The sequence below is a fragment of the Lactuca serriola genome, chromosome 9, assembly GCF_051521515.1.
Source record: "Lactuca serriola cultivar US96UC23 chromosome 9, Lser_US96UC23_V15, whole genome shotgun sequence".
Lineage (NCBI taxonomy): Eukaryota > Viridiplantae > Streptophyta > Magnoliopsida > Asterales > Asteraceae > Lactuca > Lactuca serriola.
In genome coordinates this window covers 105849143-105921231 of record NC_136416.1, presented here as the reverse complement: position 1 = coordinate 105921231, position 72089 = coordinate 105849143, and the positions used below count along the sequence as shown (strand labels likewise).

General features: G+C 36.5%; 2 protein-coding genes and 1 pseudogene across 3 annotated transcripts; 2 read left to right on the top strand and 1 right to left on the bottom strand.

The window, feature by feature from the left end:
- Positions 1–8288: 8288 nt before the first annotated feature.
- On the bottom strand, positions 8289–8996 carry LOC145076012 (secreted RxLR effector protein 161 pseudogene; annotated as a pseudogene).
- A 32217-nt stretch (positions 8997–41213) lies between these two features.
- On the top strand, positions 41214–45115 carry LOC145074320 (phosphoglucan phosphatase DSP4, amyloplastic-like). 2 transcript variants are annotated; one of them, XM_079020721.1, is made up of 14 exons: positions 41214–41366; positions 41450–41522; positions 41623–41685; positions 41802–41901; positions 42048–42124; positions 42200–42276; positions 42417–42497; positions 43179–43311; positions 43393–43452; positions 43560–43616; positions 43734–43829; positions 43960–44019; positions 44264–44371; positions 44822–45115. In XM_079020721.1, the coding sequence occupies exons 1-14, from the start codon at positions 41341–41343 to the stop codon at positions 44951–44953; spliced, it is 1143 nt and encodes a 380-aa protein (XP_078876847.1). In that variant the 5' UTR covers positions 41214–41340; the 3' UTR covers positions 44954–45115. The 2 variants fall into 2 exon arrangements, with proteins under 2 accessions (XP_078876847.1, XP_078876848.1); XM_079020722.1 differs by lacking the exons at positions 41214–41366; positions 41450–41522; positions 41623–41685 and having other exon boundaries at positions 41797–41924.
- A 9988-nt stretch (positions 45116–55103) lies between these two features.
- LOC145073581 (protein SIEVE ELEMENT OCCLUSION B-like) lies at positions 55104–58196 on the top strand. The gene is made up of 7 exons (XM_079020125.1): positions 55104–55539; positions 55620–55724; positions 55881–56329; positions 56409–56524; positions 56622–56764; positions 56837–57328; positions 57419–58196. Exons 1-7 carry the CDS (start codon positions 55144–55146, stop codon positions 58058–58060), a joined length of 2343 nt encoding a protein of 780 aa, XP_078876251.1. The 5' UTR covers positions 55104–55143; the 3' UTR covers positions 58061–58196.
- The last annotated feature ends 13893 nt before the right edge of the window (positions 58197–72089 follow it).

Genomic DNA, 72089 nt, shown 5'->3' with positions numbered 1-72089 from the left:
CCTGAACATGGCAGTGAACCCCTCCCATGTCACCGCCGTAGTTTCTGCCAAAGTGAAGTTCGCCGTCACGAACTTCCACCAGTCCTTCGCTCCCAGACGGAGCTGGTTCAAAGCGAACCGTACCCTCAGGTGCTCCGGGCATGAACAAGTGTAGAAGCACCCCTCTATATATGCGATCCACCTCATCGCAGCAATCGGATCCTGCGTCCCATCGAACTCTGGTGGATTCGTGTTGCTGAACTCTCGGAACAGCAACGAGTCACCCCCCTGTGGCCTAGCAGCGGCCACAGCTGCGGTAGCTGCAGCGGTTGCAGCCTCAGTCAATGCGGCATACCGCTCATCGAACGTCTCCATCAGGGTGGTCTTAATAGACCCAAACATCTCCGGGATCTCAGCCCGGATCGCCGCCGCCACCTCCTCGTGAATCATCTGACGAATCTCCTCGTCACTCACACCGCTCGAACTCGCTCCGTGGCGTGGTCTAACCATGATGTCTCTGAAATACAACATAAAACTATCAGAGACTCCAGCGAGTGTAATTGCACTCGATAACACAACCCTACTCAGTCTCCGATCTCCATGGATTCTTACTTGGGCCTCCCCCTGACTCGGTGTCCTCGGTAGTACGGGCCCAATACTACCGACCACACCGCATCAGCGTTCATCCCAAGTCTTCCTCCCCAAACTCCGGATAATGAGTACTCTACTTCTGATATGCACTATCTACCCGCATACTATCAAAGTATCTCATATAGGCAAACTTCCCTAGACTAAGGCATCACAAATCAGGCCACTCTAGTCCTATCATGAATACCTAGTCTTCTAGCATGCATAACAATTCATATCATATAATATTGTAAGGTATTTTGGGGATCTTTACCGTTCGGGCGCTGACTGATCGTACACACTGCTTCCTTCTTGCTTACCACAAAACCATTTACAAAAGTTTATGCCTTTATTTAAAAAGTTTCCTCAAATCCTCGGTTTGAGTTCAGTTACCCCCGAAGGTGCACCCGAATCCCTCAAACCAAGGCTCTGATACCAATTGTAACAACGCAAATTTTCAAACAAATTTTTCATTTTTAAAAATATAATTATTTCCATTCAAAACAAGGCATAAATAGTTTAAGTATTCTGTCAAATACAATTATTCAAAATCCCAAGATCATAAAAGCATTCTTCAGTGTGTATCGATCACGCCGGCGCCTTCCCATGGTCCTCGCTAGTACCTGAAATACATGCACAACAACTGTAAGCATAAATGCTTAGTGAGTTCCCCAATATACAACTTACGCACATACGCCTTTCCAGGCCCTGGCCTTCCGGCCCATAACATATTCGCCTTCCGGCCCATAACATATTGCCTTCCGGCCCACATAACATACATAGCACATAAAACAAATATCTTACCACATATAGCATACATATCACATATCATATCTGACCTTCCGGTCACACAGTCAAACCCTTCTGGGTATAGTATAGTGAGAAGACTCACCTCGTGAATGCTGAAAGCTAGCAAATCCTGAAATCACTCGTGCACAATCCGACGAGCTACAACTTCCTATAACATCACCTATCTCATTAACACATATATCTTCTAAGTGTGACTATCCCTAAGAAGTCAGACTTAGGTCAACTCTGGTCAACGGTCAACGGTCAACTCGACCGGACTCGGCGAGTACCATGGCGACTCGGCGAGTCTAGACGTCCTCCAACTCTATGGGATCCCCTATCTACTCGTCGAGTATCCCCCTTGACTCGACGAGATCCACGTGGAAGAATCACGGGGCCACCCCGACTCCACTCGCCGAGTCTGAAGAACAACTCGACGAGTCCCAGTAAATCTTCAAGCTACTCGCCGAGTCTGAAGAACAACTCGGCGAGTCCATGTAAATCTTCAAGCTACTCGCCGAGTCTGAAGAACAACTCGGCGAGTCCATGCCATGCAGAAGAGCAACTGCTTCCTGAAATACGTATGGTCCTGAGATATACAATCATGGGGCTTTCTGGACTTCTAAACATCCTATTTCTGGGGTATAAACGTCTGGGTAATAACATAATAACCCACCTAATCACTAAATGGGTTTCATAAACCCTAGATTCGTGTACACATCAAAATAACAGAAATGGTCCGAGTATTACCTGAAAACGCACTCTCTATGTCCCCCAAACCTCAGGACTCGATCCTCCTTGATATTCCCTTGGCCAAACTCTTCTTCTTCTTGCCTAACAAGTTCCTCCAAGCTCCAATGGCTTTCTCTCCTGCTCTAGACGTCCACAACAATTAGGGTTCTTCTCAATCGACCAAAAGACGGACAATGACGGCCTAAGAGGCGTTATATACGATCCAAAACCAAACGGCTAGGGTTTCTGCTGAACAGCGTCGACTCGCCGAGTCCATATCTGGACTCGTCGAGTCCAGTCGCGAACCCGCGACCAAGTCTGCGGTCCTACTCGGCGAGTCTGGCTCCAACTCGCCGAGTCCCTTCCTAAAATGCCCCCAAAATAGTTTTAAAGCAATACCTGAAATTCTGGGCTGTTACACCCAGCTCATGGAATAAGCCACCACTAAAGTCAGATACTTAACATGGTCGTTCCACCATGTTAGTGCTCTGTCAGAGAAGGTACAAGCCGCAAACTTGACCTTGTTGCCCTCCTGGCAAGCACAGATTTGAAAGACTGATTCCATCTTTTCAATTCATTGCCTTAACACCATAACCCCACCAGTTCCATTGAAGCTGCGGGGTTTGGCGTTCATGAAGTCCTTGTAGGTGCATTCCCGGGGATGTCCATGGCTTTCGCCGTGGTTTGAGGGAGGTGCACCTGTTCCCGATCCACTAGGGACAGGAGCAGCTGCTGCTGTGAAGGCTGCTTGGAACATAGTGGCATCGAAAGGAGAAGGTGGTTGAGGAGGTTCAGGTGGTGGTATCGGTGCTTCGTTATTCGGGTTACGCCTGGGATTCCTGCGTGGTGGCATCTTTAACTATACGTTTAAAAGATGACGACATGGATAAGAATTAATGAATAATGAATGTGTCTCATGGACTAACTCTCCATAGTCCAACAACACCATGAATAGTATAACTAAATGAAGATGATAGCATTTGGATAATAATTTCCATATGATTAGGTATTCTGTCAATAATACTGGGATTATAGATGTAACAAGTTCGGGAAAATGGCCTAGAAGTAGGCCTTACATCAACCAAGATAAGAAAATTTTGACAGAACTAGGACTAGATCAAGACCTAACAGGTCTAAGATTTACAAAGATAGGAAATTAGACCAAAGTTTTTACATAAAATAGGTTATATCCAAAAGATGAGTCGTCAAGATTCTATCGGTGACAAGAACTACTAGCATGAGTTCTTGATCCCGACAGTAGACGTTCTATGTCCCTTATATGTCTGTCAGCTCTCACTTGCTGAGCTCGAAGTTCCCCAACTTCAGCTTGAGTTTCAGCAAGTTCCCTCTGCAGAGCTGCATTGCGGACCAGAGTCCTTTCATGAGCAGACTCTAGTTGGCGAATGTGGACAGTGTTAACACCAGAGTTGGCGTCAATCTCCACGACTCGATCGATAGTTACATGACCCAGTATCATGTTCCTAGAAATCCTACGAACCATGATGGGTAGGACCCTGTCAGCAGAACCTCCCTCAGTGAGGTTGTAGAAACTTCTGTCTCCATTGTAGGGAATGGGTTGACCCTATTCCTGACTCCATCTAGTCAAGTTAGTGGCCCATAGAGGTGTGGGTCCTTGAAATGCGGGACGGGGGTTCAGGTTTGGGTCTTGAGCAGTTGGGGGTAGGTTGTTGACTTCAGGCTCCGAGTCAGAACTATTAGAAAAACCCTCAGCATGGTGATCATCCAAAGGGATTGGGTGATCATCTTCTGGTTCTTCCCCTAGCCATCCAGCGTTGCCTTGGTTTGGGAAATACGGATCGCCATGATGAAATCCAGCCATTAAAATCTACGCAAGAAAAGGGATATAAGAAATAGCTAAATAGACGAACTGACTAAGATAATTACAATAAGATCAAATACCCATATGGTATTTCTTTATGGTTGTGTTGGTAAGTTTGTAGACTTGTTGCCACATTACAACCATTCTTGGGCATATGCTAATCACTCCTTGGACCAGCATAGTTGATCAGGCTATGCCATTCCTAAGACTGACCATATATCCCCAGGCTTACTTGTGATATTCAACAATCGTAATACTTTTGTTCTTGTCATTGTGACACTGATTTTAGTATGAATGCAGGCACATATACTTACTTAAATATTTTATTATTTAGAATTGTAACTCTTATACAGAGTGTTTTAATCCCAATGTATTTATAGTTAGTATATCTTTTATGGGTAGATATACTATATTCACTATAAACAATGCTCTGATACCAATCTGTCACACCCCAAAACCAAGAACGGCGGAAACGTTCCGGGGTGGAGGACGTCATGTACAGTATCACAACAGTGTAAAGTAGTAAACAAGCAACAACATCATCCATTGCATTAAAAGTAAAGTTTTAATACATGTGTGTTCTTTCATTGTAATAAGACACCAAAATATACAATCAAAATAAAAGACGAGTCTTGTCTGTGCTCCGTCTTCTCAAAACTTGGCCATCATACCTGTCTACTGGTGACCTGGGAATACAAGTTATTTTGACAGCGAGTATCAGCCTAAAGCTAGTGAATTTATAAGTATTTAAGTGTCATTGTCTTGTTTTGGAAAGCTGTTATGTATGCTATGTAAATCTTTGAATGAAACAGTTGATGTAAGTATGAAAACCCTAGAAAATCCCATATTTCCTACTAGTATGAAATGTAGTCTTCTACCAAGACCCGAATGTTTTGCTAATAAAATGATAGTTTTTCCTTCTTTTTGACTATTCAAACAATACTTAGTCTAACTCATCGTTTATGTGAATGTATCATAAAATAAAGTAATAGGAAAAATGTAATCATGTAAGTGTTATCCTTTTGTATTAGGATTAACACGACATCGCGTAAAGCGAAATGTATAACCTTTGAACATCCGTAGATTGTTCAATTTTCCTCTGTAGCGACAGCAGGTTTAAGGAAGGGTTAGTCCCGTAAAGGTACTCCTAGTATAAGTATTAACCGTAGGCATCCGTAGATGGTCATTTACCTCTGTAGTGAACAGTAGGCCAAAGGAATGGCTAGTCCCATAAAGGTACCCCTAATATAAGTAATAACCGTAGGCATCCGTAGATGTTCATCTACCACTGTTGCTAACAAGTGGGTTTCGGAATGGTTAGTCCCGTCTAGATATCCCGTTGAACTGGGATAAGTAGGACAATTTACACAGAAGGTACTAATAAATCATCCTAGTGAATCGAGATACAAGTATTCATGTAAGTGTATACAGGTAAATGTATCTATTTAAAGGTATTCATGTAAGCGTATTCATGTAACATGTAATGTATAGTATAGACTCATCAATGAACTGACTCTGATGTAATTCCTTGTAAGCATAAATAATGTTTTGTATCTTCTAACTATCCCTATAATGGTTAACTGGAAGGTAATTGGTTGTCGAAGCAGGTTTATACACCCTTGCTACACAAGAGTGTGCGAAACTGAATGAAGGATTAAAACTATAACATCAATACATATATAAGAACATAAGTGTATAGACATAGTTTTGTTCAAGAAGGTAAAAATGGTTTTGTAAGACATCTATGAGTTTTGAACAATAATTAACAATGACTTGATGTCATTTTAATAAACATTTCAAATGTAATACTTTTGCTACCAAGGTATTTTTAAGACAGGAAACCATTTCATGCATCACATTTTGAAGTATGTGAAATCTACTGGATGAAAACACAGTTATAAATACATATGAGTGATTAAATAACATGTTGTTTTCTACTTGTATTCCCCCCCCCCCCCTTAAAGCATTTAAAATCATTTAAACATTGATTAAGGGGTATGAACTCACCTGAAGATAGTGGTTTGGATGAACTGAACGGTGTAGGATTGTTAGGTGTCAAGTGAGAACTTGTACACACACTATGATCCTAATGAACATATAATCACACATATATGCAACCAATTAGTCTTAAACTACTAAATGAAAATGTTAAGACATCCTAGAACATGATAAACACTTTATTTAAGTGTTATAAGCCCTAAGGATTTCATCTAAGTTGTTGTGGGACAAGGCAAATGGGTTTAGGGTTCCAAAGGACCCTATACATGAGTTTACTCTCCAATAAACCTCACACAAGGAGTTTACGGTCGTAAACCCTTGAGTTTACGGCCGTAATCTCCTAAGCTTCATGTCATTTTGTGTTTTGAAGTTCTAAATGATCCCTAGAAGCAATTCCACTTGATGGTTTAATCCTTGGAAGGGTTTAGGGCATAGATACACTCCTTTGTGGAGTTTACGGCCCTAAGGCCATTTCCTTTTGAGTTTACTGCCGTAAACTCATATGGAAAGGGATATTTTTGTGTTTTCAAGTATCATGCTCATCTAGGATAGGTTTTAGGCAATTATCTAAGGCTAATGAAGGCCTTAGGCACACTTTGGTACCCTTGATTGATGTTCACGGCCCAAAGACCATTTACATAAGAGATTACGGTCGTAATCTCTCTTTGGGATGGGTCTTTGATGTTTTAAGGAGCCTAATTTAACTAGGAGTAAATATAGTTAATTGTCTAAGGCTTTAGGAGTGGTTAAGGCACTCTTTGGCCCTAGAGTTTAGAGTTCACGGTCCAAGAACTTCTTGGGCCGTGAACACCTTACTCTTGGTGTTCATGGATGATTTCTAGTCTTTTAAACACTAACATACAAGTCTAAGGTGGTTACTTATCAAGGGGAAGAGACCCGGCATCAATTTACCCTCATAAAAGAGTTTACTCCCCAAGGTGTTCTTGGGCTGTAAACTCTCGAATCTAGCTGTTTCGTTATGAAATCGATGTTATTAAGCACATTATAAGACATATTATAACTAGAGAGAGGTACTCACGATTTGGGATGAAAACACGAAGATTCGTGAGAGAGAAAATGGCTTTTCTCTAGTTGGAAATGTAACTAATGAATGAAAATGGCTCAGATTTCTATATATAGTCCTGGGATTTTTGGCAGAAAATATTTTATTCACGAAATGAACTCTAATATAATAGAGTTTTGGAATAACAGAGTTGCACAAAACCCTAGTGCATCCACTCTCCTGATATCTCCTTAAGTATAAACCCTGAAATACTCAAACTTATACGGAAAAGTCTGAAAATTTACTGTGACTGTTCTGACTTCTATTGAAGTGATATTGTTTGTACATAATAGAATTTTGGGTTGTGACAAAATCAATGGGTGAAAATGGGATATCATACCAACTTCGTTAAAAAAAGAGGCATCGATGTTGGTAGTTTGGATGCTATTTACCATACTCTACTTAAAAAAATGGTGATACGTGTATGTTAAAGTAAACGATGCTCTTCGGGTGAATGTTATAAAAGCTGATGAATTTCCACTAGGTGGCAACCATGGGCAAGAGGTGTGGGGAAGAATCCTCAAGCTTTAGATACCATGAATGAGAAAGGGTTAATTTTCCATGAAAACACCAAGAGAAAGGTGGGAAATGTCGACTAAACTTTATTTTGGAAAAATGATTAGTTGGGCAATACCATTTGTGGTTCTTGATTTTTGACGTTATACAACCTATGATAAAATTGTCTAATTTCAGATGGTAGCTATGATAACATGCGAGTGTGGATTTGGAGATGTATTATGAAACAAGGTGTTGAAGATTATCAATCTTTAACCCTTAAAATATTACTTGGTGAGTTCCAATTCTCGGATCAAAGTGATGCTTTTCTATAGAACTTGGATAGTTTTGTGCACTTTTTCAGATAATATGGTTCCGAAATTTATTGATGATGCATTACTTCTGGATGATGCATATCTTCGGGTGAATTTTACTTTCTAATGGGCTCCCAACTACTACTAATATTGGTAGTAGAGGGATTGGTTTGCCATCAGTTTTATGCCCGCTTTGTTTGGAGTCTACAAGAATTTTTAGTCGTTTGTTTGTGAAGTGTGAGATTGCGGATTGAACATGGAATAGAACTGGCCGTTTACTTGATGTTCTGATATTGACTATGGACATGATTGTTGCCATGTTCCCATAGGTAGACTCCTTGCGACTTTCACAGATGCGGAAGAAGGTTGAGAAAGTGACGATCTCAATACCCAGGAATGGGTAGAGAATCAGTATATATATACAATAAATTTACATATAAGTCATAAAATATTAATTGTGACTTATATCCCCCCGCAAGCGAAACGGGGGCGGACCAATACAAAGCATATTCCGGAAGAGTTCAAACTCATGTCGAGGTAGACTTTTGGTAAAGATGTCCGCCACTTGAAGCTTGGTAGGAATGAACATTGTATGAAGCTTGCCACTTGCAACTAGTTCCCTGATAAAATGATAGTCAAGCTCAATATGTTTTCCCCTCTTATGTGAGACCGGATTTTGAGAGAGAAATAGAGCACTTTGATTGTCATACAGGAGAGTCGGCCGACCATCAGGTAAGGCATGGAGCTCACGTAGAAGATGTGTGAGCCATACGATTTCTGCAGCCATATTTTCCTTTGCTCGATATTCAAACTCACAGCTCGAGCGAGAAACTGTAGGTTGCTTTTTAGCTCTCCATGAAATAAGATCCCCCCCCCCTCGCCCCATGAATATCGAGTAACCATAGGTGGAACGACGAGTATCAAGACACCGAGCCCAATCAGCATCAGAATACCCAACAAAATTGGTTGAATTAGGGCGAGAGAATGTCAACCCAAAATGAAGTGTGCCTTTAATGTACAGAAGTAAACGTTTAACAGCACAATAATGGTCTTCCGTCGGAGCTTGAAGAAATTGGCTCATGTGATTAACAGCATAAGATATATCGGGGCGTGTGATGGTTAGGATCACTTGAAGAAAATAACGCATGAGAGAGCCCATGACATAGAAATTCAGAAATATCAGCTCGATGCTTGGGTTTAAAAATGCCAGCTTTGGCACGAGTGACCATTGAGTGCCCGGTGGGTGCCAGGGTAGTAGTGGTTGGCGGCGCAGTGGTAGTGGTTGATGGTGGTTGAGTAAGGGAGGAGGATGTGTGATGAATGGGAGAGGGACTAGGGGTGGTAGGTGGGGAGGAATGGTAGTTGGAAGATGAAGGAGGAGCGAATGGAGATGAGTCGCCATTGGAGGGAAGGGTCTCGGGAAACACAACACTTGGTGATGAAGGTGGATATAGGTTGCATGACGCAGGTGAAGGCGCATGGGTGGGTGGTGTAAAAGGGGAAGGTGATGTGGATAAGGAGGGTAGAGATATGTCATTGAGAAATGTGTGAAGGGTGATGGTAGAGAGAGGTGTATTGGAAGGTATGTCTTTGTACGGGAAACTCATCTCATCAAACCGTGCGTGTCTGGTGATATAAATTCGTGATGTAAGTGGGTCAAGACATTGATAACCCTTATATTGGGGGTTATATCCAATAAAGATACACGCAATACTCCTTGGAGCAAGTTTGTTAGAGGTATAGTCCCGTAAGTACGGATAAACCCGACAACCAAATGGTTTAAAATTTGCATATGAGGGAAGACAACCAAACAGAACTTCAAACGGAGACTTTGAAGAGAGAATCTTCGTAGGCAAGCGATTAATAATGTAGATCACGGATGCAAAGGCATGAACCCAATACGAGGCAGGTACATGAGCATGAAAAATATCGCAAGCCCTGTCTCAACAATGTGTCGATGTTTTCGTTCGACACGACCATTCTGTTGCAGAGTATAGGGGCACGAAATCTGATGAAACGTACCATGGTCTCTAAGTAACGTTTTTACATTATTGTTCAAAAATTCAGTTCCTCCATCGCTTTGAAAAGTTTTTATTTTAGTGGCAAATTGAGTTTGAACAAACTTCATAAATTTATCAAGCACACCAAAGAACTTAGATTTTGCTTTGAGAGGATAAAACCAAGTGAATCTTGAGTGATCATCAACAAACGACACATAATAACGATAAGCATTAACTGAAAGAATGGGGGATGGCCCCCATAAATCACAATGTACCATGTCTAAGACACATAAAGCACGTTTTGAATTAAGCTCAACTGGTAAACGACAAGATTTAGCTAATTGGCAAGGTGAACATATGACCGGTATCGGTAAAATAGAAGAAATCTCCAAATGTCCCAAACTACGTAATAATGAAATAGTATCAAATGAAGTGTGACCCAATCTAGAATGCCACAATTCATAAGAGCCTTTATTTTTATGTTGAACAAAAAGGGTTTGAACTTGTGGAGCCGCTGACAGCACATATAGCCCATGATCACACTTTCCTTGCGCTAGCACTTCCTTCGTTGAGCGATCCTGAATGATAAACATATTGCGGGAAAAAACAACATCCACAACATTGTCATGAGTTAGTTTACTGACAGACAATAAATTTTTGGTAAGGTTGGGAACAACCAAAACATCATTTAAGCAAACATTATTCGCAATGGTGGAAGTACCAACACGAGAGATAGGAAGAGAAGTGTCGTTACCAAAGAGAACCGAGGCATCCCCAACAGAAGGTGTGGAGTTTGTAACCGATGCGGAAGAAGAGACCATATGATCCGAGGCCCCATAATCCACATACCAATCCGGTGCAGGAGTGTTCACATGACATTGCGCATGAAAAGCACGAGCAAGATCAGAATCATGAGAAGGAGATGCATTAGCAAAAGATGCAAGTTGAGGACATGACTTTACGTAGTGGCCATTGGTACGACAAAGTTGACAGTGAGGTGGTCGACAACCACGACCACGACCACCCCGAGGGTTGCGACCGCCTCTGCCACGAAAACCAGAAGAAGGAAAAATTCCCTGTTGAGTTAAGGATGGGACCTGTAAATAAGGTGGTTGAAGAGTAGTCTGGGGAGACGCCAATACAAGGTGATGATGGTCCTGTTGAGCAGAAAAAGCAACATGAGGGGTGGATCCATGAATCGATTGGAGGAACATTTCATTCCCCTCAGCCTGTGCCAGAAGATCACGAAAAACAGAAGGAACACGAGAGGCGCGGACAGCAGTAGAGAAGGTCTCAAAAGCAGCTCCAAGACCACAGAGAAACCAATGGGTCTTGTCTGATTCATCAACAGGTTGACCAATGGACGAGAGTTGGTCATAAATATTTTTAAATCTTCTACCAAATTCAAAAATAGTGAGATAACCCTTCGTGAGATGGCATAATTGATCACAAAGGGTTTGAATTCTCTCCATAGATGAGTTGCCATAGGCCCGTTCAAGGGCAACCCAGATAATTTGAGCAGTGGAGAGCCCCACGATTTCAGAAAAAGATTCCTCAGAGAGAGAGGCATCAAGAAGAAGTATTATGCGTTGGTCTGCTGTAATCCACTCCTGATAGGCAGGATTTGGAGTTGATTTTGTTGCATCCGAAAATTCTGGTGGGAGAGACGAAGATCCATCGACATGCCCTAGCAGCCCTTGATAAGTAAGAAGATGCGTCATCTGGTTCATCCACAGTAGGTAATTTGTGGATGATAGCTTGATAGTGATTAGATGAAGTATGGTGTTCATGGGGAGATTAGAATCGTGGGTAGAGGATGAGGTAGAAACCATTGCTGAAAGAGAAGAAAAGAAACGGAAGAGGGAAGAGGGAAGAAGAGGGAAAGAACCGATCAAGGCAGAGGAATTGGAAAAGGGCGCTCTGATACCATGAGAAAGTGACGATCTCATTACCCAGGAATGGGTAGAGAATCAATATATATATACAATAAATTTACATATAAGTCACAAAATATTAATTGTGACTTATAAAGGTGCTTCATGTTAGTATGTTAAAAACTTGATGGGTCTTATGGTTTTCCGAAATTCCATTGTTTTAGGAGAGAAAAATATAAGGAACAAGGATGTTTTTGTGTCCATTGTGGATAACGCGTTTGATCGGTGTCCTAGTAGGAGTCGGAAAAATATCATTAATTTCAGCAATTGGCTTATAAATAGTCCTTTGAATTGTACTTTGATGTAATGGTTTCATTCGAGCATCTTGCTAGACTGTTAGTTGTGGTTTTTTATTCATAAAAGCTTTTAGTCGTTCAAAAGAAATTCAAACGAAGCAAAATATCTTTGAAGATAATTTTATCATATTTGATAATAGAAGATAATACTATAAATTTGATAGTTTTCAATCAAATAAGAAGCAACATAGATAATGACAAAAAAATGTGTGAGGATTAAATAATTGATAAACAAAATAAAAGTATAAAGATAAAATAAAAACTTAAGGAAATCATTTATAAATACTGAATGAGTATAAAAAACAAAAATGAGTATAAAAAACAAAAGTATTGATTTTGAAACAAAAAAATATTAGAAACTAAATATATACAAAATAAAAAATATATTATCATATTATGTCATTTTTCCGGCTAATCTATGGTAATGGTTCTAAAGATTTAATGTGTACAATTTAACAAGTTGAAGGATAAATATAGACGAAAAAATAACTCAATGACAAAATATCTACAAATCAGAAAATATATTACCTTTTAAGACATTATCCCTAAAAACAAACACAAAAAAAACACACACAAAAAAATAAAATTTAACCATATGTAAATTGCTTTATAAATATTAAATTTTTTGTTTCTAAAGAGCTTCAATTAATTTTTGCTGACTTTCGAAAACTAGTGGGGCCTCATTTTGATATAGCAATCCTAAATCCAAATAGTATATTAGCGTGCAAGTTCCCTTCCAAAAATAGTATTAGCATGTGAGTTGATTTCGTTTTCACGTGGTACATGCACAAAGAAAAATGCGTTCTATAATATTATATCATGTAGATCGGATTTCTTAGCTAATATCTTCTTATACAACTTATTATCTATGTTATTAAATGAACTTTTATATATATATACAGAGAGAGAAGGTTTCAATTGAGAAAAAAAAAAGTTGAGAATTGAAGAATCATTCTCAGTCAATCATTTATTTTTGCCGCAAAAGCCTCCAACGTACCGGCGGAAATGGAAAAGGAATGCACATGTGTTTTCCAACAAAACATGTTTCCTTAAACTATGCTAAGCATTACCTTAATATATACAAAAACATAGTTTTTTCGTTTTTTTTTTAATTTTTAAAAAACTATTTTTATCGAAAAATGATTTTAAATATATCAAAATTCATGATTTTTTATTTTCTACAAATAGACATCCATATTGATATAGTTTTAAGATAAAATAAAAAAATTATTTTTTTTATATTTTCAGCTTTCGTTATTCATAAGTGAATAAAAATGAATCAGGTTTTTACTATAGTACATTCGTTATTCACTTATGAATAAAAGCTATGATTAATTTTTTTTTACAATTTAAGTATCATTCATATATGAATATAGCATATACTAAACATAGTATATTCATATTTAAGTATTAGACGATGTATTCAGTTGTGAATATTACATAGTATATTCACTTGTGAATGTTAGATGGTATATTCACTTATAAATATTAGATGATATTTTCATATGTGAATATTATATAGTATTACATGGTATATCACATGAGAATAGTACATAGTATATTCACTTGTGAATATTAGATCGTATATTCACTTATGAATAATAGTTAGTATATTTATATGTGAATATTGCACAGTATATTCATATCTGAATATTACAAGGTGTTTTTAGAAATATATATAATTTTTATATGTTATTCACATATGAATAACATACAGACTTGCATATTTGTTTTGTGTTTTAATAATCACATATTGATTCAGGTGAGAAAACATATTCATATATGAATATAACGTGGTAATTTAGTTTATGCATTTCATCAAACAGTTGGAGTGCATACAAGTTAACTTTTTTTAAAATGTGATAAATATGATACTTTGACTATTTAAATCTTACAAAATAGTAGATTGGTAGAGAAATATATGAAAATTTTCAAACAAAAAATGATTTGATCTTTTTCTAACCTTAATTTCGATGTTTTATTTGATGATCGATGTTGAATGAATGATACGAATTGAATTTTTTGTTGATTATCGATGATGTTGATCTAATGATGCTGGAAGTATAATTAATCATAGATGTTGAAGATATGCTCGTATTCAAGCAGAATTGAAAGTTGGATTGAAAGAGCAAAAAACGAAATTCTGTTGTCAACTGTTGAATGTTGTTGATAAACGTGTTATTAACGAAGATCGATGATTGATTAATACAGGATGACGTTGATCGATGATTTAATTGAAGAAATCTAGATTGTTGTAGGTTAGAGGAGAAATTTGGATGATAACGATCGATTAGAATGAATTTTCAACTGTTATCTAATTCTCTACACTTACGTATTTTTGATTGAAGGCTGTTATATCATATTTACAAGTTTGTCACCGTGTCTTTTTATGCTTAGATTAAATGAGTGGCTGAGAATGATTCCCTCATTCTCAATATTTTTTATTTTTTCAATTGAACCCACATATATATATATATATATATATATATATATATATATATATATGGGACAGTTCAAATAAAAACAGTAAATAGTGTGAGAACGTAAAAACACTTTTTTATATTATTATTCTGCAATGAATTTTGTATCGACAACTTTATGTCATTATTCAGCAAAGAATAAATGAAAAGACAAAGGTTAAAATTAAAATTAGAATTACTACCAAAATGCACATACATAAGTTTATAATAGAATAATAATATTGTAAGGAATATATGACTAATCGAAAGGTAATATTTATTTTAGAATTACTTCAACAATACATATATACAAAATTCATTACAGAATAATAACATAAACATAGTGTTTTTACGTTCTCACACTATTTACTGTTTTTATTTGAACTTACTTATATATATATATATATATATATATATATATATATATATATATATATTTAAATTTTAATATAAAAATCCTATTTTTTTATACTAATCAACATCTTTTTTAACCTCACGTAAAACCATCTGTTATACCCACCACTAATTATTTTAGTGGTGGATTCTACATCATCACCACACACAACCACTAAAATGTTGGTATACCCACCACTATAACCCTCTTATTTTTTGACTTTTAAATTATATATATATATATATATATATATATATATATATATATATTATTGTAAAGAGAGAACGGAATGTATTGGACGTTGGCTTCCGTTGTTTGCACCACAATCCACCACGACAACTAGCTACAACTAAGTAGTGGGACGATGTGCACTATAGTGGTTAGTGGTCACGTAAACCACAAATGAGCTCATTCTTGGTATACCAGATGGCCTAATATATTACAACACCAGGCCGTAGTGGCGAGTGCTCTTAAAGGCCATAGGGGGCATAGCCTACCCGGTTTTGAGGTTGATAATATCTTATATGTAATTATGTACATAGTTTACTTACAAAAAAATCATTAACATGACTAACTGGCCTTGTTTATGAGCTTACTATAATTATTTTCTTAACTTATAAAAAGTTCATTTTAGGTGACTGGAGAAAGAATCAACTAAATATTCTGCAAATCATTGAAAAAATCAAAACGAACCTTCATTTGTTAGGAAACCAAATCAACAAAAAATTACTCTCAGACTCTATAAAAACAAATAATCTTAATATAATTTACAACTTTTCTAATTTTAAATTTATAAAAATAGTAAACCAAAAATACTTCTTCCAAGAACTGGAAGAAGATATCCCAAAGTTGCCTATAGCCGCCGTCGAAAGAAGAAATCTCAAATCTGACCGGAAACCGCAGCAAGTTGTTCGCCTCCTCACGCCGGTCACCAGACTACTTGCCTCTAATCTCAAATATGTTGGTCGCTGCCTTTTTCCTCTCATGTTTCCTCACCACCAACGCAACAACAAAGCTAGATGTATTCCCTCAATATTTCTCTCTCTTTACTTCCTTCATACTTATAAAGAAGGCTTTGGGGGAGTGGTTACACCCTACCCACCGAAAAAGTGATGTCACATGTGTGCCACGTCAACTTCACCACCAACCCACTAAATATTGGAAATGGTCACCACTCCACAAATTCTTTTTTTATTATTATTTTTTATTTTTATAACATTAAATTAAATAATAATAAAAATACAAACCGTAACTTAAATAAAAACCATAATTTAAATAAAAGCCAAAATTTAAATAAAAAACACACATTACATTAAAATTAAAAATGCATTACATTAATATAAAAAAGAGAAATTAAATATCCTCCTACATTTTATTCATGCTCATCCTCCTGCCATATTAAATGTTGACATGTGTCACATTTAATGAAATTAATATTAATCTAATCCATTTGTCATCATTTGATATGGTAGAAATATGTATAGGAATAAAATGTATGAGGATATTTAATTTCTCTATAAAAAAACATAAATTAAAATCCTAAAATTCTTATAAAAAAAAATCCTAAATTACTTAAAACCATAAATATTATAACCTAAATTTCATATTTGTCCCGGACTTGTCGTTGAATTTTAAGAAATGTCGCAAGATTTTCTGGGTCGATATCCGATTGGGGCTTTGTGTTTATGATTTGAAGATTGGTAAGAGCTATTTTTTGCCGACGAGCTTCCTCCATTGATTCGTATTTTTTTTCTAGAAAAACTAGAACTTTATCTATGGATGTCGCAGGCCTTCGCTAGTTGTCGGTGCTTTTCCGCTTGAAGACACTCCAATTCTCGCTTTGTCCCTTTCCGATGGTCGACAAAGTTGGACGTCCGATGGGCCCTCCCCCTCGTTGGCGGCGAAGTCATCGTTGAGGTCGAGTCCAAAACCCACGTCCGACTCGGACGTTCTTGCCCTTTTGCTGGAACCGGTGGTAGATCCTGAATGCGCCATTTCCAAATATAAAACCCGTTTTGGACTGTTACGGCAAACTTCCCACGCTTTTTGGTGGCCGAACGATTTACCATTGCTGGTAATTTTGTATTCGTAGGCCACGGATGCTAAAATGTTGAAATCGTTGCTACCTATTCTACGAATGTTTTTAAGCTTGTCAAATATCCCATTGAATTTAGCGCAAGCTACTTGTAAATCACGCCATTTTGTGTTGATCAATTCGTACGTCCGCTCCGTTTTCTTTCCTAATAACGCATAGAAATGATCTAAGATACGACACCAAAAAAATTGACCCGTTTGCGAGTTGCCGACATCCCCGTCTTGCGATATGAAAATCCAAGCTTTCGCTAAGCTTCCTCCTCAACTTCGTTCCATGTGGTAGTTCTTTTTTTTCTTGGATCTTTTGTTTTTTTTTTTTTGCCTTCGACAAGTTGGTTGTTGTGTTTCTTGGATCCGTTCGTCGTCGTCATTATCGAAATTTATAGATTGAGATTGACATAATGAGACTTGAGATGGTTGAAATTGTTGAGGTATAAAAGAAGGTTGTTGAAATTGTTGAGAATATTATTAAAATTGTTAAGAATATTATTAAAATTGTTGAGCGTGTTGCCGTTGAAAGGCTTGGAATTGGGGTTGATTGAATTGTTGTGGTTGTTGTTGGTAGAAGTTTGGGGGTATGAAGTGGTAAATAGAGGTTGTTGTTGGATTAGGGAAGTTAACAATTCCATGTAGCTAACATTTGCATTTGGAGTGTTTTGATTTGAATCCATGTAGATATATATATATATATATATATATATATATATATATATATATATATATATATATATATATATATATATATATATATATATATATATATATATATATATATGAGAGAGAGAGAGAGAGATAAGTGTTTTTTTGTAGATGGTAATAAAATATAGAGAATGTTTTTTGAAATATAAATTGTAAATAATAGTAGGTAATTTATAGGTGATGTTGAATTTGTTTAAATTTTAAAAAATATTTTTTTTAATTGTTTAAACGGTCAAAGGACCATTGCCCACCAAAATCCAGCCGTTGCCAAAAGAAAGTTTTCTTATTCGTCATCTCGCCCCGTCTCGAGAGCTACGTCACACGCACCCCGCTAGACTTGGGGCGGTGTGCCTCCCCAGCTCGGCCCAAGATGCGTGAAAATTCCTCCATTCCGGTTAGCCAGATTGTTTATACCTTGATTATTGTGAACATATCTACACAAAAAATATTATAATGTAGACTTTTAGTCTAGAAGCTCCCGCAAATAAGTACTACTATTACTTTATTGCAAAGAAACTTCCATTTCTAGCTTATTATTACTAGCTAATTAGTATAGTTAAAATTTGTAAAGAAATCATTAGCAGCTTAGTATAGTTAGAAATTTATAATAAAAGCATATTTATTAAATTTGTTTATATGTGTTTGTTTTAAAAGAATTTGATATAGGCCATGTAGACACTAAAGTAATTATTAAGATATGTTAATATAACTACTAATGTATCAGGAAAGTGTGTAAAACTACAAGACAAGCAAAAAATAATAAAGAAATCATTAGTATGGTTAGAAATTAGTATTAAAAACTATATCTATTGAACTTGTTTATGTATTTTTGTTTTGAAAATTTTATTTCGACCCTCTAGTAATAGCTCCTTTACACTTGCCTGGTATATATTTACCAACAAACACACGTATATGTGTAGTGGCAGCTAGTAGTTCCACAAGATCCCCATAAATTTCGATTAGGAAGTGTTAAAAAAATTAGGATTTTTTTAAAGTAAAGAGGTGCAAAGTAGTTAATTGTTTAGCCCGTTACTCATTTAAAAATTAGCCCATGTGTATGATGAAGACCATTATTACACAATAATCTAGAATATTGACTAAATTTGATAGGGAGTGCTTGAAACCTCTGGGCTTTTTTTTTTTCAATTCAAATTCTTTTTTTTTTTTTTGTCTGTTCATAATTTACACATCTCTTTTTAATATCATAAAATGGATGCGTCTGCCGTTTTTTTAATACCCACCTTTTTAACCCACTATTTTTATTTATAACGTCCAGCCTTTATAAGTATAATTTATAACCTCCGGCGGCCACTATCATCATTTAATGCCGGCGACTTAACATCGCCACTAACCACTCTCGTGACCAACTCCGATAACTTATCTCCGACCACCATGTCGAAAATAACAGAAAATAGAGAGAGAGAGAGAGAGAGAGAGAGAGAGAGAGAGAGAAGAGGTCGAGACGATGGTTCTTAAGCGGCGAACGATGGTCCTTGGGTCTTGGCCGACCGACAATGGTGGTATTCGTAGGTGGTGATCGCCAGTGTTTTTATTGTAAGGTGACGACAAAATGTTTGACGGTGGCTGTTAAGATATTAGGATTTTCTAGGGTTTTATTTTTCTTTTATAAATAGGTAACGACCTAACAAAATATGGGTTTTAGAGCTAACAAAATGTGGGCTTTTTATTTAAAACGAAATTAGTCTATTTCTTTTAATTTTTTAATTTATTAAATTTATTTAAATTAGTTTTTTAGTTTAGTATTAAAAAATTATTTTCTATATTTGTAATTTTAAAACGTTATACAAAAATAATTTTAATAATTTACATACAAAAAATTTTAAATATATATATATATATATATATATATATATATATATATATATATATATATATATATATATATACACGTTTTTTTAACATATTTTATGTTATAGGTTTGAAAAAATAAAAAAAAATATGTTTTTATTAGTAAAATAATTAATTTTTTTGGTTATAATGAAGCTAGTAAAATAATAATGTAATAATTAAATAAAAAGTTAATGTAATAATTATGTTATAATATAGTAATATGATAAAAATAAATCAAATGATTAGGCTAGATAATAAAAAAGATAAACTATTAGGATGACAAAAAAGTAAACCTAATGATATAGGCTAATGTTATAGATTGGTGTGTCCAAAGTAGGATCCAAGAAGAAATTGAATCAGATATTGACAGCTTTTCTCTCTTTTCCTCTCTCTCTAATTAAGCTAGCCTTATAAAAGTTGGATTGTTCCTGACTTATAAACCCAAACTTAAAATAGTATGTTTTTATGGTAGTGAAATATTTGTAGGTAGTCCAATAATTTCAAGACCAATGCTAAAATACTTTATTGAAACAAGACAAAACGGCAAAAATGGTTCTCTAGTATGTATTTTTTTCGGATTTTGATACAAATTTGACTTTTTTGGATTGATGTTGTTTTTGAACTAGTTTCATTATATATTTAGTCCTTCGAATATTGAAATGACTGTAATACCTTTGTATATTTATTTTTTATTTTTTAAATTTAATACCTATTTATTTATTTTAATAATTAAAAAAGTAAGAGGACTCTCTCTCTCTCTCTCTCTCTCTCTCTCTCTCTCTCTCTCTCTCTCTCTGTGTGTGTGTGTGTGTGTGTGTGTGTGTGTTCTTGTTCTTGAAAATGCTTAATCTAGTTCATATAAAAAAAATGATACATGAAAAAACATATGAATTTTTTTTCCTTTTGGAAATCGATTTATACGGGTAACATTCTTGAAGAACCTCTCACCATAAGGTTTAATTGGAGAAACATCACCACCATGAAAACCATCTCTTCTTCTCTAGCCGGAAACCACCCAAGTACTCTTCTCCTTCATATTCTCAACAAATTCGACTAATTTTTCTAGATTTGGGTACAAATTTTCAAATCGGACCACCAATAGTTGGCTCGATTTTACCACCTAAGCCATAACAAGTTCCAACCAGAAAACCATCCGTCGGAGGTGTAAGTGTTTGTATCCACCATAATTCTAGCGGTAAAAAACGCTAGTACCATGTTCACATTTGATTTGGTTTTAGGTTTTGATTTTACAATGATTCTAGGTTTTGATGATTTATTTGGTTTCTAGGATATAATATTTCACTTTAGTTGACTGTGATGGTGGCAGGTTTTTATCAGCATTATGTTCACATTTATGGTGGCAGGATCAATTAAAGCAACTAGAGTAGGAATATTAACAACATCATCTTCAAATTTATCTAGCATAGATATAATGTTAATGTCAAGATGAAGAAATAGAACTTAGATTATATATAAGACAAAGTATAAGAAACTAAGAAAAGAGTTGAGACCCACTAAGTCGACAACATTCATGGAAGCTTGAAAAATGTTCCTGCAACATTGCAGGTTTTGTTAAGCTACTCGCCTTCTTTATCTTTATACCCAACATAATGTTCTACAATCAATGAAATCATTTCTGTAATTGTTTCTTGATGCATACCCAGATCATCGAGGACCTTTTAATTTCATTGTCATCAAAAAATTTGTTTTGAATTTCGGGTTAATGAAGGTTCAAAAAGGGGTTTTGTTTACAAGTTTTAGGAGAGAGAGAGAGAGACCCCTCTTATATTTTTTTAATTATTAAAATAAATAAATAGGTATTAAATTTTAAAATAATGAAAGAAAAATAGAAAATAAATACCCAAGCGTATTACATCCATTTCAATATTCGGAGGACCAAATACGCAATGAAATTAGCTCAAAATGACCACCAATTCAAAAAAACTAAGGTTTTGACCAAAACCCGGAAAAATAATACCATAGGGACCATTTTTGTAGTTTTGTCATGAAACAGAGAAGGTAGAACTAGAAGCCCATTTAATTGTTGCTTAAAATCGGAAAGGGAAACATAGGAAGCACAATACACTCTCAATCACTGCACCCCTTCCTATTTTCTTTACTACCTTCTTATTTGCCAACCTCCTGCTGCCGAAAACCTCATCTTTTGGCAACCTCCTATTAGGCGACGTCTACTTCGGCGACCCCCCCCCCCCCAATCCCACCCTACCCCTTCATAACTAAACAAGTAGGTTGTTATTGTTAATAGTTATTAGATTATTTTAAATTTTCTTATTTATCATTGTGTTGAAAAACTTAAAATTAGCAATTAGGCATTTAATTAGAAACTTATGTTAATAATTAGTATGATAGCTCTGGGAACCTCCCTGTCCGCCTACAAGATTGAAACAAGTACGATTTAAGTTGTTTTTAGGGTTATTTCAATTATTTCTCATTTTATTGAAAACTTGAAAAAACTAGAAGTTAGCAATTATGTTTGTTTGATTAGGATTGATACTTAGTTATTACTTGTTTTTGTTATTGAATCAAGTTTTTATTGAATCTTGAAATTAGCTATTCCTTATTAGAGAAGTTTATTATTAACAATAGAATTTAAAGTATATGATGGAAATGAAATGAATGTTTTATGATTTCTCCATGAAATGCATATTCTTTATAACTATAATTTTTTTCATTAGAAACTTAGAGTTAATAGTTAGTTATTGTTGAAACTTGAAATCAAGTTTTTAGTTGAAACTTGGAAATTAAGTTTTTAGCTGAATTGTTGAAATTAAGTTTTTAATTGAATTGTTCAAATCTTTTCAAAAGACATTTTTTTCAAAAGACAATTAGATTGGGTAATAAGGAGTTTCATTGAAATAAGGCACTACTCACCAAATATAAGATTCAAGTACTGAAATTGCAATTATATATAGTCACTTTAAATTGCAAAAAATTGAACCCGTTTAACCCGAACCCATTTAACTTGAATGTGACATCCCCAATTTCACGGTCATTTTAAAAATTTTATTTATGCTTATTTAAAAATCAGAGTATCTATTTTAAAGAATAATATTGCGAAATTTGTTCCCAGAAAACATGATAATGATTTTATCAAAGCATTTCCGAAGAAATGTATTTTGTTTATATTAAAACATTAGGATGTCAGAAACATAAGTATAAACAGACCTTACATTCATTTACACTAATGATTTACATCTCTGTTAATCTTTTAGTGTAATGTAGCTTCGTATTGACACCTGTGATACAAATAAACTGAGTGGTCAGGTTGGGTAACCTGTTAAGTACATAAGATTTTCAACCCAAAATAATATAATTATTACGTTTAATCATCAAACAATTAACCTAATTACCCATCCCCATTATCTTCTTTATTCTTAAGTATCTTCCCTAAGAATCATCTATTCCTCAATATTATTCCTAAGGAATAGGCGCGAAGTCCATCACTGCCAGGGTTTATCTAATAGGCACTAAGTCCATAGTTGCCGATGAAATCAGTTAGGATCTAAGTCCATAGCTGCCAATGTTCGTCTATAGGGCACTAAATCCATAGCTATCAACGTTCATTTGTAAGGCATTATGTCCATAGCTGCCATGGTTTTTAGAGTACATCTGGTGAACACGTAATTCATAAACACCTACATGTTACGAGCATGCTAGCGTTCCACTGGACCGTCTAGAATAGTCTGTGGTCGTCATCTATACTCTGTTAGATGACTGGATCATCATTAAGGTCAAGGCTTCTCATCATCTTTCACCTCTCATCATCTATATATTCTTTCATCTAACCATCTTTACCCATCATATTTATAGGTATAAAATACATATTCAGTTTAAATTGAATAAAACATGTATATTTTGTTCATCCAGCATAGATATCAAGAACATAGGTAATATGCACATATAATACGCAATTTATATTAAATATTTCATATCTATGTGTAAGATGAAAGTAATTATGCACTCACTTGTTAAAGTGATGACTTCAAACTCAGGCAATGCTTCGCTTCTAACAATTTTATTATCCTTCAATGAAACCTAATATCATTATCACTAGATTTTAGTCTATTATTTATTGCGACTAATTATTAGTCTAGATTTATCATTAACTCAAGGTCTACGAGCAATATTGTTTTTCTTGTATTATATAAGTATTAAACAATATTTTTCAACTATTATGTACAGACATGGGCCAGACTTGAAACACCGGAGGGAAGGACCATTTAGGCATTTAAGTTGTTCTGAAATCCAACAACCCTATGCGACCCTTCAAACCAGATTCCCTGTACCGAGAGCAGTTAAAAGGTATTATAATAACACTTTGCATAATTTATAATACTTAGTTCATTTATAGGTTCATAATAACGATAATGAACTTAAACATAAGCTATACTTAAAGTAGGCTAAGCATAACTCACTTACAATGGAGTTTAGCTAGGAGCGGGACTCTGCGGGGGCGGAACTTCTAAGCCAAAAGCTCTTTTTCTCAGAGCCTTATAGTGCTCCGGGAGTCGCCTCTAACACTTGGGAAGTGCTAGGGTGTCACACCCCCAAACCGGATGGCGGAAACGTCTGGGGGTGGAATGATGATCATAGTATCACAATAATTGTATACATTGAAACACAAGTACATAAACAACCACCATATCATATGATTATATCAGTTACATGACTCAAATGTTACTTAGTATCAAAATACATTAAAAGGTTTACATGTTATCAAATAAAGTAGTTCTCATAATGATATTTGGTGTCTTGTCTTCAAAAGTAGCTCCACTGACCCGAGCTTAATTGTTTCCTGAGATTACACGTCATTTTAAAAGTCAACATAAAGTTGGCGAGTTCATAAGAGTTCAGTTGTAGAAAAATCCGATATCTTTTCTTGTGTAAAAATCGTATCCTTGTAAAATGTTTTGTATTTGTACGTCTTCAGTGTAAAAGAAGAATGTATGCGTTTAGTATGTATCCAAAAGCATTTATAGAATAAAAGTTCCCATAACTTCTAAACTTACAAAAAGTGTGACTTGTCATGTGATTTTTATTATCCAAAAATCGAGTGTATAAGTAAATAACCATACTTATAAATGTAGTGTATAAGTAAATAACCTTACTTATAAAAGTAGTGTTTAAGTAAATAACCATACTTAAAAATGTAGTGTAAAAGTAATAACCATACTTATACATGTAGTGTATAAGTAAATAACCTTACTTATAAAAGTAGTGTACAAGTAAATAACCATACTTAAAAATGTAGTGTTTGTTCCCAGAAAATCCAATATTTCCTTTAAAATGAGTTGTAGTCTTAAAAACCTTAAGACCAAAAATGTATAAGTAATTCTATACTTAAGGTAGTATTACTTGGTCGTATTCGTATACCAAACCATTTGAATGCATGTTACCCCGTAAAATAAATGTATCGTTGATTTCCCATGTGAGTTATTACAACCATGCGAAAACCAAAGTTAGCTTGCTGCGACGTTCTTCAGGCGTCAGAATGTTAGACATTTGTCACCCCAGACCTGCCGGTCTAGCTGTAGCTAGAAGCTTAGGTGCGGGATTGTCAGTTCCGTATATATCTATACACAAGTATCACACTCTCTTACTGAGATTATGGTTATAATTCAGGACTTTAGTGTGTACTCTGGCAAGTACGGTAAAGACTTTGTCTCACATAATTGTTTTAACAAGTTTACCTTTTTGTGTAATGAAAACCCTTTGTATGTGTAAATATCACTATTCCATAAATATAGTGTATAATAGTATTACCCAATGGATAATGGTATTGTCCAAGGGGTAATGGTTTTATCCGATGTGTAAACACAAAGTTTTAATCTTTCAAAACTAGAATTTTGGTAAACATGTTAGTTTATTTATATCCAATGTGTAATAATATTATCCAATGGATAAATGTATTATCCATCATATAATAGATCTAATACTAGAAACTTGTGCAGATAATGGAACGAGACTTGTGTGCTTTCTTTGAAAACATGAAATATGTATATATCTTCATAAAAAGAACATAAACAACATGTAATGGTATTACCCAAAGGTTAAAAGTTTTATCCAACATATATTAGATCTAGGACCTTTTTGTAAAGTTGTTGTCCAAAATGTATTTTGTTTGCATAGCATGTAACCTCCCCCAAAAGTATAAAATGAGTGAAAATTAGTAGAAAATAGGGTATGAACTCACCTTCTGTGCTTTCCCTAGAAGATGGCAAGAAATGGTGAGAAATATGAGGTAGGAATCAAGCTTTGAAAGACAACACCTCCTTAAACTTCAAGATCTTGCCTAGGGTTTTTGTTTAAAGAGTGAAAATGAGATAACCAAAAGATGATGGTAGGGAGAAGATAGAAATCTCGAAAATATGAAGAGAACTTACCAAAAATCCTTGCTAAACACTTGCCAAAAATCTTGGAATCAACTAGAGAGTGCTTGGAGAGTTTAGAGAGAGTGAGAGTAAGTTTGAAGATGAAGTGAGTGAGGGGGGGAAGGGGTTTTAGGTTGAAATTTATAAGGGATGGAGGAGGGATGGGGTGGCTTGCATGGGGAAGTAGCATGGAGAGTTCTTTTGATTTGTTTATTTAGGGTTATGGTCAGTTAAATATAAAATTTCAAAGTAGAGTTTACTTTATGTTATTATATATAAAGTATGTTTTCTTTTGATTATAAAACATAAAGATGGTATGATTGTGTTGGATATGGGGAGATATGTTGGAAGAGAAGAGACATAATTTTCTTATATGGTTTTTATAAAAGCCTAGCCCTTTTTGTAAAAGTTTGACATTTTTATAAAAGTGTGGTGGGATTTGAGAAATTGGTAAGGTTTAATAACTAATAAAAATATTGTTATTTAATATTATTAACAATAATATTAACACCTTATGATTAAATTGTTTTTCTCAAAATTGTCGTATAAAATGTGAGCGTTAAACGTGATAATTTCTGTTTTCTTGATGTATGATCTTTTCTGGTAATTTACCGGAGTATCAAGCTAAATGCTTAATCATATGATGTTTGCAACATGTTTATGGCTTTGTGAACATGTAAACCTCGTGGCATGAATATTACCCAATAACCAACAATATTTGTGTGTTTTATCGATTTGTTACTCTACCGTAGTTTATTGATAGCAATAAAAACGTTTATTCAATAATGGATTCAAAATAGCGTACGTAGCATTATAATATTTGATAATACATTAGGGATGTTATGAAAATCACAATTCGCCTTTTTGACCTAATATACGCACAATTGACTTTTGTTGACCCTTGTTAACTTTTGTTGACCAAAATTTGACGGTTGTCACATAGGGAATGGGAGGGGCTAAGAAAGGTAATTGAGAGAGAAAGAACGGGATCGGTGTAAGTTTTTTGGGGTAATCCTCACATCTATTTATAGGTTGCAACCTCGGAGTGTGTTGGGCATAACTTTAGAGTACGTTGGGCTTACTCAGTACTCAGGGCATCCAAAGCCTTACGCTGCGCATACGAGGGGCAAGTGTCATCATCGCATGCGAAGCCGCAGGGAGAAAAGGAGGGTCCGGATCTTGCCACGTGTCAGCCTTACATCAATCCATAATTTAATTAATTTCTAAATTCCATAACTTTCACATACGAGTTCCGTTTTTTATGTTCTTTATATGCACGCGTAGGTAGCGACGTGTTCTACAACTTTCGTTTAGACTCCGTCGGCTAAGTTTTGACTTTATTATTAAAGTTATATTTTATCAGGCTTAGACATGAAAAGTCCGTTAAAAATTCATAACTTTGTCATCCGATGTCCGTTTTCGTCTATCTTTAGATCGTTGAGTTCCTATTAATGAGATCTACAATTCTCGTTTAGGTTGTGTCGACTAAAAATCGATCGCTCTAAAATTCGATTTCTGGACTGTTTACTACTATGCAAAATCTTAAAAAAATCATAACTTCCTCAAACTGAGTCAGATTTGGACGTTCTCTATATGTACGCTCTCGGTTTAACATATACTATGACTTTCATTTAGATCGATAAGGCTAAAAAGTGGTTTATCAAAAATTCATTTTTTACGATATGTGGCGTCGTGCCGGTTTTGTCGCAAAACTTCGACATGTCGTAAATTCTTCGTTATAAGGAGTGGTGCTCGTTTGGATTGATTGGTTTGATCCGACCCAATCAAGTAAATACAAATTGATTTCGGTTTCAAAACATGGATCCGAATAATCCAAACTAAATTCAAATCCGATCCGATCCGATCTAACTACAGTTCGGTTGGATCGATTTTTATAATTCGGTTTTCAAAAACCGAAACATTTTAAAACGACATATAATTATAATATTACCCAATTTTACACAAGAAACGAAAACAAATTATTTAGTTGTGATTTGAAATTTATAAACAACTACTAAGAAGATATATTATAGTTAAATATTTTATAAACAGAAAACTTTTGAGAGATAATACATATTGATGTTTTTTTTGTCGGGTGAAACGTCTTGAACTTATTTGAAAAAATAAATTACAAAATTAATAAATAACTATAGATATATATTATAAATAAATAAATAAATAATGTTTATTCGTTTTTTTTGGACTATTCGGTTTTTATTTTATAACCAAAATCAATCCTAAATCCAAAATAATAATTCGGTTTTGTTGAAAGCCAATCAAAAAATCCGAATATCCGAAGCAAATAGTCCAATCCAAATTATCCAATTGGACAATTCAGTTTTATCCAAATATATAGTGAACAACCCTAGTTATAAGTCGGATTTCAGCGTTCTTTGTATGTACAGAATCTTTGTGACATACACTATACTTTGGTTAACATTATTTATTCTAAATAATCTTCTATCAAAAAGTCATTTCTAACGTTTATTGTCTCTAAATTGATTAGCCCGAATCTATAGGCATTACATCAAACCCCCAAAAAATCATATTATATATTATGCAATAAAAATTTATATTACCCCTGCTCTGCCTCTCTCTCTCTCTCACAAACAAGGTATTACTTTTATTTATTACTAAACTTGTTCAGTTTGCTTGCTTTATTTTAATCTACTTGGTCAAGTTGTTGGTGAAATTGTGAAATTTTTAATTCTTTAATTGTGATTTCTATAGTTTCATTAGATTTATAAAAAAAAAATCAAATATGGATAGCAATGATGAAATCGGTGGAGGAAAAAGTCCCAACCACAAGTTTCACACTCTATTGTAAGAATTAATTTTGATATTAATGATTTTCCTTCATACTCAACATATTATCATCCAAATCAAATGGATGAAATAAAAAAAGCATACCGGATTAAATGGATTTCTTAACCAAACGATCATGATTTTCCAACAAAAAAAGTTAGTACTAAGAATAGACGTTTTGGTACTGTGTTTGGTAGAGAGAAATGAAGTTATAGTAGAGAATGAAAATGCAGAGAAAGAGAATTAAGCTGGAAAAAAAGAATTTACACCATTATTTGGTAGAACTGAGAATTAGCTAGAGAAATTTTTTCTAAGGACTACAATTTGGAAAAACAATCGACTCATTTTGAGTTTGTATGAAGATTTTATGATTGTTCAAAGTTGGACAAAATTTCTAAAAACCGTTAAAATATTATACAGCAATCCTAAAAGCCCATATTTATGGCTGCATAACTCAGACCGAACATAACCAAATAAGCTATATTTTATGCTAAAATTGTAACAGCCCAGAATTTCAAATATTGATATAATTATGATTTTGGGGGTGTTTTAAGAGGGGACTCGGCGAGTTGGAGCCTAGACTCGCCGAGTAGGATCGCAGACCGGGTCACGGGTTCGCGACTGGACTCGACGAGTCCAGATATGGACTCGGCAAGTCTGCGCTGTTTGGCGAAAACCCTAACCGTTCAGGTTTGGGACGTATAAGAGGCACTTATTGGCCGTCATTGTTCCGTTTAGCTTTCTGAGAAGAACCCTAAAACGATTGTATGCATCTGGAGCAAGGATTATAGGCCATTGTTGATTATAGAAGAGTGGTTGTGCAAGGAAGAGAAGGGATTGGCTAAAGGAGCAGCAAGGGAGTCACATTCTGAGGATTGGGGACACAGAGAATACATCATCCAGGTAAGAATTCGAGTATACTCTGCTATGTTGATGTGTTTATGGAATTAGGGTTTGTGGAACCCTTTTGTGATTAGATTGAATGCTACCCTAGTCCCCCAAACGATTGTGACTCTGTATTAGGACCTTAGAGGTCCAGAAGGTCCCATGCTTGTGTATTTCGGGACAATACTTATCTCAGGAAGCAGTTTGATTGACTGCATGGCATGGACTCGACGAGTCCGATGAACAGACTCGGCGAGTAGCTTGAAGAATAACTGGGACTCGTCGAGTTGTTCTTCAGACTCGGCGAGTTGAGTCGGGGTGGCCCCGCAATTCTTCCAGGAGGAACTCGTCGAGTAAAAAGGGGATACTCGACGTGTAGAAAGGGAATCTCAAGGATTCGGTGAGTCAAGGGCGAGTGGACTCAGAGTCGTTGAACTCGGCGAGTCTTGGGGTGACTCGGCGAGTTAGGTCGCGGGTTAAGTGAAGTTCTGAGCATGGGGACTCGGCGAGTCACAGGGTTGACTCGACGAGTAGGGTCAGTCAGGGGTTGACTTTGACCTTGTCTTTGACCAAGGATTGACCAGTGGTTCCAGGGGTATTTTGGTAATTGTTGTTTATCGTTTGAGTTCAGAGCATTGGCGGCTATCCAGGAGTGGAGATCGTATCAGTGATCGGAGCAGCTTGAGCTATCTGTTCAGTCGGCAGTTTCGAGGTGAGTTATCCTCACTATATCGCTAGGGTTTATGGCACCAATGCCAACCCTTTTATCGGATGGAAATCCGGGTAGTTGTCAGTTGTTATATGTTATGGGCCGGAAGGCAATACATGTTATGGGCCGGAAGGCATTACTATGTGGACCGGAAGGTCATGGCCTGGAAAGGCGTATGTATGCATTTAGTATGTTGACTGATTCATAGAGAAATGTTATGATAGTGACCGGCTAGACCGGTATCTTGTTAGAGTAATGCTATGATATGTGATATGTGATCGATTGTTGTTTATGAACTGTTATATGATTGTTTGTTATGTTATATATGCATTTTATGCTTATGGGCCGGAAGGCAATATGTTATGGGCCGGAAGGCGATATGTTATGGGCCGGAAGGCGATTATATTGTGTGATGGACCGGAAGGTCGGCGTGGGTAGGACCGGAAGGTTTACCCAGCAGGGACGGAAGTCCCCAGAGACACATGGACCGGAAGGTCAGGGCCTGGAAAGGCGTATATGTGGTTGGTATTCTGGGGGTATCTCACTAAGCTTTCGGGCTTACAGTTGTGGTTTTATGTTTCAGGTTCTCAAGAGTCTGTGGCAAGGCAAAGGCGTGATCGTACCGTTCCTCGCGTTGGTGTTTTATGATATGAACCTGGGAAATTTCTCTGTTTAATAATGTATTGAAAACCTTTTTGTAACAACGTTAATAAAATGGGTGATTTTGAAAAATTTTAATTGTTTTGAAAATTTGGATGTTACAAGTTGGTATCAGAGCCTTGGTTTGAGTGAATTGGGGAAACATTCGTGTGACTCCAGTCTCAAATCGAGGAGGATTTTAAAATGAGAAATTAAAATGGTTTTCAAATTTGGTAAAAGGAGGACGCGGAAGTACGATCAGCCGGAGCCAGTAAGTAACCCCAAGATACCATACATGATATTTGTTTATTTGAGCTTGATAGAACAGCATGCTAGAGTTAGGCTAGGGATCTTCAGGAATTCATGATAATGTTGCCTGATATGTGATGCCTGTAGCCTAGGGTCCCTTATGGGATGTTCTCAGTGTTCCTCTAATGGTGAGGGTTGATAGTTGTTATGCATGTTCCCTAGGGTATTGTGGTAGTACTTCATACAAATATGGGTAGGTGTGGAAGGTAGTATGGGCCCGTACTACTGAAAGCACAGGACCCATACGCGTATCAGGGAAACCATGGTCTCTAGGGTAGGGTTGCGAGAGTTGGATCCCAGGATTTTGGGAAGCGTCTGAGATTGGTAGGGTGTCTTCATTATGGAGATCTCGAGGCATGACGATAGTGGATCCGGATCAGGATCGGGAGCTGGAGAGCGAGTTCCGGGTGGATCGGTGCCGTCGGAGGTTATCGATCGGACGAGCACGAGCGAGCGGGATGCGAGGATTCGCGAGATCCTGCGTGATGAGGTTGCTGCATTGTTGTGGGCTGAGTCGCCATAATTGTTTGGGTCGATCAGGACCGCTATGATTGAGTAGTTTGATGAGCGATATGCGGCTCTCGTAGAGACGGCTGCCGCAGCAGTTAAAGCGGCTATAGCAACGGCAAAGAGAGGAGCTAGTCGGGGTTTTCAGTATCGGGACTTCTATTATACGAAGCCTCCCACATCCGATAGGGTTCAGGACCCGATTGTTGCTATGAGATGGTTATCAGACGGGGAGGGGTATTTCCCCACGAGTTTATGCCCTGCTGATCAGAGGGCGAGGTGTACTCTGGACCTATTGGTGGAGATTGACCATGGGGTCATATTCCGACGCGCAGAGGGCTGCGGTTTCAGGGAGATCAGTTAGAGAGATGTTCAGTACTCGCTATGTTCCGCGAGATGAGAGGGAGAGATTTGCTCGGGAGTTCCTTGAGCTGAAGTAGGATTCGGAGTCGGTGACTGAGATCACCAGGATGTTTATTGAGAGGGCGATGTTTTGCCCTGCGTTCGCTTCGGAGCGGGCTCAGATCTGAGTATGCTCAAGAGGGATATCAGACAGTTCGTGTCTGCGCAGAAGTGTGAGACCTTGTTGGAGTTGCAGGAGGCCGCCATGTGGCGTGAGTTAGAGTTTGAGTTGCAGTTGCATGAGCTGAGGCAGGCCCCGATGCAGTCGCAGTCGGCGCCGAAACGGTCCAGGACCGTAGACGTCAGAATGGGGAATCGGAGCGGTCACACTTGTGGAAGTGTGGGAGGGATGGCACCGGAGCTTGTTGGTCCGGTGGTGCGTACCGCAAGTACGGAAAGGAGGGGCACGGTGCACGGGATTGTCGGCAGTCAGTGCCAATTCGGGATTTGAGGATTTGTTATCAGTGTCGGCAGGTTGGACATTTGAGGGTCAACTGTCCACAGCTTTCTGCAGGGCCGGTGCAGGCTCTAGCACCGGCCACCTCGAGGAGTTCAGGAGGAGGACAGGACGGAGCGGAGCCCCAAGGGCTCAGGGTCGTACTTATCGGTTTGCGGCAGAGGGAGACGGAGCAGTGCCGGAGGCAGCTGCGGGTATGATGCTTTCTTGATGTCTTGATTAGCTTGCGTTGATTGTGGCGTATTGTTCGTGCTGGTGTCTTGTGTGGATTTCGATGCAGTATTCGTTATTTCGCGGGTTGGGCATGGCTATGGATTGGTGCTTCAGGTTTTCGCTTTGGCATTCGTTGTTCCCTGATGGATTGGTATGGTTATAGTTTGGTGTTTTGGTGCCGGTAGCCTCGTGCGGTTTTCGATGTGGTATTCATCCTTTGGCAGGTGGTGGGCTTGGTTACGGGTTATTGTTTGGGAATTCCGTTGGTTATCGTTCGTGAGAGTTGATAGTGGTAATGCGGCACTGGGGTAGCATCTGCAGTCGTGGAGTGTATAATTGAAAGACCAGATTCTTTTGAGCGGATTGATCAGGGAGGAGATGTACTTGGCTGAGGGTTTCTTATGCTTGTGGGAAGCAGTCAGTGTGTAAATGTTCTCTTTATACAGGATTGTTCTGAAAGGTCGTTAATGACGATCGGTGGCAGTTAGTCAGTGCTTTAGTGGGGGAGAATTGGAGAATTCTCCGGGAGATCGTTGAGTATGTGAGGGTGCTTAGCTGTTGGGATTCAGCAGTGTTCTATTAGCTCAGAGTATAGGCTGACAAGAGCGATTGTCGAGTACGCGGGGCGGGATACAGACCTAGGGCATTTGATTATGGAGGCCTGAGAGGAGGCCGGGATCAAGCTTGAGTAAGTAACTGGGATTATGCGATCAGAGTATTGGTATGTTGGAAGTACGTGATGGGTTGTACTGCATTAATCCCACGGGATTATGTTGTGCATGTTTCTAGAGCTGGGACCGGAAGGTTCCCAGAGTTAGAACCTGAGGGTTCGCAGAGTTTGGGTGTACGGACCCACAGAGATATAGCCTCGAGTGGCTAGTATGTGTTATGAGAGTCGGTCCAGTCATGCTGGAGACTCTGTTGGTATTGCTGGATCAGTTTGAGATTGCGGATTGTGTATGTTGCAATGTGATTGCATTGGAAGGTCTGGCCCCGGGTTAGTAATCTTGTTTAGCTGAGGCAGTGATTTTGATGAGTGGAGAGAGTGCATGGGATTGAGAGCCCCTGCAATGATAACCAGAGTATCTGAATAGCGGTTACGAAAAAGGGTGGTGTCGCTTGGGGCAAGCACCGTGGCACCGGTTGGAGTGGCATTATGGCCAAGAGGGTCCCTTGGAAGGAAAAGAGAAAGGTGTGTAACTCCGAAGGGGAGTGCAAGTTCACAAGAATGAAAGCTACAGAGCAGAGTTATGGTTAAAGTATTTCGAGTATGGTTTCGAGCATCGTGTTCGCGGCAGCGAAGTAGGAACCCATCCGGTTTGGGAATGTCTGTTGAGGCTCGAAAGGGATGCAGGGGGAGAGAGAATCTTAAATTCTCGGTGTGATTCTGATCAGAGTGTAGGGTGGATGTAGTGGTTCATCTTGGGAGATGTTCGAGGATATCATCAGTGTATCGGGTCTTCCAACCTGCGGGTGTTGGGGTTAGTTCAGCATGTGTATGTGATGGCAGGAGGAGAACTTGTGAGAGTTGCTCTGAGAGTGAGAATGGATCTCTCAGTCGGTCCGGAATGGACGAAGTGGGCTTTGGATCGGGGATCCGGTGGTTCATGGTTTCCTAACCCTTATGGGTCGAGTGATTGTTGAGATATAGAGCAGAGTTGCATCTTGGGTAATTCTTGGTTACAGAGAGCGATGGACAGTACAGAGATCGGGCTGCAGTCAACAGAGCAGATTCAGCAGATGAGACAGAGGTTATTGACCGCCCAGAGCCGACAGGAAAGTTATGCGGACAGACGCCGGTCTGAGCTTGAGTTTCAGGTCGGTGACTTCATACTCCTGAAGGCCTCTCCTTGGAGAGGAGTGATTCGATTCAAGAAGAGGGGTAAGTTGGGGCCCCGGTATATTGGGCCTTTTCATGTGATTGCGGGGGTAGGCCTGAGGGTCTACCGGTTGGAGTGGCCCACGGATTTGAGACAAATCCACGATATTTCATATGTCGCAATTGAGGAAGTATATAGCCGATGACTCGGCAGTGGTTCCATTAGAAGACATTCAGGTGGATGCAAGCCTGAATTATGCCGAGAAGCCAGTGGTCATCAGAGAACGGAAGATCAAGGTTCTGAGGAATAAGGAGATACCTCGGGTGTTAGTTCAGTGGCAACACCGGAGGGGATCGGAAATGAACTGTGATCTGGAACGTGATATGTGGGAGCAGCATTCGGGGCTATTTTCAGAGTGAGACTTCAAGGGCGAAGTCTAGTTCTAGTGGGGGAGAGTTGTAACAGCCCGGAATTTCAAATATTGATATAATTATGATTTTGGGGGTGTTTTAAGAGGGGACTCGGCGAGTTGGAGCCTAGACTCGCCGAGTAGGATCGCAGACCGGGTCACGGGTTCGCGACTGGACTCGACGAGTCCAGATATGGACTCGGCGAGTCTGCGCTGTTTGGCGAAAACCCTAACCGTTCAGGTTTGGGACGTATAAGAGGCACTTATTGGCCGTCATTGTTCCGTTTAGCTTTCTGAGAAGAACCCTAAATCGATTGTATGCATCTGGAGCAAGGATTATAGGCCATTGTTGATTATAGAAGAGTGGTTGTGCAAGGAAGAGAAGGGATTGGCTAAAGGAGCAGCAAGGGAGTCACATTCTGAGGATTGGGGACACAGAGAATACATCATCCAGGTAAGAATTCGAGTATACTCTGCTATGTTGATGTGTTTATGGAATTAGGGTTTGTGGAACCCTTTTGTGATTAGATTGAATGCTACCCTAGTCCCCCAAACGATTGTGACTCTGTATTAGGACCTTAGAGGTCCAGAAGGTCCCATGCTTGTGTATTTCGGGACAATACTTATCTCAGGAAGCAGTTTGATTGACTGCATGGCATGGACTCGACGAGTCCGATGAACAGACTCGGCGAGTAGCTTGAAGAATAATTGGGACTCGTCGAATTGTTCTTCAGACTCGGCGAGTTGAGTCGGGGTGGCCCCGCAATTCTTCCAGGAGGAACTCGTCGAGTAAAAAGGGGATACTCGACGTGTAGAAAGGCAATCTCAAGGATTCGGTGAGTCAAGGGCGAGTGGACTCAGAGTCGTTGAACTCGGCGAGTCTTGGGGTGACTCGGCGAGTTAGGTCGCGGGTTAAGTGAAGTTCTGAGCATGGGGACTCGGCGAGTCACAGGGTTGACTCGACGAGTAGGGTCAGTCAGGGGTTGACTTTGACCTTGTCTTTGACCAAGGATTGACCAGTGGTTCCAGGGGTATTTTGGTAATTGTTGTTTATCGTTTGAGTTCAGAGCATTGGCGGCTATCCAGGAGTGGATATCGTATCAGTGATCGGAGCAGCTTGAGCTATCTGTTCAGTCGGCAGTTTCGAGGTGAGTTATCCTCACTATATCGCTAGGGTTTATGGCACCAATGCCAACCCTTTTATCGGATGGAAATCCGGGTAGTTGTCAGTTGTTATATGTTATGGGCCGGAAGGCAATACATGTTATGGGCCGGAAGGCATTACTATGTGGACCGGAAGGTCATGGCCTGGAAAGGCGTATGTATGCATTTAGTATGTTGACTGATTCATAGAGAAATGTTATGATAGTGACCGGCTAGACCAGTATCTTGTTAGAGTAATGCTATGATATGTGATATGTGATCGATTGTTGTTTATGAATTGTTATATGATTGTTTGTTATGTTATATATGCATTTTATGCTTATGGGCCGGAAGGCAATATGTTATGGGCCGGAAGGCGATATGTTATGGGCCGGAAGGCGATTATATTGTGTGATGGACCGGAAGGTCGGCGTGGGTAGGACCGGAAGGTTTACCCAGCAGGGACGGAAGTCCCCAGAGACACATGGACCGGAAGGTCAGGGCCTGGAAAGGCATATATGTGGTTGGTATTCTGGGGGTATCTCACTAAGCTTTCGGGCTTACAGTTGTGGTTTTATGTTTCAGGTTCTCAAGAGTCTGTGGCAAGGCAAAGGCGTGATCGTACCGTTCCTCGCGTTGGTGTTTTATGATATGAACCTGGGAAATTTCTCTGTTTAATAATGTATTGAAAACCTTTTTGTAACAACGTTAATAAAATGGGTGATTTTGAAAAATTTTAATTGTTTTGAAATTTTGGATGTTACAAAAATGTGGACAAGGCAGATGACTACAATCTTAAAAAAACCACTTCATTCGTGTCACACCCCAAAACCATGAATGGCGGAAACATTCTAGGATGGAGGACGTCATGTACAGTATCACAACAATGAATAGTAGTAAACAAGCAACAACATCATCCATTGCATTAATAATAGAATTTCATACATGTGTGTTCTGTCAAAGTTATAGACACCAAAAATATACATATCAAAAATAAAAGATGAGTCTTGAACGAACTCCATCTTCTCAAAAGCCTGGCACATGTACCTGTCTAGTGGTAACCTGAGAATACAAGTTATTTGAAAGCGAGTATCAGCTTAATGCTGGTGAGATCATAAGTATATTAATGTATGTGTTTTTATGAAAACGTTTGTAAGATGTTTCTGTAAGATGTTTTGTACAATGTTTTGTATAATGTTTTGTATAATGTTTTGAACTCTCCTAGAAAACCCTATGTTTCCTACTAACTGTAGCCTTCTACCAAGGCATCTCGTGTCTGTGTGTATGTCTCTTGTTAGAGTGTGTGTTTTCCTAATTCTGACTATCATTAACCAAAAATATAGTTTCTACATTTCCGTGCATCGTGTGAATATTCACAAAGTGAATGTAATGGGAAAATATTATCATACTGTAGTATTTGTAATAAGTGACTACCGTGGTACTACCTACCTTAAAACCAAAAGTTGTTCCAAGTAACATGTGATCGACCTGTATCCTGCTACCAACTCTAGTAAAACGACGATGTAAGACGCCGCAAGAAATGACATTTGGCACCCGTAGACTTGTAAGTCCCACTGTAGCGAGCAGCAAGGTGTAGGATAATCAATCAAGTATAGATCTATACGCAAACTCATACGCTCCCCAATTAAGGAGATTCGGGATACAAGAGCGGTCATGGCAGGAAGTGCCATGACCCGCTCAATGGTTCACATAACTGCATGAATGTATATGTAATGAATGTGCTAACTGAAAAGTGTACGCTTTCTCTGTCTAGCCTGTATGTACTGAAATGTTCTGCGTGTGCTAGCTGTAATGTATGTTCTCTCTATCTAACATGTATAGTAATGTACTGTATGTATTACTCGTACTGACTCATGAATGAACTGACTCATTATATGTTTCATTGTTCTAGCAATAGTATTAGTATTCTCCTGTGCTACCCCTATGGTAACTTACTAGTGATGTAACTGGTACGTATGAACATGGAAGTATACCCTTGCTACCCAAGGGTATTGAATGAACTGTAAGAACCTTTATGAATATATATGTACACATGATATATAACTAATATTTAAACGACCTTCGGACGGATACCCAATACCCCACCAGACCACATCTCAACGACGAAAAGGAAATAAGGCAGGCAGGCCTTCCTAAGCCTTTTAAACATTGCTTATATAACTATACCTACATAGACATTCAATTGATAATAAGTATAACAGAGCTTAAGTAAATGTATTTGTTAAGTATAAGAATTTGTAAAACAGTTTGATAAACAGTTTGAACAGTATGAAAATCATTGATTTTGTAGTTAGTAATCACATGTGATTGATGTAATAACTATAAGTATTCAACTTGTATTCCCCCTCATAAAAGCATTTAAAAACATTTAAACCATTGATTAAGGGGTATGAACTCACCTGTAGTGAGTGGTACGGATGTACTGAAGACGTAGGATTGCTAGGTGTCAAGTGAAGTGCTGAACACACTCTATGATCCTAGTTAACATATAATCACACATATATGTACCCAATTAGTTTTAAACTACTAATTGATAATGATAAGACCTCCTAGAACATGCTAAACACCTTACATAAGTGTTATTAGCCCTAAGGATGGCATCTAAGTTGTTGTAGGTCAAGGCTAGTGGGTTTAGGGTTCCAAAGGACCCCATTCTTGAGTTTACTCTCCAACAACGAGTTTACTGTCGTAAACCCTTGATTTTATGGTCGTAAGCTCCTAAGCCTTAGGTTATTTGGTGCTTTGAAGCTTTACATGTTCCCTAGAAGCATTTCTACTTGATGGTTTAATCCTTGGAAGGGTTTAGGGCATTAATACACTCCTTTGAGGAGTTTACGGCCCTGGGACCAATTCCCTTAGATATTACGGCCGTAATCTCTCATGGGGATGGGTTTTTGGTGATTTCAAGTCCTTAATTTAACTAGGAGTGAATCTTGGCTAATGTCCAAGGCTTTTGGAGGGTTTAAAGCACCTTTTGGCCCTTGAGTTTAGAGTTCACGGTCCAAGAACTTCTTGGGGCGTGAACACCTTACTCTTGGTGTTCTTGGGTGTTTTCTAGTTCTACACACATTAGGGTACAAGCCTAGCATAGTTTCATTGCAAATGGAAGGGACCTAGACACTCATTTGGCCCTTAAAGAAGGGTTTACGGTCCAAGATGTTCTTGGGCCGTAAACTCTTAAATCTTGTTGTTTTGATATGATTTCTAGGTTATTAAACACATAATAAGCTTTATAATACAACTAGATAGAGGTACTCACGTTTTGGGACGAAAGTCCGAAGATCCGTGAGAGAGAAATCGGTTTTTCTCTAGTTGGAAATGGAACTAATGAATAATTATGGCTCAGAATCATATATATACTCCTGGGGTTTTTTGGCAGAAAATATTTTATTCAAGAAATGAACTCTAATATCATAGAGTTTTGAAATAACAGAGTTGCACAAAACCCTAGTGCATCCTCTTTCCTAATATCTCTTTAAGTGTAAATCCTGAAATACTCAAATTTATACTAAAAAGTCTGAAAATTTACTGCAACTGTTCTAACTTCTATTGAAGTGATATTGTTTGTACAGAATAGAATTTCGGGTTGTCACAATTCGAGCTCATATGAAGATTTTATAATGGTTTAAAGTTGAAACTTTTTACAAAAAGCGGAAATACTAACCAATATCCCTTATAACCCTTTTTAGGGCTAAATAACTCGGTCAATCTTAACCAATTAAGCTATTTTTAGCCTAAAACATAGTCAAGCCAAATGACTACAATCTAGGAAAACAATCTATTCATTCCAAGATTGTATGAAGATTTTATGGGTGTTCAAATTAGAGAAAAAAATCTATAAAAAAACTCGAAATTGTAAAAGAAAAAGTTGTTTTTGTACAAACGACTCAAACACAAACAAGTAACAAATGATAATTGATCATCATTCAACACTTTTCTACACGATTGAAACATCAAGAATCGATTTTAATATAACAAGATTCAAAAACCAGAAATTAAACACTAATCTACAAGTATAGTTACACCTTGAATCCACACACAATTGATTTTAACATAGCAAGAATCGATTTTAAGATCAAGAATATATTTTAACATCAAAAACATAATTCAAACATGTACAAATAATCGATTCATAGCAAGCTTTTAACATAATTCTTGAATTGGAATTCAAAAACATAATTCATAGCAAGATTTGTAGTAAGATTAACAATTATATCTTGATGGAAAGAGTGAAACTTGATGATCAAAGTGAGGTCTATTAGGACTCTTTTATATATGATGCAAAATTTGGTAGTTTGAGAGAAATTGCTAATCCTTCTCATAGATGGTGGAAACAAGAAAACATCCTTCATTTCCTTTGGTAGGATATTAAAGTTAACTTTTGTTTTATCTGTCGCGGTCGAAACTACAATAATTGAAAGATGTTTTTTTTTTCCATGATAAAACTTCAGAGACTTTCATAATAAAACCGGTGATGATTTTATAAACAAACGCATTGATTTATAATGTAAAAAAAAACACTTATTAATGTTAAGATCCGAAACTTAATAGAAAATAATTCGAAAAACAAGTATAAAAAAGAGGTGAACTTAAAAAAAAAAAGTAATATATACACCGGTCTCTTTTATCTAAATTAATTGTAACTTTAAATTTTGTTCACATGTTATTTCTATCAAGAAAATTTTAGTGTGCTCCACCTATCAAAAGGTTCATCCCTTGTATATGTAATAAAATTCTTGTTATATAAAGTTAAGTGAGATTGGTTTCAAGTAAATCAAATCCAACTTTTTTATTGTTTCATGAGACGGAGTACGATCACCGCTGAGCGATTAAACATGGTACCACGTGATCACCTCTTGGAAATAACCCCAGTGACACGTGGCATGCTCCGATAAAAGTAAACAGAGAATGGCATTTTAGAGAATCTTGGTAAAGGCGAACCCTTTTCTTTAACCAAACCGATGTATATAAACAATCCCCATAAAAAATCTAACTTCCCCCTCTCTCTCTCCACAACTCAACTTCTCAGATTTGTTCTGTTTCTTCCACTTCACACACCTCCAACATGAATTGCCTTCAAAATCTCACAAGGTTTGTTTCAATTTCACTAATAATCAATGCTAATTCGTCGAATAATTACTACAAATCTGTTTACATTTTGAGTTTCTTTTCAGATCGTTCTCAGTTATGTCGTTACAAAGCTTCGGAATTCAATCTGCAATTCACCCGTGTTTTGTCAATACGATGGTAATTAAACTCCATTTCCATTTCCACTTCAGATTATATGTGTTAACGTATGTTTATCACTATCGATTAATTTAGCGTGATTGTAATTTTATATGTTTAGACAAATCAACATGAAAAGCGTTTGATGAATGCTACTGGTCTCCATAGAAGCTGTTTAGTTAAGGTAAACTTCATTTTAGTTTCTGAAGATGAAATTCTTCATCGATTTTTTTGTGTCAAGACTTTAGTGTCACTAATTATACTTTGATATAAACAATTAATTTGCATCTGATTCTTTAGGTAACACCTAGCTCAAGTACATCTATCGACATGGAAGGTGCTAAAAGTGAAGAGAAATCTGATGTTTATAGTAATAACATGACTGAAGCCATGGGTGCTGGTTAGTTCCTTCACAATTATAATGTTAGTAATGTGTACTTTAATAATTAATCTTACAAAAGATTTAATGGAGAACCATATTTATATTTTAAGATATCATCAAAAAGAGTTTTAATAAATAATTTACTGCTTATAAATTGATTTCAGTCTTGACATATAGACATGAGCTAGGAATGAACTACGACTTCATTACTCCAGATTTAATCGTTGGGTCATGTCTTCAGGTGATTTTTTTTATCCAAAATATGATAAATAATCCATTATAAAATGACTTCTGACTTATTTTATTAATATTATAGACTCGTGAAGATGTTGACAAGCTTCGAAGTATTGGAGTGAAAACCATTTATTGTTTGCAACAAGATTCAGATCTTGAGTATCCGAAAGATATTTAAAATACAAAACTGTCTCTTTACATCAATTTTTAAAGTTTACATACACACATGATGGTTTCTTTTTTTCTCGAAGATTACCCTTTAGAGAGGGACATTTTTTTCCCTTTACTTGTTTTTTCAGATATTTTAGCGTGGATATTGGTGCTATTCGTGAATATGCATCCACTTTTAATGACATTCAACATTTGCGTGCAGAAATAAGGTTGAGTATGATTTGTCCAATTGTGCTTATTTCTATAGTCTTCTCTTTAACTTTTTCATTTAAAGTTCATATTTTGGTCAAGAGTTAATATGGAAAATACAGAAGACCACAACTTACTCTTATCAGCTAACTTTAGGAATAATCACATAAAAATCATTAAGTTTGTAAGTTTTTGTCGGTTTTACTCTTTTGAGGATTTTAGGTTCATTAAAACCGGATGTTTGCATCTTACTTTATTTTAATTTTTTCAATTTTATCATCTGATTTATTAAAACCCTTACGTTTGACTGAAATGTTCATGTTTAACCTTTTTTTTGGTTCATAAAATCCCTTAAGTTCGGTTTTTTGGTTCATTAAAGTCCTTAAGTTTGGCAGAAATTTTTAGTTTTATTTGATAAATTTGCAAAAAGGGTAAATTTGAAAAAAAAAAAAAAAAGTTGAAAATTTGAGTCATTAATGGACCTAAAATATGACTATAGATAAACAGACAAAAACTTGCAAACTTAAGAGTTTTTACGGCATTTTCCCATATTTTTATTTAAGCAATGAAGTATTTCCTATCCTGATTAAACCATTAAACTATCATTAACCTTCTAAAAAGAATCATTTTATATACGGTTTTGATATTAGTATAAAATACATAAAAACACAACGTATGTAACTACTTAGTTAATGAATCAGAGACTTTGATGCATTTGATATGCGGTTGAGGCTTCCATATGTTGTGAGCAAATTGCACAAAGCCATCAATAGAAACGGGGGAATTACTTATATACATTGCACAGCTGGCCTTGGAAGAGCTCCTGCAACCGCGGTATACCTAAAGTCTTAACTTATCAGTATCAGTATCAGTATCAGTATCAGTATCAGTAATTATGGTTTCTATGGATTACAGCTGGCATACATGTTTTGGGTTCAAGGTTATAAGCTAAATGATGCTGTTACTTTTCTACTGGTAAATTTATTTATCAACATTAAATTCATGTAATTAACTTATCAGTATCAATATCAGTATCAGTATCAGTAATAGTAACAGTAACTCCTGATTTTATTTCTATGCAGAGTAAGCGATCATGTTTTCCCAAAGTGGATGCTATAAAAAGTGCGACAGCTGACATTGTGAGTCATTATTGGTCATAATTTATAAACCCAAAAATTATGTGAAATATTTACAAGTGAATTTACTGTTTGTTAATGGTAAATTTTGTTTGCTCATGAATTGATCTTTTTTTACAGCTTACTGGCCTAAAAAAGAAACCTGTCACGTTGACATGGAAGGGCGATAAATCTTCTACAGTGGAAATATCTGGACTCGATATTGGGTGGGGTCAGGTTAGATTTTCAGAATATACTTCTGTAAATATAAATATATTATAATACATTAATATTTTCAATTTAGTTTTTTTAGAATCAAAAGAAGTCCATCTTAATATATTATTAACGTCGTTTGTTTTTATTACAGAAAATTCCACTGGAATATAACGAGAAGGAAGGCTCGTGGATTCTCCATAAAGATCTACCAGTAATTATCTCCTTAGACTAAATTACATAAATTTCAAAATGGTCCCTATGGTTTACAAAAAGTCACAGGTTTAGTCCCCAAGTATTTTTTGACATGAATGGTCCCTGTTTCAATTTCTTGCATGTTTGTTCCATGTGGTTCCAGTTTGTTTCATGTGTAAAATTACTAAATTACCCCTGGTTAGATATGTTTTTTAGTTGAATAATATTTTACAAACCTGAGGGACCATTTATGTAAAATACAGGAAGGGCGTTATGAGTACAAGTATATTGTGGATGGTGAATGGCTAACTAATGAACATGAACTTGTTACTCCTGCCAACAAGGATGGCCACGTCAACAACTATATCCAGGTGTGATTTTGCTTCTATTTCATTAAGAGTAAATTACTGAAATCGTCTCTGTGGTTTGGTCAAAATTGCACGTTTGGACCCTAACTTTTTTATTGCATTCGGATCGTCTCTGTGGTTTGATTTTGTTGCGTTTTTTGTCTCTGTGATTTGATTTTGTTGCATTTTTCGTCCCTTACATACATAAAGTTAGGGACTAAACATGCAACTTTTATCAAACCATAGGGACGAAAAACGCAATAAAAGCAAACCACAGGGACAATCCGAGTGTAAAAAAAAAAAGTTAGGGACCAAACGTCCAATTTTGACCAAACCACAAGGACGATTTCAGTAATTTACTCTTTCATTAATTATGCGGTTATCTTCCAAAAAAAAATATCATTAATGAATGATATCACTTAATAGCAAAAAATAAATAAAAATAAATACTGAAACCCTAAATGATCGATTTAGGTAAGTGATAATGACCCAAAGAGCGTAAGCAGTGAATTGTGGGGGAGATTGGCGCGTGATGATTTTGATCTATCAACAAATGAACGAGAGATCATAAGGCAGTTCCTGGACACGTGTCCAGATGACGTGTAAGAATGAAGTCATAGATACCATTGACTGGGGTACAAATATGATGGTTAACGTACAAGTTGTAGTTGCACTTTGTTAAGGCCAATTTGGTCATTTAGGAATAGTAGGTACTCTAATAAACTGTCGTGACTAACAATATAGAAATGTCATATAATATTCAGTAAATGGTATAGTGGTTGTTATTGTATCCGCTTAAATATATGTTTGAGTATAACTTTACAAAAAGGTTTACAAAAAGGTTAAAAGCCAAGGAAGCCTTCACTACTACACAAATGATTTAATAATGCGAATCATTCTTTATTTTTGAGGCGGTTTATGGTAAAAACCACCTCATTAAATGTATAGAGCATTAAATAATACACGAACCGTTTTAAAAAAGCATCAGATAAATTTTCAGAAGCTTTTGTTAAGGCGGTTAACAACAAATAGCATCAAAAAAAGATTTTTTAGTGCTATTTCATGTAAAAGCATTATTTTGGATTTTTGATGTTTTTTTTTATAAAAAAGCATCATTAAATCTTTATCTTTTGATGCTATATTTTAAAAAACACATCAAATGAAAACGCTATGATTTTTTAGTGCTACTTCATGTAAAAGCATTATTAAATAAGGATTTTTTGATGCTCTTTTTAATATAACAGCATCATTAAATCTTTATCTCTTTCCCGCTAAAATTTTCGTTTTAGCTTTCTAAAAACCCTCCATAACCACCACCAAATTCCACACAAATTGCATCAATAAAATCTAAAACCGCCCCAAATCATCTCTTTCCCTCTAAATTTTTGTTTTAGCTTTCTAATATTTTCAGCGGATTTACCCCCAAACCTAAGTTCCTCTCGCCTTCAAAAAAAATTCTAATCTCCCTCCGACCTAGGTTTCCCTCCCACTGGAAATTTTTTTGATTGAAATCCAACCGAGCCCTCATAAATCTATGGCTTCATCAACCATTCATATTCCTAAACGTTACTGGTTATCTTCATTTCGCATCTGATGAAACCACTAAATCCTCTGCTTCTTCTTCATAAATGAGAATTTACTCCTAAGAATTCAACATCATCTCTTTTACTTCGACTAAACTTCTCCCTAGTGCAAAACCCTAAATATCTCCATCCTTGTAGCGGTAGATTTCAGGGTGCCAAGATTCAGTCTCAAAATGAACGCAATCAAGTATGTCCTACACCTTCTGCATGAACTTCTTCCAACTATAGTATTTTTTCCCTAAAAAAGGCTATGGAAGGTACGCAATATTGATCACATTAACTATTCAATTAAAGAGCATTATTCAATTTGGTGATTTTTTTCGATTTCATCAAGTATAGTTGAAATAATCATGTTTTGTGTTGTTTTTCTTTTATTTAAATCGGGATTTCTATGACTTTTCAAGGAGGATCGATAGATATAAGAAAAGTGATTCAGCATGAAGATTATATTAGAGGATGTGGAGCATATTTACATTTAGGAAGCACAAGTAAAGAAGGAAATGATGATGGGAAGAGAGATGCTGGCAATGAAGAGAGGAGGTGTTCGATTTGAAGAGTTGCCACGGTTGTTTGATTAACCTGATCGACCCCTTCCACAAGAGGTATTTGCAGTAAAAGCAGCAGGGGGAGGTGTCGATTCATGCAAGGAGGAGAGAAAGAGCTCATGGCCTTCAGCATGAGCGACCAAATCACGAAATAGAGGGCGCGTAGGGAGAGCACGATGGGCAGTGGAAAAGGTCTCGAAGGTCGGTCCCAAACCACACATGAAACAGTGACTTTTATCATCATTAGAAATGGGTTTTCCAATGGCCTGTAACTGATCACAAATACTCTTAAATTGCTTAGCATAATTAGAGACAGAGAGCTTACCCTTCTTAAGTTGACGTAAAGAATCTTTAAGATTCTGGGATCGTTCCTGGGAATCATGGATATAGGCAGATTCCAAAGTAGTCCACACTTCACGGGGGGTGGAAAGACCAAGAACTTCTGCCATGGATTCTTTAGAGAGGGACGATTGAAGGATCAAAAGAACCTTTTGATCGAGTTCCACCCAAGCATCATGGGCTGGGTTGGGAGCTGCTTTTCCGTCAACGATGGTGGTGGATGGCGGGATGGTAGAGGAACCATCGACATGACTCATCCATTTTTGATGAAGAAGAAGAGGTGTAATCTGATTCTTCCAGAGGAGGTAATTAGAAGAATTTAGCTTGATGGTCAGCATGTGAATGAGGGTATTGAGAGAGAAGGTATTTTCAGAGGAGCCCATCGTCGATTTCAGAGAGGAACAAGAAGAGGGGAGGGGCGATTAGGGTTAGGAACGTGAGATGGCTGATACCATGTGAGAAAGTGATAATTGTTCACCTTGCGTGTTATTAATCAATAACATGTACTTATACAAAATACAACAAGAATATAGGAGATATACATGGAATATTGTAAGCTAACTAAAGTAAACAAATAATCTAATTATGTATGAGATTTATCTCCAATAATCTTGCAAGAAAGAAACATCAAGCCAAAGTGGCATATTTGACAACCGAAAACTCTATCAAATCCATGGAGTCTGTTGAGAACTCATCTGCATGTGTTCCAAATGATTCAAAAAAAGATAAGAAACCACCACCACCGTCATTACTAGTTATTGCAGGTTCAAGTGAAGTTTTAAAGAAGAAAATGGAGTGGATATGTCTTATTTGTAATGTGAGTTCATCAAGTGAGATTGATTTACAGAAGCATCTTGAGGGAAGAATACAAGGCCAAAGTAGCAATCATAAGAAAAGGAAATAACAAGTGAGATTGGCGTCTTTCTTATCTATATAAGGCGGTTATATATTTTCTAATTCTGTTGACTAATAGCATCAACAAATGATTGATGATATTTTATGTTGCCATTCGTATTGTGTTTTAAAAGGCAGTTTAATTTTTAAGGCTATTCAATAACATCATCAAAAAATAAGTCTATTTTATGAAGCTATTTTTATGAGGCGGTTTAGGACATTTTCTAAGGCGGTTGTAGAACCGCCTCAAAAAACAACACTATTTTATAATGCTATATTTTTTGAAGCGGTTGAATAACCGCATCAAGAAATAAAAAAAAACCGCTTTATTAAAATTCTTCTGTACTAGTGCTTCCTCACAAACTTTATAGTTCATACAATTAAGCACCGAGCAAATATGCATGCTATATCACTAGGTGCTAGCCAATTTATAGGAGAATCGATCAAAGCGTTTGAGTGGAGAGAGAAACAAAATTAAAGAGTAAATTACACGAATAGTCTCTATGGTTTGGAGTAATTTGCACGTTCCTAAAAGGTTTCACACATCACCCATTTCTCCTAAGATTTCGTCATTTGATCGTCTCTTATAAGCCACGTCAGCAAAATAACCCTGACATCACTTTTTCTGCACAAAGTACAGCCATCAAAACACCAATATTTTTTGAAAAGATACAACGAGTGAAATTTTGAATAAGATCAAAACATTTGACAAACAAGAATAATAAGTCTTCATCGCAATTACACTCTTCGTAACGAAAGATAATCACGCCAAAAGTTTGTCATTTCATACAAATAGAAAAATAATCACTTCGATATCCCCAAAACACTTCGGAAGGAAAATAATTTGATTATTCGGAATTTGAAACAAAGAAAGAAAAAATATTTTTTACTTGATAACTTTTAGAAGAACATAAATAAAGTTTTTTTTTTGGATTTTCATTTTTCAAAAGAACATAAATAAATAAAATATTTTTGGGTTCTTATTTTTTCTAAAAAAATATAATTAAGAAAGGAAAGTCTTTAGAAAAGTGTTAATGTTTTGTTCCAGTTTTTAAGAAAAATCATAAATTTTATTTGGTTAACAAAAAAGTTATGATTGTTGGATAAAAAAATCAAATCAGTCGGTTAATTCCAGAAAAATCTTATTATTTTGGTTTTTAATATAACAATTTGTTTTCTTTAACCTACTTTTAGGTAGATTGTAATAAAGTGTGCACAACATAATTTGAATATCTTATAAAACTTGTGGTATAAATTTGTGTGGAAAATAGATTATATGGAGGATGATGAGTTCAAAATGATGCTAATGCCATTGTATTGTGGCAAATAATTGGTTATAGATAAATTTGATTGCTAGTTTTATGGAACTTAATGAAGTTTATTCCTATTCATAATTTGAACCATCACATTTCTATATTTTTAGTGAAAAAGTAAAAAAAGTTGAAGTAAAAAAATTAGTACTTTTTTTTTCATAAACTAGGCTAAAATAATGAGACTTTTTTGAAGATAACCATGTACAAAATAGTTTATGGGTAAAAAATGGTTGATTTGAAATTTTTCCATCTAGTAATTTAAACTTTTTGTTAATAAAAGAAAATTGGGACTTTTTATAAACTAAACCAAAATATTTGGACTTTTCTGGAGATTTCGCATTAAGAAAATATATTTTGGGGTTTCTTGATATCAAAGAAAAAAAATAAAAGAAAATCTTTTTGTGAAACTTTCTGATTATAAACAAAAACAAAGTATGAGTACAGAAAGTAAGAAATGAAATTATGAAGCAATTAAACTTGTAATGTAACGGAATTTTGAAATTTCAAAAGAATAAAATTCATTTCAAAATGAGCAAACAAGCCAACTCTTTATACTCAAGAACTTTAAAGTTTTGAACCTTTCAAAAAAGTTAGTAAGAAATGAAATTATGAAGCAATTAAACTTGTAATGTAACGGAATTTTGAAATTTCAATAGAATAGAATTCATCTCAACATAAGCAAACCAGCCAACTCTTTATACTCAAGAACTTCAAAGTTTCGAACCTTTCAAAAAAAAATAGTTAATATTTTCATTGATTAATATTTTGAAGCCTGATATGGTTAAGACATAATGCACTGAGACTACATACAAGTAAATCAATTATGTTATACCCTATGCAAAATGTCCTAATTCGCAAAAGAAAAAAAAATCTCGACTGGGAAGTTCATTAGTTTCCTTGAATAGAAAATAACAAATTTTCTAGAGTTTAAACACAACACCTTATACACTAGTCATTGTGATCATCAATATATTGTTTGATTTAACTTGCAATCAGTTGAATTTCCGCCTTGTTTCACCATGTTGTGTCATATACGTACCAAATATATGTCATGAGTAACAGATATATGCCATACATAGATTAGTATAAGGAGATGTTATATTTATGACGAGATATCATGGGTAGAAAATTGGTGTCATGTGAAATAAATTAATGTGTAAAAACATGAGAGATTGTGCCTCATTGAAATAAAATGGATCGTAACTTTCCGTGTTATGAATTTAGAAAGATCATATGTGATATGCATGAGTTTTATCTATAGCTCAAAATCCTCACCCTATCAAGCTCTATGGCCCTAATGTATCACATGCCAATTTTATTGTCCAAAAAAGTCGATTTGTAACAATCCAAGGTAAATCATTGAATCTTAATTTATGGGAATCATTAAGGATTCTAGTTAGTAAATCGTTGAAGAAAAACCAGGATGTAGCACCCAGCCAAATCAGGTAATTTCCATTCTTGACTCAAAATGTAATTTTTTTACAAAAATGATCCCTACAACGGGCGTACTTGGGGCATATCTTGGGCATAGGTCATTAAAAGGTAACGTGTGTGTGCCTTTAAGTATGCAAGGCATACACAAGGAGAACGTAGGGCGTACTTGGCTGATGAACAAACCCTAATATTGAGGGTTCGAGCCCTATTTAAACAACCTTAACCATCAAAAATCCATTCCACTTTCAACCTCAATCCTCCCAAACAACCCCTTGCAAACCCTAATCTTCACTTGTGAAATTTTAGGCCTTTTTAGAGTTTTGTGCTCATTTTTTAAGAAATGAAGCTCTTGGAAAGCACTTGAGAAGTGTCAAGCCTTATAGATCTGGACCTTATGTATCCTTAGCAACCTCCATAAGGTATAAAGAGCTGAGCTTGATGAATACTTTATTAGATCTTGTTAGTTCTAAGGTTCTTGTGCATTTTGGTCCCATAATATTGGTCTAGTTGAATATGAGCTACTCCAGACATTATGAGTAGCCTTTCAGATGTTTTGAAGTGAATGGAGTCATAAAAATGTGATCTTTATCCTTTCCTTTCATCTATGCATGAGTGTTGGAGCTTATAATCTTGTGATATGTTAGGGTTTTTAGATTTGGATACTTCAAGTCATAAAGTTGGAAACTTTATGACTAAGGAGGTTATTTCTGGTTAGATTTAAGATTTGGATGTAAGGACATATGGGAATAAGCACTTAATGAGGATATTGGGATTTGACTCAGTACATAGGGCGTACCACAGGAGTACACAACACGTACTGGATTGAAGCCCCGTATTTTGGGCAGGCACTCTTTACACCATGCGTGGAGATGGAGTACGCATGGCATACTCAACCTGGCTTGGAACTTTGACTTTTGACTTTTGGCCATTGACTGTTTACTTTGACCAAGTTTGATTTTAGGTCATTTTGGGTAAATTGAATAGTAGATTGAGACTGGGTCCCTGTTTATTGTATAGGTGACATGTAGAGATAGTATTTGGAGCAGTGATCAGTTCAACTACCTTTCAGACTATGAGGTAAGTTTTCCTCACTGTATATATAACAGTTGCGAAAATTGTTACCGGTCGTTAATCGCCAAAAGTAACAAATTTCAAGTATAATAGAGTTAATATGTAATATTTATCGAACTATGACAAAAAATACAAGTTTAGTATTAAGATAAATAGGAAAAATCAACTATATATGTGTGTGTGTATAATAAAACGAAAATACCAAAATAAACGAAAATAAATAATAAAATCCACTTAATTGACGTTTCATGGACGTTCACCGCATATGATTAAATCATCGAGTCTGTATTAGTTACCACAGACATGGGTTACATGAGAACGTACCACAACCAAGTATTTGGGTTTGACGTTTGTGCCCTTAACGAAAAGGATGGTGAAGAATTCTCCTCGCAACCCTCACTATTTTTTTAGTCCTCATGAGAACCGGACTCTCTCTCTTTATATATATATATATATATATATATATATATATATATATATATATATATATATGTTGTGTACCAATTAAATGGACACTGAGTACACATTTATTTGGAGATCTAACTAGTAGTTAGGATCTTTAGTAAGAAACACTTCTTGGCCCCATTTGACTCCTCAATATCATGAACCTCTTAGGAGGTGTTGCAGTTGAAATTTAACTTCAATTTAAGCTTCCATACCTCTTTTAGAAGCTATTCTTTGACTTTTAAGAAGGGATGTCCCATTATCTCACTTGCCTTATTATATAAAAGAAGTGATATAGGCAAAAACAAGCTAGTTTTTTTTTGTCACAAATTCGTTTTTTTTCTGCTAATTTCGTGGTTTTAAGCCTCTCTCCATCTCCTTCTTTCTTGCAATTTGGTGCTTGAACTAAGTGCTTATAAATTGGGTCTCCTTAAGGCTTATTTGTTATAATCTTAATGACTTAAGAGCAACTTAATACAAGTGAAGAATAGCATCTTGAAGTGAGTTATCCTTGCTTGGTGGATACTTCTAGAGAAGATCTAGATTGAGTCTTTTGCCATTTATTTTCATCAAGTTCTAACCTCTCGAGAGAAATAAAAGTCTTCAAAGGTTGTAACTCTTTCTTTCTATGGTTGTGTTAATCTTTCCATGCTTTGCAAAATGATCATTGATGGGTTAAAATGAGTTTTATGTTTATTCATAATTTTAAAACTCTCGTTACCGTTTTTAATGTTTTAGAAGACCGATTTTGAATAAAACCCAACACTAACTGGATGGCTATAGAATCTTTGTTGTCGCGAAACAGACCTTCGAGACTTTGCTACATTTTCCAAGTTGTCTCCTTCTTCTTTAGAATCATCAGAATGAGAGATTAAGAGATCATTCTGTACATCCGCATTTCCATAATGGAATTGATATGGTCCCATTCAGTTTTTTCAGAAAATGTTAGAAATGTTTTCATCATGCTCTTCAAAGTGATAGGAAACATCAAAGCCATTACAATGAGTTTCAAACAAATCACGTCATGCATCATAGTTGAGTTTGTCAAGATCTAGAATAAGAGGGATGAATGCTTTAGTGTTCGAGATACCATAAGGTTTCTCGGAGGATGCAGCGGACGAGTTGTTGGTGGGGGTGTTGTTATCGACGGCCATGAAGACAGGATGAAGAGAAGATAACAACGAGACGAGAAGAGAAGGAGACTTGCGCCAGAAGAAAAATATAAATTTGGCAGTTATGCTAGAGATGGTTAGGAATGGATCAGGTTCTATGATATCATGTAATAAACTATTTTTGAATTTATTTCCTTGCCTTCATTTCTCATTAAATCAAACATCTATATAATATAGATACAAGCCAAAAGGGCCGAAATGTAATACAAGATAAATAATGGGCTTACAAATATAATACGCTAACAATATTTACCTAACAAGTTAAACGGTTGAAAATTGCCCAATTTAGTGCTATTATAATAATATAGTTCTTTAATCATATTTAACACATTAATAATTATGTACAAATTTTTTTTTGGGGGTCAACCCATTCCGTTTTAACATCTCCAAAATACTTAAGTTTCTAAATCTAAAAATGTTTAACTTATTATCCAACCTTGTATGTATGTAGGCTGGTCCAAAGGATTTTCATATACCTGGCAAAAAGCATAATTAATGCGTTGTGTATCGAGGTCATTTAAATTATAACTATATAAAACAAAAAATACAACACATTTTTATATAAGAAGATTGTACCCATAAAAACTAAAACTTGAAAAATTCACCTAAACAAAAGATTAAACATGTCTAATATCATGTTAAATTTCATTACCTATTTGGATCACTTGATGGTTGTGTTGGGAAATTTTGCTTATTCTTCGATATTTAACAAATACATCTTAATAAACAATAACGAAGCAGCGAAGAATAAAATGCTATTTCACTATTTGTTTAAAGGTCATCTTGTTTTTGTTTATTGTTCTAGGGTTATTCATAATTACGTATTTGCTTATTGCGCAAGGCGGCAAAGTGGGGCCTGGTGTGAAAATTGATTTTTTTAGGGTTGATTGATATATTAGCTAAACCTTATTTGGACGTTTATTATTTATTTTTCATTTGAATCAAAGTATGAGCCCTAAGCCACTAACTAGGCTTTGATATAGTCATTTGTTGTTAGGGAACATAGACTTCGTGACTGACTTCGCCGTATTAGCTAAAGCGTTATGTATGTCTGGTGGAGATCATATTCACTCTGGTACCGTATTAGGTAAACATGAAGGGGCAAGAGAGACCTCTTTCAGTTCCTTTTCCCTATCTCATAAGAGGGTTTATAATTTGGGGATTTTTAAGGTTATGAGTTAACGAGGTATATAACCTCAATACATGTGGAAATTATGAGTTCTTGAGATGAAGATAATCTAATATATAAGCTCCCAACTACGAATGTTAGATTTTATCCTAAATTTGGGTGGTGCAAGTGGATTGTTGGGTTTTAGTGATGAAAACGTTAAACCCTATGGAATTATAGACAAATGTAATATCTCGACTAAATGTTATGATATTTGTAATTTTCACATTCGATCCTATCCTATACCAATCATACCAAAAGCTATACAGTCTAGTAGTCTACTATACAGCCATAAAGTAATTTTTATGTGAAATACCTACTAGAAATAACCGAAACTCAACTTTTTTTCTTGGTGGATTGAATATTTGTTTTAGCATAAACTATACTTGTCGACAATTTAAAAAGCGAAAGGTGATTGAAACCTGGATTATGCTATATGTACAAGTAGCTGGTTACAACTCCAGGACAAAGCAATTATGATTAGAAGCAAAGAATCATTACAATTCAGAATAAAACACATCAAAGCAAAAGCTTATTCTCAACCTACATGATTTCCTTTACTTCACTCACTATTCTGCTTCCAGAATAAAACTTTTCAATAACATGGATCTTGTTTCTTGGAAATCTTGGTCTTCAAATGGTAAAAAGTATAAAGTAAAAAAAAAAAATAGAGTTTTACTAGCTGAAGCAAGGAAGTTGATTCACTAAGTTGTACTATCACTTTATTCCATTCTAAATAGTAAATACACACACATACATATACATATATATATATAAACCCAACCATCTTATAACAACAACACAACCAAAAAACCAAAACTTATCATAAAAAAATGGAGTCATTCTCCAACTTTATGAAGGGCATTCCACCACTAACCACCGAAAAAAAGCCCTTAACACCCACCACTAATCCCTCCACAAACCCAATTCAACAACAACAGAAACCTCAACAACAACAACAACAACAACAACAACAACAAAAGCAACTCATGGGTCCCGCAAGCAATCCACCTCAGCAGATGGTGGGACCCATACATAATCCGGTGCGTCAGCAGTACGCCAGAAGTGATGGAAACTCGATCTTTAGTGCATCTGATGACAATGTGATAATGAAGCAAGTTATTGATACTCATCTCCCTGATGGAACCGATGTTGATGTCAGACCTCTTGTCGATATCATACAAGACATCCTTCGACATGCTACCATCAATCCTGATCCCCTTTCATCGGTATTATTAATTACTAATTTACACATCTATTAATTGAAAATTACATTTCTAATCATTTGTAGTTCTTTTATCCGGGGTAGGGTCCACACACAAATGGAGATAAACCGAATGGTAAACAACATCAGACGAATGCCATTGTTATGCTCCATTCATTGTCTCATATAATCGATAAACTCGCTAGTGAGGTAAAAAAAAACTCAAACTAGTGTTTCAACAAGCTTATTGAGTTTTTTTTTTAATGCTCCCAAATATATCTTCTATTTATTATAGAAAAACTCAATCTTCTACATGTCTTTGCATGTCATTATCATAAGATGATCCAAATGTAACTTTTTTTACAGTTGGCGTTAAAGTGCTTAACGGTTGCAGATGGACATACCACAGCCCTTGCGTTATTCCACACTGTTGGAAACTTCCATTGGGATGCAAAGCTGGTGCTAACGCTAGCAGCTTTTGCTCTCAACTATGGAGAATTCTGGCTTCTGGCTCAAATCTACTCATCAAACCAACTAGCAAAATCTATGGCGATTCTTAAACAAGTTCCAACAATCATGGAGCATACAGCTCCACTGAAACCTCGATTTGAAGCTGTTAACAAACTAATCCATTCAATTCTGGAACTTACAATATGTATTGTCCAATTCAAGGAGCTTCCGTCTATGTACATAACTCCTGATATGCCAGCCATGTCATCAGCAATCAATACCATTCCGACAGCTGTCTACTGGAACATCAGAGGCATTATCACTTGTGCTACACAGATTGCTCACTTGACTAGCATGGGCCATGAGTAAATAAACTTTAACCCCATTTAACAAAATAACATTTATAATGTACATACACTTAATTATAAAGTTATGGGATTTCAGGTATGGGATTTCATCAACAGAGATGCAATCATGGGAACTATCGTCATTGACTTCAAAGATTGATCACATACATGACTTTCTCAGGCGACAGTTGGAGAACTGCAATCGTGTTGTTGGTATGCTACAGATTTATGTAAACATAAAAAAGATTTGATTACTTATATGTATATAGTAAAGGGTATCTTAAATCTTATTCTTGTTTGGTTGATGCAGGAGAAAAGAAAGAAATTGAATTCAGGAGGTCTTTCAATCAGCTGTTTGAAACAAGCCATATGGATAACATGAAAATCCTCAAAATCTTGATTAGTCCAAGGGATGATATACAACCACTCTTCGATGGCAATACAAAGATGAGGGTATGCTATCAACACTATCTATATTTATGATTTGTTACTTGAGGAGGACATTAATGTCTTTTCCACACACAGGTTAGTCTAGAAGTCCTGAGGAGGAGGAACGTGTTGTTGTTGATATCAGGGCTAGACATGTCTCGTGAGGAGCTTTCAATTCTTGAAGAAATTTACAACGAGTCCCGCATTCATGGATCAAGGACGCATGCTCTTTATGAAGTCGTGTGGATGCCCATTGTGGATCCTTCCGTAAACTACACCAAGGAAATGGACAGGAAATTCGAGGAGATGAAGGAGAAAATGCCATGGTATTCTGTATCCCACCCTTCAATAATAGACAAGGTGGTTATCAGGTGCATAGGAGACAGGTGGCACTTTAGGAAAAGGCCTATACTAGTTGTGTTGGACCCACAAGGAAAGGAGTTGAGCCCTAATGCAATCCACATGATGTGGATATGGGGCAGCAATGCCTTCCCTTTCACCAGCATGAAAGAGGAACAATTGTGGAGGGATGAGACTTGGAGGCTAGAGTTGCTAGTTAGTGGCATGGACCCCACCATAGATAATTGGGTGAGTTAAATCTTTAAAATAATAATCTTTTTCTAATATTATTAATTTTATGTGATGAATGGGTGTAAATGTGTAACGCATGTTTTTTAGATAAGAGAAGACAAATACATATTCTTGTTTGGAGGTGATGATATCGAGTGGATACGCAAATTCACAACCACAGCTCGGGCAATGGCGACTGCTGCCCGAATCCCATTAGAGATGGCGTATGTTGGAAAAAGCAAGAAAAAGGAAAGTGTACGTAGGGCAGTTGCTACCATTAATGTGGAGAAGCTTAGCCATAGTTGGCAAGAACCAACCCTAATGTGGTTCTTCTGGACACGTTTAGAGAGCATGTTGTACTCCAAGATTCAGTTAAAGAAGGCTGATGATCAAGACCCCATGATGCAACAGATCAAGAAACTTCTAAGCTATGACAAAGATGGATCATGGGCTTTGTTGTGTAGAGGGTCAAAGATTCTGACTAATGGACATGGAACCACTATGATGCAAACACCATCTGACTTTGATATGTGGAAGAAAGATATTGAAACAAAGGGGTTTGATTTGTCGTTTATGGAGTACCATGATAAGCTTCATGTTGCAGCGAATAATTGTTGTAGATTTGAGTTTCCAGTTGCAGCAGGTAGAGTCCCTGATGGGATGCGGTGCCCTGAGTGTCATCGTTTCATGGAGAAACACATTGCTTTTCTTTGTTGTCATGATCAAGATGGCCTACTTGAACTTGATTGAGAATCATCTACATACGACTACCAATCACAAGGGTTCAGACCATGAGTTTTCTTGATCCTTGAATAAATGAGTGTAGTATGTTTTCTGTTTCGTTTTCTATGAATCATAATAAGAGTATTTGCACCTAACTAGAAAATGTCGTCAATAGTACAAAATGAGTCTCAATGGCACATTACATAAAAGGAACAAACTCTAATTTCAATCAATAAGTTTCAAGCCTGAATAGTAATTAATTGATGCAAGAAAACAGTTATATCTACTAATTTGAAAATTTTCATTAAGTGTAAATAAACCCTATGCACCCAAAAAAAATCCCTCATTTGAAATTTTCTAGAGACAAAATTTTCCAAGCTTTGTTTCTGCCTGGTATGATGTTGATACCATGAAAAAATATACATTAGAGTATTTGTCTGTGAATGAATGTTGTCGGAAAATAGTGTGTTTGGGAAAGAACCCACTAATCATGAACGCTACTACTGAAATTGTGTAGACACTTGTTAGACACTAATCGGGTGGTACCTCCCTTCACGAAGAAGTTGTCTACTTCTCTTTTGGAGCACGTTCCAAAACGGGAAAGAACCCAGGAACAAGCTCCGAGACAGGAGGTTCATGGGAGCAAACTCCAAAACAAGGTTGCAACCTAGAGAGCGAAGTACTAGAGGAGGACTGATATGTTATTCCCTTCTTAGTACATTTACGTCCCCTCGAGAGACACAAGCCGGGTTTTATCTGTTTTCTTTGTAATCTATTGTGCTTGGAATCATGTATTCCACTTGCATTGTTTGTTGTTGCGTTCAAAATAATGTACTTACTTTATGGATGTTAGAAAGCACACTAATGCTTTTGGAAAATATATTTTGTCTCTAAAACCCATATAACTCACAAGACATTGTTGTCTCGAGTAATATATTTTAAATTTTATGTATTATAGGTATAATTCTGCTTAGCATTGGATAGAAGAGATGAAGAATATATATATAAGTTACACGATACTTCAAAGATACAAGCGGAAGATAGTTACCTCTATAGATTGTATTATTGTACCATGATATTTCAGGGTGAGAGCATATACAAATTTGATTGACTCTAATCGTTCCCGGTCACTATCGAAACATGGTTTACCTTATCTTCCGGATGTTCTTATGGGATATAAGTTATTGGGTGTTACATTCACCTCTTATGGTTTCTCCTAAGATGAAGACCTTGCACAACAAGGTAATTGGATTGGTGAAGGTGTAGTGCCAACATCAGAAGTGTTCTTGTTGGACTTAGGAACTGAGGACAAGATGCACTAGCATTACCTAGAGTTATCTGCGGATGCGGATTTAGAGGAAGAAATATGATTCAAATGGGAGAGAGTTGTAACACCTGGTTTTCGATATGTTGTTTATAAAGTTGTTTTCCATTAAGTTATATTTGGAAGGATTTTGGGAAGACCGTAGTGCAATAACATGGTGATCACGGTGCATTCCACATCATCAAGTCACAAGAAGACTATGTATTGGTCGTGACACATGACCACAGTCAATCCAAACCGTAACTCAGACATAGGGCCCTACATAAAGATACTTACTTCAAGGGTTTGTCAGTTTACAGCCTCCATTTCCCTTGAGAGCAAATCTTATCCCTTGTAAGTGTTCTTGAGTGAGTTTAAAGATCCGTATACCTTTGGTGTGATCACTAAAGAAGGAGGATTGAGTTTTGGTGCAAAAATGTAAATTCTATAAAGAAGATCCAACATCTTCTTTTACTTATGGACCCTTGGAGGGTACAAAGCTTCCATTTTTATGGTTTTCAGTTCAAAAATCTTGTTATTATGTCCCTTTTGGTTCCTTTGGATGGATTTTCTTGGAGTTTAAGCAACTCTATAACCTTATAAGTGTATTAAGATGATTTCTGAACTTAGGATGCATGATAGAAAATAGGGCATTCATGGCCTCCTTTTTATCCATGCACAACTTCTTGGCTATTTTGCACCATTTATCAGTTAGGGTTTGAGTTTGGGTTTGATTGGGGGAAAATTTTGGATAAAGTTGGAAACTTTAATAATTATAGCTCAAAAGGATTCTACGTTTAAAAGCACATCACAACCAATAAGAGGTCATGGTGCGAGTGTTGGAAGGAAATCATGAATATTTTCTCACCATGTGATCTCGACATAACTAGTAGTTGGGTCGTGACGCATTGACTGTTGACTTTGACCAGTTACTCGTTGACCATTGACTTTGACCACTTGACTATAGCATGTTGACTTTTTGACCACTTTGACTTTCAGTCAAACTTTGAAGGTTAGAACTCTTTGACCTATATTTGACTTAGGTGGTGCATGTACTTGATTCATTCGAGGACTCGAAAGAATGTGTATTTTTAGCTCTTCAGATTCAGGTGTGTCTTCTTACTATATTATGTTCATCATTATTGGATCCATTGTGTGTAAGATGCTTGTGTAATGCTTGATATTATTGAATGACTAGATAAAGTAGTGGATTCTTACTTAGTTGATTGATAGCAGGTTATGACATGAGCCTATAGGCCAAAAGGGGGTAAGATTCTTGAAAGTAGGTGTAAGCTTGTGTTGCGAAAGTAGTCATTGACAAATTTCACGAAAGTAGTCGTTGCCATATCTCATGAAAGTAGTCATGTATCACGAAAGTGGTCGTGATGTCTACAATTGTATGCATAGTTGTTACAATGATATATGTTGGATGTTGGGGAACTCACTAACCTTTGTGCTTCCGTTCTAAAGCTAAATGTTTTTAGGTAGCTTTACAGACAAAAGGAAGGGCCAACATGATGGTACTTCATCTGTATCGATGATGATTTTATGATTTAGAACAAAAGGAAGAGCCAACAAAAGGAAGGGACAAAATGATTGTACTCTATCTGCATCGATGATGATTTTGTGATAATTATGATACATTTTTTTGATATGGTTTGGTGATGTCAAAACAATTTGTTATCTTGGTCTTTTATCGAAAAATGGCTTTAGATGTTTTACTTATGCTTTTAAAATAAAAAAAATATACTTTGAAATTTGGGACGTTACATCATTTAGTTTGTTTATATTGCTAAAGGGTTGCTAGAGTAAGATCTATGGTAGGAAATGATGATCAAGTTTTTTTATGTTATTAGCTTATGTTGCTTTGTTATCTAGCGATTATCATAACCCAAGAGGTCCACTAACGAAAATTTTTACTACTAGCGGCATAGACAACTTATATGAAGTGGGGTGCATGGACCCCACTCAAAAGTGGGCCCCACCCATAAATATTACTAAAAATACCTTTAAAAGTTCATCTTTTACAAAAATCCCTCTTCTTGGCATCCATTCTTTCAGAAAAAAACCCTATTTGAAAAAACAAATTGGCTGAAATATCCCATATTTTCAAAATTATATACTTTTATATGTTTTATATGATGGGTTTTATTTATTACAATAACTATGTGCTTGTGGAATTTCACTTAACATTTAAGGACACATGCAACCTAAATGATTTATGTCTTTAACACTTTGAATGTAACATGCCATGAACAATAACTTGAACCCTAATGAATCCCTCATATAAAAAATCACAAGAATTAGGGTTAAGTACCTTTTGATTTGTTGTAGCTAACAAATCAAACCAATTTTCTTCAATAGCTCTTAGAAGCAAGCACGAAAAATCTTGTGCCTCTGATGGTTCACACCCAAACCTTAGCAACTATGGAAACTTAAAAAGAGAGGAAAAGGGAGGTATATCCGGTTGTGCTCTTAGCAAAAGGATTGGTAAAATTATGAGGCTAATAGACCATATTTATAGCTGATAGGAAAACCCACTACTAGAAAAACAACCTTTTACGACGCACAATGTGGGTCGTAAAACGCTCAGACGACACGCAAATGTGTGTCAAGGAAGGCCCTGTCATAGCGAAAGACGACATGCTTTTACGCGTCGTCTATTTACAACGCGTAGTTACGACATGCATTTACGACGATCATTTATGACACGCAATGCGTATTAAGGAAGACCCTGTCATAAAAGAAGACTACACGCATTTGTGTATCGTAATATTACGACGCGCATTTAGGACACACATTGCGTATCATTAAAGCCCATGTCATAAATGAAGATGACACGCATTTGCGTGTCATAAACTTCAGCAACCATTTACGATATGCATTTACGACGCGTCTTTACGATACTCATTTACGGATAATACAAAAATATGGAAACAAATATATACCAAAACAATCAATTTCATCCAATAACATCATGTCAAAAAATTGTAATACATTGGTATTAAGGGGATCTGTATTAAGAGGTTTTCCGTAACTATATAACCTAATACTACATTGCTATTAAGGGACACCTTGTTTCAGATCTCATGTCAAAAAAATCCTCCATGTCAAAAAGTTAGTTGTTGTCCATCGGGTGTAGATGGCAAGTAATGACTTGAACATTAGCTGAAACAAAGAAAACTTTTATTGTAAGTTCATTCATTTTAAAAGAATGATATCAGATATTTAGTTTATTTGTATTATTTTTATATTTAAGACTTCACCTGAATATTGCGAAGGTGCACACACAAACAAAGTAGAACATGATCCACGCCATTATTGGTCCCTCTGTTGTTCCCAATAAACATATCCAAGGGGTCAAAGAAAGCCCAGTTAGAGAGTCGTTGTTGATCTCTTGTAAAAAGACAAAAATACCCTTCGTGTTGTCATGATCGAAAATAGCTATAGAAACGTAGAAAAACTTACTTGAGTAGTGCAAGAACCATAAGCAAAGAAAATCAGAGAAGTTTAAAAAAAACCCATAATTACTTCTTATTGCTCAATTTCAAAAAAAAAAGTAATAATAATAATAATAAATAAATAAATAAATAAAAAGGAATCAAACATAAAAACTGATAAACATCATATTTATTCTAAGGTAAAGAACCAAATCTCGAATGATAGTTTTCATATTTGAAATTGAAATCGGTGATTAGAGTAACTGAACTAATCATAAAATCAATAACACACAAAAAAAAAACACTTTTAGCTTTTTCTATAGACAAGTAAGACAACTAATCACCCTTTCTCAGTTAGATGACAATTTCCAGCGTTTAAGCTCCATGAAACTTAGCAATATATAAAAACCCAGGTGAAAGCTAATTTCTGGAAAGTGTCTAATTCCTTGAAATTGATTTCGAAAACTAACACTCGCCATGAACTAAGAAAACAAAGAAAGGAGTTGTACCTTGTTTGATTTTTCCAATCAATACTTCACCATGTTCGATTGTTATATCCCACGCCAAAAATTCCCATACCAGAAAAGACAAATGGTTATGAAAAAGTGATTAAGTAGAAAATATTTAGCACAAATATTAAGATAAGTACCTTGTAGATGCACAATACAGAAGGTTCCTTTGTTGTAACACCCCCATCCGCTTGAAGGCAGTCCACCTGACAAAAGAAACTGAAATGAACTTTGAAGTAAATGACTATAATATTAGGTGATTTAGGTTCTCGTTGTGTAACAGAGACAAGCACCTTGTTATATTCCTTCATGGAGTAGTAACATAAGCAGAAAAGCGTGATCAAAAGGACTTGAAAATTACCTGCCAAGGATACAGTTTTGATATACCATTTCTCTTATATGTGTTGCATTACTCTGAAGGGAGCCAATTCCCAAGTTTGTCTTCAAGCACTTATTGTTCTTAATTGCTTGGACCAGCTTATCTGATGATCGCAAATTCTGTATACACTTTAACATTAATAACAAGGAATCAGGTGACATAGAGCCTATTTGTTGAAGCAAAAAGTGAACCTCTTAAACTTATCGATCCGCAACTCTTCTTTAATCTCATCCGCAATCATCTACCTACCGCAACCAATCTTGTCACCGCAACGGAGATTTCCCTACCGCATTAAAAGCATTTGTTTTGGACTGCAATGTTACATCAACTGACTTGTCGTATTAGCATTTGTATTATCCGGTGAACCTTGCATGGTCACATAGAGTCAGTAGTTTATTATAGTTTATTCAAAATATAACTTTATGGAACTCTATAAATAGAGTCTCCGTCTTCATGAATCATTACATCTCTTTACCACTATTTCTTACAGATCTCTTTATCTCTTCTCCTTAATATCTTATTAATCTTTCTGAACTTTCACTCTTAAATATTTAGATCAGTTTCTTATATCTCTATCTTCGAAGATCCTCTTCACTTTAAATTGATCATGCATACTAACTTGTGTTTGATTGTAAACCTCGTTATGAATCAGATTGGTGTATACTGGATATAACTTGTTGTCATTTACATTTGCTTTACTTTTCAACACTTTTTAATTCCGCAACTAATTATCTAACAAATCTAACTTATTATTGTTGAGCTTTTATGATCCTTTGAGATTAACTTATTCCGCAACTATAATCTTGTACTAACGTTTGTTCAAGTGTTTCTCCTAAAGTTTTTCTCTCAACAATTAGTATCAGAGCCAAAGTGGTTGCTTTTTAAACAAAAATCTGATTTTGAAAAGCCTTCTATACCACTAAAGCTCATTCTTCAAAACAAAAAAAAGGAAATATAGCACAAGCTTGATCATTGAATGTTTCCAACGGTGTTGGAGGCTCTAACAAAGCACCAATATTTGTTGCAAATGAATACCACCATTGGTCACAAATAATGGAAAGGTATCTTAAGAGGCTTGGAAGAGATGTGTAGAGATCCGTGGAAGAAGGACCACATGTTCCTGTTCTTAATCTTGTTCAAGCAGATGGTACTCAAGCACGACTAGGTGGAGGTCCAGCTGCAATGAATCGACCAACCAAAGATGATCATGAAAAAATGGAAAATGATGTTATAGCCTTCTATGAAATCTATTGCGGTGTAGCTCCAGACAACTTTGACATCATCATCAACTGTAATTCTGCTAAGGAGATTTGGGATGTGCTCAAAAATCTTTATCAAGGGTCTGAACAAGCCCATGATAAGAAACTCACCACTGCTCTCAATGAGTTTAATAACTTTAAAGCTCTTCCTAGAGAGAGTCTTGATGATTCATTAAAACGGTTCAACCTCATCATCACGAAGCTATTAAATGTTGGTACAGTTCGAAGCAACCATGAAACAAATATATAGTTTTTCAATGGTTTGGGAAGACATTGGTCCACTACAAAGATGATTGTGCAAGGAGATAGAAAGATTCCTACTTTATCTTTGTTCAAACTGTACGGAGAACTTCAGGCACAAGAATCAATCATGCTCAAAGATTTTGTTGATCTTGGTGGTCCACTTGCCCTGATAGCTCAATCTCCACAAGTCAAAACTCAACAGTTCTCATACCCTACTGAACCATCTTATCCACTTTCATATAACAATACACTTCAGTCATATGAAGCTGATGCTGAAATAGATGACGAAGAAGAATTCCAAAATGTCATATCCTTAGTTAGCCAACAATTTAACAGGCTACTACCACCATCATTTCATAAGAATCAGCCGTTCACAAAACCACCATTCAACCATAACTTCAATCCGCAGTCTAACCACTCAAGATACCCTCAAAACCCTCATCACCCACCGCAACCACAGAATGCACATCATTCCAAAGAGGCACCGAAGTCCAATAAGCCATCAGACTCTGGTACCTCAACTGAAGAGAAAATGACGTCATCACCTGTCATAAATGTCAGAAAGGGAACCACTTTGACAAATATTGCAAAGCAAATGTGGTCAAGGATAAGGCATTCTATCTTAGAATGGCCCAAGAAATGGAAGAGAAAGAAAAGGCAAGAACATATGTGTTGGGTTTTGAGCAATCTAACACTCCTAAGGTGTTCATGCAACCCTAAAACCTTGCATCTATGTTTTACTATGAATACATGCAACTTTGTTTTTCCAAGGTTCATAACCTATCTAGCATGGCATGGGGAACATTAAACATAATGGCTAGAAGTATTACATACCTTTCAATTGTGAGTTGATTCCTTGGAGTTTGAGAGCCTAGCACCAATAATGTGGATGCCTCAAATGGAAATCACAAATCACCACAAACTTAGAAAAACCTTATGAGAGTGTATGCTAGCTTATAGAAATCGGCCACCTCTTTGCACACACACAACTAGTGTCATTTCAACCATCACAAGCTCCTTTATATAGTGTGGAGGATTAGGGTTACATCCATGTAAACCCTAATACCTATGACTCTTCCTTTCCAAGGATCCATTAGTTAAAAGCTCCATGGACTATCCATGGACTCCCATGCATGCCAAGCCCATTCCAAATGAGTATTAGCCCACACTTATATAAATACAAGAGCCCATATTTAATTAGTCACCTTTTTTATCACCAATTTAATTCTAAATTAATTTATTATCAATACTAATTAAATAATATGATTTCATATTAATATATTATAACTTATAATATATTAAAAAATCATAAACATACAGTTCTCAAAGGTTTAACCATAAATAGTTCGGGTGAAGTGCAACCCAAATGGACCATGCCGGGTCGGGTCAAGTATATACCAAATAAAGTTATGGACTTAGACACCTTATCCAACAGTCTCCTACTTGGATAAGTCTAATAACTACATTTGCCTCTATTACTTCAGGAACCAACCGGCAATCGTAGCTCTTAAAACTCTGTTGAACTATGAAGCGCCATTTTAGATAAGTGATCATATAATCCTCTGTTCTAGATATCGGTCGGACAAATACATGGAACAATGTCTTACTTATTGTTCAGCAGTTTGTTTCTCGATTTCCGATTTGTTTGACATAGAACTTAATTGAACACATCAACTTAGTTCTGACCGGGCCCGATACATGGGTCAACACAAAATCATCGAGGGGCCCATATATGGCTTCTAATCCAAGAAGGAACAGATAAACTTCGAATCATATGCTTGTTCTACTACTTGTTGAATTATACACAAAGGCACGTTTTATAACATTGAGTTACCAATGCGTTTACATACAATCAATGTATAACCAACTCATAGGCAACAAGTCATATCTCTAGGTTTGAAGACTTATATGATATTACTGTCTCACGATCACTCAAGATAAATTCCATGAAGTGATGCCAGTAAGCGTGGGTTTATTCCAATACTCAGAAATTATGAGCACTTATGAATGTTGTAGCAACCATTTCTATGGCTAAACACCTTTAGTCATCTACAAGCCCAATTCATGACAGTCTTAATTCATACCTACTTCCAACGTATGACCGACTGTGGAAGTTTGAATAAAGTAATTTATTCTGGAAGTCAAAACATGCAAAGCTAAAAAAATAGTAAATAATTGGCAAAAGAGAGTAACACCTTACTCATAAATAAATACACCTTTTATTCATCATCAAATGTCGCTTACATTTTACAAGTTTCACAAATAGCTATCTAATCTGTAAAACTAATATCATCCTTCAGCCCTATGCGCCTCGCATGATGTAAGTGCCTAACCCTCGTCAGTCCCTTCGTAAGGGGATCTGCAGGATTCTCTTCTGATGATACCCTCTTTGCCATGAGGAGTCCTTCTTCTATCTTGTGTTTAATGAAGTGATATTTTCTGTCAATGTGTCTGGATATGCCATGATCTCTCGGTTCCTTAGCTAAGGCAACCGCACTATTGCTGTCACAGAAAATCTCCATAGGGTCCTTAATAGCTGGTACAACTCTAAGGTCTCCAATGAAGTTCTTCAGCCATATCGCCTCCTTTTCCGCTTCACTTGCTGCTATGTACTCAGATTCACAAGTCGAATCAGCTACTGTTACCTGCTTGGAACTCTTCCAAGTGATCGCCCCTCCATTTATGGTAAAGACCCAGCCCGACTGAGAGCGGAAGTTATCCCTATCAGTCTAAAAGCTAGCATCACTATACCCTACTACTCTCAAGTCATCACTCCCACCAAGGGTAAGAATCCAATCCTTAGTCCTTCGTAGGTACTTCAGAATATTCTTTACCGCGATCCAATGAGCCTTTCCAGGGTTCCCCTGATATCTGCTGACTATGCTCAAAGCGAAGGCCACATCAGGGCGGGTACAAGTTATAGTATACATGATCGAGCCAACAGCGGAAGCATATGGCAATCGACTCATCTCAGCTATCTCAGCCTATGTACTCGGGCTCTAAGCCTTGCTCAGTTTGGCATTGCTTTGGATCGGTAATTCTCCTTACTTGGAATTCTGCATGTTCAACCTTTTCAACACCTTATCCAAGTAGGTACTCTGACTAAGTCCAATTAGTCTTTTACTCATGTCTCTTAATATCCTTATCCCTAGGATATAGGTAGCCTCTCCAAGGTCCTTCATAGCAAAACACTTCCCAATCCAGGACTTCACCTCCTACAAAGTTGGGATGCCGTTTCCTATGAGTAGTATGTCATCCACATACAGCACCAAGAAGTTAACTATACTCCCACTAGCTCTGACATATACACAGGACTCATCTTCACTTCTTGAAAATCCAAACTCTTTGACTTTCTCATCGAAGCAAAGATTCCATCTGCGAGGTGCTTGTTTCAATCCATAGATGGATTTCTCAAGCTTACACACTCTATTCAGGTGCTCTGTACTGACAAAACCCTATGGCTGACTCATGTAAACATCCTCATCCAACTTCCCATTAAGGAAAGCGGTTTTGACATCCATTTTCTATATTTCATAGTCATGAAATGCAGCAATGGCTAACATAACCCTAATAGATTTCATCTTTGCTACTGGTGAAAAGGTCTCATCATAATCAACTCCCGGAGTTTGAGAAAAAACCCTTTGCAACCAGTCGCGCCTTATAAGTGTGTACATTATCATCCATGTCGGTCTTCTTCTTGAAGATCCATTTGCACCCAACTGTCTTACGACCTAGTACATTGTCAACCAAGTTCCAAACTTGATTGTCATACATGGACTGTATATCGTTGTCCATAGCCTCTTTCCATTTAGCAACCTCAGGGCCTGCCATGGCTTCCATGTAGCTGTTAGGTTCATTTAGATTTACCAGTGTACTATCACTGATAAGTGTATCACCTTCCGCAGTAATATGGAAACCATAGTAATGCTCATGTGTCTTCCTAACTCTTGTGGAACGCCTCAGAGGTACAGACTTATCATTCGGATCAACAAGAGTTTCCTCCTCAGGTTGATTGCTAGGATTTGAGGCTCCTTCATCACTTGACTCTTGAAGTTCTTCAAGGTCAATTTTCCTCCCACTGTTTCCTTGGCTCATGAACTCTCTTTCACGAAAGACCTTTCTCCTTGCTACAAAGACCACATTCTCATTAGGTCTATAGAAGAGGTAACCAAAGGATTTTTGTGGGTAGCCGATGAAAATACACCTTTCACTCCGAGGTTCGAGCTTATCGTGAGTCTCGCGTCTCAAAAAAGTCTTGCAACCCCAAATCTTGATGTGGTCCAAGTTGGGAACTTTCTCTCATGAGGTGTTTTGGCAACCTTCTTTGTAGGGACTAGATTAAGGATATGGGTGGCAGTCTCTAAGGTATACCCCTAAAAAGAGATTGGTAGTGAAGCTCGACTCATCATAGAGCGAACCATGTCCAACAAGGTCTGATTACGCCTCTCAGCCACACCATTTAGTTGTGGTGTCCTGGGAGGTTTCAATTGTGAGACAATCCCACACTCCTTAAGGTAGTTGAGGAACTCTATGCTAAGATACTCACCACCTCGATTGGATCGTAGCATCTTAACGTTCCTGCCCAATTGATTTTCTACTTCCTGTTTAAAATCTTTAAACCTTTCAAAGGTTTCTGACTTATGCTTGATTAAGTAGACATAGCCATATCTACTATAATCATCAGTAAAAGTCAGATAATAGTGATTAGCATCCCTTGTGGTGGTTTTGAAGGGTCCACATACATCAGTATGTATAAGGTCCAACAAACCTTCACCCCTTTCACAAGAACCAGTGAAGGGTGATTTTGTCATTTTCCCAAGCAAACAAGATTCACAACTATCATCTGACTTTAGGTCAAATGACTCCAAGACTCCATCCTTTTGGAGTTGACATATGTGTTTCTTGTTTACATGTACAAGACGACAATGCCACAATGATGCTTTATCCAAGCTAGTAAAAGAATCAATACACAACACATTATTTCCTAGGTTATCTACAACCGACACAGTTTCATACAAACCATCACAAGGTAATGCTTTAAAATAAATAACATTATTAAAGAAAGCATTAATACTACCAACTTCATTATCAAAAGAAAAGGTAAACCCTTGTTTGTACAAACCATGAAAAGAAATAATATTCCTCGCCATTTCGGACGAGTAAAAACATTTATTCAAATCTAACTTTAACTCACTACTTAGCAACAAAGTATAAAATCCAATCTTGGTAATAGGTGATGCCTTCCTATTCCCCATGATTAAGTTTATCTTCATGTGCTCCACATCCTCACTTCTTCTTAGGCCCTGCAAATCACAACATATGTGAATACCACAACCTGTATCAAGGACCCAAGAGTTAGAATATGGTGATTTATTAGACAATATAGTGTAAATACCTGCATGGGATGGTTTCACTTTCCCATCCTTGACATCCTATAAGTACTTTGGGCAGTTTCGCTTCCAGTGCCCCTTATTCTGGCAATAGAAGAATTCAGCATCCTTAGGGATGGCAGAAGGAGTAGCAGAACCACCTTTACTTGATGAGGAGCCATCAAGAGACTTTCCCTTACTACCCTTCAAACGGGTCTTCCTCTTCTTCCCTTTGCCTTGCCTGATAGCCAAAACAGGGGTAGCTGTAGGAGTAGGAGTAGTAACAACCGACTTACCTTTAAGACCACTTTCAGCGGTCTTCAGAAGTCCTTGAAGCTTGCTGAGTGTGACTTCCTCCTTGTTCATGTGGTATGTCATGCGGAATTGATCATAACACGAAGGTAAGGAGTGCAAAATGAAGTCAATTGCCAACTCCTCAGGGAAGTTCACATTCAATTTCTACAAACGGTCCACATACCTTTGCATTTTCTGCATGTGGCCCGTGATGGGTTCACCATCCTTCATTTTGGTTGTTATCATGGAGGAGATGATTTCATATCGCTCTTGACGAGCACTCTGATGGTAGCGGTCCATCAAATCCTGGTGCATCTCAAAAGGATAATAGTCCTCATAGGACTTTTGGAGCTCGACTGTCATAGTGGCCAACATGATGCATGCCACTTTGGTAGCATCTCTTTCATGTGCCTCATATGCAGCGACCTCCTCAAGAGTTGCACTCGGCTCAAGATCCTTAAGCTCCTTGTCGAGGACATATTCCTTGTCCTCGTAACAAGTGACCATCCTGATGTTCCGGATCCAATCCATAAAGTTGGAACCATCGAAGATGACTCCCCCACAAAGGTTCATGAGAGAGAAGGAGCCAGTAGGGTTAGAACCCGAAGCATTGTTGGAAGACATCTAAAAAGAAGAAATACAAGTTTAGATTAGATATATAGAGTCCTTAATAAAACACCCAAATGTAATATTAAGGCTAGGACCCAACACAATATATTATAACTTAGAAGAGGGATGCCATAATCTAAGCTATAACATATTTGAAGGTAGGTGAATGACGATTCACCAATTTCCACCATGAAAACAAAATGAACTATTAGGTTTAATTGGTTTGAAATTCCTAGATTCTTTTGAGATTCATTGAACTTTTCAATGGCATGTTTCAATCTCGAGTGTGCCCTTCAAGTTTTGTGACTGGGATGCTGAGGATCACAAAACAAGGTGTGAATAACCATGCAAATTCACTTGGTACTCTTAATATTATCACCTAATCGATGTGCCAGTTAACCACACAGGCTCCACCGATCTATGATAAACATTAAGTCACCCTTTGTTATCCTTACTAGTCCAAGTTAGTGTTTCGGTTAACCACACACGCTCCACCAACGACTTGGTAAGGTACAAAGTGTGAATTTCATGAGTTAACACCATTTCACATTTTCCTAAAGTAACTAAGATTGGGAATTTATAAAACATTTAGTTACTTTATAATAATCATTATACTTTTAATGAGAATTAAAATCATTGTCCTACCCATTC

Coding starts and splice junctions, on each gene's coding strand:
- LOC145074320 (XM_079020721.1), top strand. CDS start 41,341: ATGAATTGCCTTCAAAATCTCACAAG. Junction 42,498..43,178: donor CATTTGCGTGCAGAAATAAG/GTTGAGTATGAT, acceptor TTAATGAATCAG/AGACTTTGATGCATTTGATA. Junction 43,453..43,559: donor ATGCTGTTACTTTTCTACTG/GTAAATTTATTT, acceptor ATTTCTATGCAG/AGTAAGCGATCATGTTTTCC.
- LOC145073581 (XM_079020125.1), top strand. CDS start 55,144: ATGGAGTCATTCTCCAACTTTATGAAGGGCATTCCACCACTAACCACC. Junction 55,725..55,880: donor TCGATAAACTCGCTAGTGAG/GTAAAAAAAAAC, acceptor CTTTTTTTACAG/TTGGCGTTAAAGTGCTTAAC. Junction 56,765..56,836: donor ATGGCAATACAAAGATGAGG/GTATGCTATCAA, acceptor TTCCACACACAG/GTTAGTCTAGAAGTCCTGAG.